We start from the raw sequence: 72,089 nt of genomic DNA, 5'->3' as shown, positions 1-72,089 counted from the left end.
CTTTTGCACTGCTTTTTGAAAATTGTTACTGTTTATTAGATATTTGTTGAGAAACAATCATGGTATGACAAGTGAGAAGTAATCGTGGTATAACAAGTATGCACTGCAAACTTATCATGAATAACTAATCATGTTCCAGTCAGATTTTATATACATTACATAGGAATTAATTTGTATGTATACAAGTATTATGATGATATATTGTTGCCCACAAATGTACATGTTTATACAGAGAAAATAATTCATTGAAAAATCAGAAAACTAAACAAAAAAATATTTATATTTTGTATTAATTAACCCCTTCCATGCGGCGCGAATTCCGCCGCGGTGCTGACCTTTTCTTGCGCGGGCGGGCTCATGACGGAACGGTTCCGTCATGAGCACAGCTCAACCGACGCTCATGACGGAACCGTTCCGTCATGAGCATGGAAGGGGTTAAAGAGAATTACTATAAACATATTAGTTTGTTTGTTTCACTATATGTAGACATATGTTGGTCAGGCATGCATGTTAATTGTTAGTCTAATTTGAGGTATTCTCATCAAACTGGGAGTCAATTTGCAACTATTGTGTTATCTACACCGTGCCCGGTGTTCGTTTTTTTCCATACTATTGGACAATCAGGCAATTCCTGATGGGCTAGTCAGACAGGTCAGTGTGTGGGCCAGTGGCGTAGCAAAGGGAGGCAGGGAGAGGCGGCTCGCCTCGGGCGACACTAGTTTTGGTGGCGGCGGCCTCCCCCCAGCTCTAACCTGCCGTCTCGGACGGCAATCGCCAGCAGCCCCCCCTCCCTGCTTTTCAGTGTGGCCGTCGCGGGGCAACAATCCGATAAATTGTCACCACCTGCTCTTCAATGCGGCAAATGAAGGGACCGCCCCGTGCGGTCTAAGGTCTAGCTATACCACTGGCCTCGGACTTTTTTGTTGTTGCCATTTTCGGAGGTTTTGTGGCCAGGTGGGCCAGTTTTCACTGTGGATTTCCCTGATATTACCACTTTTTTTTTGTTAACTATGTGCTTCGCTAATGTGGGCCACTTTTATTATAGTGTATAAAAAACAAGAACTAACGGCGGACTCCAAGTGCCGCACCTCTTTACTGTGTTCCCATAAGGTATAGTTAATATTGCAATTGTAGTTGATGTGCACAAACTGCTCCTGCATCCGCTGTTAAAGAATGCAAACTGCCAAGCAGATAAACAAAATTTGAGAATTGGAGCGGTGCACTACCAAGTTGTTCTATTAAGGTCACACCAAGTAATCCATTTTCTAAAAGCCCATAGCACCGTATGCCTAGAAGCAGACCCTGTTTGACTGTCTGCACAGGTACGTGCACACATCCACACCTACAGACTTTTGCATCCCTGTTGACATGCACACGTGCTTACCTGTACAGCGCTGGCTATGTGTTTGCAGGGGTTCGGACGGTGGAAGTTGCCACCAGCTTTGGATAGCGCGAGGGCACCTCGACCGCCGCAGAAGTCCAAGTGGAAGTGGAAGGAATGTGCACGGACGGTGGAATTGGAAGCAAGACTGGGAGGTGGAGAATCCGTGGCGAGCACGGATGATGCACCACGAAGACCCAACCCCGGGGTGTCAGCGCCCTTCAACTAGCGAATGCGGCCCCCGGGGGAAGGAAGGTCAGCAGACTAGTCTTCCCCCTGGTTGTTCACGCAAGGGAGGAACAGGACAGTGAGGGGTGGGATAAGGGGTGGGGTTTTAGGAAGGGATAAAGGGGGCTGGGGGAGGAAGTCCTCCCTCTTCCTTCTCCAGCGCCCCAGGGAAAAAGTTAGAGTTGTTTTTGGTGCGTTGAGGCGTTGGCAACGGGGGAGTGGTGGCCCAGTCTGTCGGCTGGGGCGGCCTAACGACGCGGAGGCGGTTGTAGGAGGCAGCGTCGTCAGAGCGGCCCAGGCTGCATATTTTGCGGGCGCGGAGGCGGTCTAGTGCTCACATGGAGGTAGGGACGGGGGCACGACCAGATGACGCTGCGGTGTGGGCAGCGCTGCAGCTCCTCGGCCGCGCGGGGAGATCGGATCTCCTGCGGCCGGGGGTGTTGGAGCAGGCGTGGGTCGGAATGACCCGGACGCCTCGCTCAGCGTCTGCGGGGGTGGCAGCGGCGGTGGCGGCTTGCATTGAAGAGCCGCCACCAAAACGACACGCAGTGCAATCGCGGGGGGGGCTAAGAGTGCAGGCGTGCGAGGGAAGCGCGGGGGACGGCGTCTGAGCCTCCCAGCACTGGGGGAAGAAGGCAACAGCGAGGTGGTGCGGGGGAGGGGCGGGGGGGTGCTTCAACAGGAACTGTGGCTGCGGGGGGCGCCCGGGGGCCTAGTGGAGGGGAATCACGGCTGGTCAAGGTGGGGGATGGGGCTCCGGGGTGGGGCGCAGGCCTGGTGGAATACAGTGAGGATAGTGATCAGGGTGGGGAGAGTGACGGGCAGGTGGGGGAGGATTTTACCCTTTACCGTTCGGGTAGTGATTCAGTGGAAGGGGGTGGGTGGGGGGATCAGCCCACGGATCGCCGGGTGGGTGCCAGGGGAAGGGTGGGGGGCGGAGGGGCAGAGGGGCAAGGGCAAAGGTCCGGCGAAGGCGGCGGGGGCGTCAGGGGAAGGGAGGGAGGCCCCGGGCCCCTCCGGGGGTGTGGGGCTCGGCCGCAGGGACGCTGAGGAAGGCAAGGGGGTAGACAAGTGGGAAGACAGGTGGGAGGGGATGTCCCTGGAGGAGCGCATTCGGGAGCAGCGGAGGCTGATTGAGGAGACAGAACGGAGGTGGCGGGAGATGTGTGCGGCCCGGGACAGACCGTCGGGGGGGTGGCACCTGCGGAATCGCGTCCGGGGGCCGGTGCGGCGGCGCGCGGGCGGAGCGGCGGACGGGTGGAGGGGCAGGGACGGTGGGTGTGGGTAGATGAGTCAGGGACTGACTTGACGTCTCAGAGACCTGGTGGTGCTGGGGCCCCCTCGGACTATACCGGTGCCCGGGGGGGGGGAGATCCACGCCAGTGGCAATTGCTGGTAGAGGCCAGGGTGGGCCGGCGGGGCGCAAGACGGCCTCCAGATGCCGGGGCGAAGCAGCAGGGGGGTCCACGGCGGCCTGCCCTCCATCGCGGGAGCGGGCATCGTCGGCGCCGGAGTATGAGTTTGTGCAGGGTGCGGAAGGCAAAGGTGTGAAACGAGTGGTGCGTGAGGTGCAGACGGTGCGGTGTGAGGATGAGTCTGAGGAGGAGCTGGATTTTGTGTCGGATATTGAGGAGTTGGAGGAAGGTGAACTGCAGGAAGTGCTTGAGGTGAAGGGGAAGGCTGCAACCAGAAAGTTTTGTATATTACAGGCGCCAAAGGCCGGCGGTAGCGGGGACACACGTGCAGAGGAAGAAGGCCCCCATGTCCGGAGGTCGGGTGCAGGAGGCGCCAGTCAACATTGCAGGTGACAGCGCTTGGTGGGGAGTGTGGGAGGGGGGGACAAGGTGGGGCGGAAGAAGGCGTGTAGGTCAGTGGGGGTAGGTGATGGATCAGTGCGGGAGGCGGGAGCGCCTACAAGGAAGGCGGACCTGGAGGGGGAGGTGAAGAGGCTTGTGGGGGCCGGAGTGCAGACGGACAAGGTGGGGGAGACTGAAGGGAAGGATGAAGGGGGTGAGAAGCACAAAAAGAAACTGCCTTACATGGGCCTGGCGATGCCTTTGGGGTCGCATTTATCCGAAAAAACGAGGGCGAGGATTTGGAAGCATGAATATGTCGATGTGTTCAAGTTGTTGCACAGGGAAATACAGACTAAGGAGGGTTCTAAGGAGGAGGAGTGGGAGTTGACGAGGCGGCCGCGGGTGCTAGTGAATATGGAAAATTGGACGTCGGCCTTTTTGATTTATGCGAGCATCTATTGCGAAAAGCACCAGGACAGGGCTATCGCGTTGTTTAAATACATGGATATTATCCGCAAAGCGCAGATGCACTTTGGTGGTTTCGCTTGGTTTAGCTATGACGAGGAGTTTAGGGCCCGGATCAGTGTTAATCCTGATAAGCCCTGGGGTGAGGTGGACCAAGAGTTGTGGGTGCAGTGGATGTCCTCGACGCAATCGTCCGCATCCACGCATATGGCCAGTGGGCTTCCGGGGACGTATCGGCCTTTTCAGTCACGTCCCGCCCAAACTGGGGCGGTGGGAGGACAAAGTGGCGTCGGGGGTGCAGGAGGACAGGCTTCCAGTGCAGGCGCAGCTGGACAGTCGTCCAAGAGCGGGGGAGCCACCACAGGGGCCTGTTGGTACTTTAACAAGGGCTTCTGCACCCGCCACCCGTGTAAGTTCAAACATGAGTGTTCTAAGTGTGGAGGGCGGCACCCGGTCACGCAATGTTTTACACTGGCCACTCCCTCAGAACAGTGGCGGATTACCAAAGGTAGGGGACAGGCTGGGCCAAAGGGCTCCTACGCCGGTTAAGGTGGAGACCATGGGTCCATGGCTCTCCCGTTATCCTGATAGGGAAGCGGCACTGAAGCTTTACTGGGGATTCACAGAAGGGTTTCGGGTGGGGTATCAGGGACCGCGGGAGCGCAGATGGGCAGAGAATTTGCGGTCAGCGAAGGATTTGCCGGGGTGGTGGAGGCCAAATTGCGGAAGGAAGTTCTGGAAGGGAGGATTGCCGGCCCGTTTGACATGTGGCCGATGCCCGAGCTCATCATATCCCCTTTGGGGGTGGTACCCAAAAAGGAGCAAGGGGAGTTTCGCCTGATCCACCACTTGTCGTGACCGGAGGGGTCGTCGGTGAATGATTTCATCGCAGAGGAGGATTCCAGGGTTCTGTATGCGTCGGTGGATGATGCGATTGAGCTGGTGAGGGTTTGTGGCAAGGGGGCGGAGTTGGCTAAGTGTGACATCAAGTCTGCGTTTCGCCTCCTGCCCATTCACCCGGCGGACTTTCCATTGCTGGGGATGCAGTTTGGGGGGGGCGATTTTTGTGGACAAGGTTTTGCCCATGGGGTGTGCGGTATCTTGTGCTTTGTTCGAGACTTTCAGTTCCTTCCTGCAGACAGATCGGGGCACCGGCTGGTGTCCCACTATTTGGATGACTTCTTGTTCGTTGGGCGCGGGCTGTCTGGCGAGTGTGGGGAAGCTTTGAGGCAATTTCAGCGACTGGCTGGTGATTTTGGGGTTCCCTTAGCGCCGGAAAAGACGGCTGGGCCTAGCTGTTGTCTGTCGTTTTTGGGAATTGAATTGGACTCTGTCGAGTGGGTGGCGCGCTTGCCCCAGCAGAAGGCGGAGGAAATGCAAGTATTTTTGCTGCAGGTGGTAGCACAGCGGAAGACTGACTTGAGATCCGTGCAACGGTTGTTGGGTTTGCTGAATTTCGCGTGTCGCGTGGTGCGGGCTGGCAGGACGTTTTGCAGACGGTTGGGACTGGCCATGTCGGGGGCGGTGCTTCCCCATCACAGGGTGCGGATTTCCATGGGCGTGCGGGCGGATCTGGCACGTGTTCCTGAGCGAATTCAACGGGGTATCATTGGATTTTGCGGATGACAACATGGTGTGGCTGGTGCAGATCTTTACGGATGCGGCTGGGGCACAAGGCTTTGGCATTTTCTGGGACGGGAGGTGGTGTGCGGAGCAGTGGCCGGCGCACTGGTTGACGCAGGGCAGGAGTATTGCGTTTTTGGAGTTCTTTCTGCTCGTGGTTGCACTGCAGGCGTGGGGACCGGAATTTCAGAATAGGTCAGTGTTGTTTCATGTGGACAACCGGACGGTGGTTGACCTGGTGAATAATCAGAGGGCGAGGCATCTGCGGGTGCTGCGCTTGCTGCGAAGCTTTATGCTGCTGTGTCTGCGTTTCAATGTGCTGTTTCGCGCGAAGCATGTGCCGGGCGCTAGCAATGACATTGCGGATGCATTGTCTCGTTCGCAGTGGCAGCGTTTCAGAAGGTTGGCGCCAGGAGCAGAGGTTTTCAAGACCAAGGTGCCGGAGGGTATCTGGAGCTGGGGGGAGTGAGAGTGGTGGAGCTGGTTGAGAAGTCTGTTGCGGATTCCACGAGGCGTGCGTATCGTTTGGCTTGGGCTGAGTTGGGTGCCTTTTTGGGATGGTCAAAGGGTGCTTGGCGTATGTCGCAGGAGGACTGTGAGGAGGGTGTGATGAGGTATGTGTTGAACTGTATGGACAGGGGTTTGTCACAAGTTACGATTGCAGGGAAGCTAGCGGGGATTTCCTTCTATGGCATGGTTTATTTGGGGTTTGATCCAGCACGGAGTGAGTTGCTGAGTAGGATGTTGAAGGGTTGGGGTAGGGTGCGTGGGGGCTTGGGGGGGCGGCTTTGCGTGAAGCTATTACGTTTGAATTGCTGTTGGATATATTGGTGGAATTGAGTTTCTGTTGTTATGTCGTGGTTGAGTTGGCCTTGTTTCGGTTGTGCATGACGTGGATGTTCTTTGGGGCATTCCGGGTTTCGGAGTTGTTGGGGGCTAGAGGTGCTCCGGGTAGGGGGTTTGAGGACGTTCAAGTGGATGGGGCGCGCCTGGGTATCTGGCTGGGACGGTCCAAAACAGACCAGGCTGGAAGAGGGAAATGGGTGTGGTTGTGCGAGTCGGGTGGGGCAGGAGCTTGTCCGGTGCAAGAATGGAGGAATTTTTGCGGGCAGGTGGGCAGGAGAGTTGGAGAGATCTTTTGTCATGCTTCAGGGAAGAGGGTCACGGCGTTTCAGCTGCTGGCAGTGTTGCGAATGGCAGTGAGGCGCCTAGGTAGGGACCCGGCGGGGTATGGCACGCACTCTTTCAGGATTGGCGCGGCGAAGGCGGCAGCTCGGCTGGGGTGGTCCTGGGACAAGATCAGACGGATTGGTAGGTGGAGGTCGCGCTGTTGCGAGCGGTACGTGAGGAAGTAGAGCGGCGAAGCGCGTAGGGGCGCGAAGGCTGCTGGAGCGGTTCTGTTCTGTTTCGTGTTCTAATTTCTTTTTTATCCGTAGGTTGCGTGTGGGGTTCGGGAGCCAAGACGGTTACCTGGATCGTTGGACATTCATTTGTGCATTGGGCCGCCAAGTATTCCGACAGGCAGGTGTACGGTCATAGCCTGGGCCTGCGAAGCAGTCATCATGAGGTACTTTGGTGGGGCAAAAGTGGAATGCGCTGGGGGGAGCTCCTGCCCTGGCTGACGTAGAAAGTTGCACAGAGGGGCTGTCCGGACTTGCTCGTCCTCCATCTGGGGGAGAATGATATGGTGAAACAATCTGGGGTGTCGTTGCTTCACTTGATGCAGAGGGACTTGGAGGCTATGAAACGCAATCTGGCTGGCGCCTGCATTGTATGGACTGAGTTCATTCCCCTTGAGTCTGGAGGGGGGCATTGAAGCCCGCAGCAGTGGAAAGAGCGAGGAGGAAGTTGAATAGGGCAATGCGGGTCTTTTGTGACAACACGGGATCAAAGTAATTGCGCACACTGGACTGTGGCTCGAGGAGCCCCTGCTTTTTCGGGATGACGGAGTGCACCTTTCGCACATGGGCAATGCTTACTACATGATGAAATTGAGGGATGTCATCAGCGGGTTATGGAACGAGTCGATTTGGTGTCGGAGAGAGTGAGGGCGAAAGGTGCACTGGAGTGGGGTGGGGCAGGTAACCGCCCTCCGGGGGTTCCCTGGTTGGCGGATTTGGGAGGGGGGGGTGTCCATGACGGGCATACTCACCCTTCCGGGGAGGGAGATACTGGTGAAAGGTGGGGGTGCGTCATACCAGATTACGATGGATGGAGATGAGGGACGAGGTTGGAAGAGAAGTGAGGAGGCGAATGGGATAAGTGAGGAGGCTGCTGTGTGAGGTGTGATGGAGTATTTGGAGTATGGGAGAGAATGGAAAGATGAGAGTGATGTCGTTGGGGATTGTTGGGGGGTTTGTTGATGTTTGATTATGGTTGTTCAACCCTGTCCTAATAAATTGCCTTTTACGCTAATAACTGGCGTGGAGTGGTTATTGCGCGATGCGGCCCTAGGGGGAAGGAAGGTCAGCAGACTAGTCTTCCCCCGGGGTGTTCACGCAAGGGAGGGACAGGACAGTGAGGGGTGGGATAAGGGGTGGGGTTTTAGGAAGGGATAAAGGGGGCTGGGGAGGAAGTCCTTCCTCTTCCTTCTCCAGCGCACCAGGGAAAAAGTTAGAGTTGTTTTTGGCCGCCCGCCCACCCTACAGTTCGGTGGGAGTAATCGGGTGGAATTCTATAAAGCGTGCCAGTTTAGGACGGGTTGTGAGTGAGCGTGGCGGATTTGGGAGGGGGGGAGTCCATGACGGGCATACTCACCCTTCTAGGGAGGGGGATACTGGTGAAAGGTGGGGGTGCGTCATACCAGATTACGATGGATGGAGATGAGGGACGTGGTTGGAAGAGAAGTGAGGAGGCGAATGGGATAAGTGAGGAGGTTGCTGTGTGAGGTGTGATGGAGTATTTGGAGTATGGGAGAGAATGGAAAGATGAGAGTGATGTTGTTGGGGATTGTTGGGGGGTTTGTTGATGTTTGATTATGGTTGTTCAACCCTGTCCTAATAAATGGCCTTTTACGCTAATAACTGGCGTGGAGTGGTTATTGCGCGATATCGCGGGCCTAGGATGTGGCTGTGAGTGTTCGAAGAACGGCCATTTTATCCTCCAGGCTGAAGGGCCGCAGGTGTGTTGAACACACACCTACAGACGTGGACAAGGCGAAGTGGCTGCCAAGGGCGAGAGGAGGGCAGCAGGGCCCCCTCTGTGCCACCGACGTCTCAGAAAGATTCCATTCTCAGAGACGACAGGACGGCCCCAGCAACACCGGGAGAGCTGAAAAATGCAAACGCTCACAGAGCAAAGGGTCAGCCGCCGGGACCTCTGACCCAGTCCCGCCCTCCCCCTGGTTGGAGAGCAGGGAAGGGGGATGCCCAGCCTGAGGAGACATCTACATGTGGTAGAGGGGCCGAGAAGCAGAGCGCAGAAGGATGGGAGAAATGTGTTAATAGGAGAAGCTGGATACCTTCGCGGAACGGAAAGACACTGGAAGTCACAGAGTCAGACAACGGACGGAGAACGGGAGCGGCAACAAAATATAACGTACAATAATCAACAGACGAGACTGTCCATGAAGAAAATATGAAACGGGAAGGTTTGTGGAGACGAAAGGAAATAGGAAAGGCCCTTTGCATTGGGAACTACGTGGAGGAAAAAAAACGGAAAGACGCATTTGCGTGAAGAACCGGAACCAGGCAAATCTACAATGTAACATACATACAGGTACATTCTAAAAGCCCATAGCACCGTATGCCTAGAAGCGGACCCTGTTCGGCTGTCTGCACAGGTACGTGCACACATCCGCACCCACAGACTGTTGCATCCCTGTTGACATGCACACGTGCTTATCTGTACAGCGCTGGCTATGTGTTCACAGGGGTTCGGACGGAGGAAGTTGCCACCAGCTTTGGATAGCGGGAGGGCACCTCCACCGCCGCCGAAGTGGAAGTGGATGGAATGCGCACGAACGGTAGATATATATATATATACCACAACCACATATACCAATAGATGCATTCAGAGTAAGTTACACTACATTTCCCCGTGTCTCTGTATCTTAATGTCTGTCGCTATGACAGTTCCTTTCTACATATGTTCCCTCGCTCTGTATTCCAGAGTCGGCCTTAGCTGTGCTTTCCCTCTCTTCCGTGGCTGCCTCACTCTTCCTCCTACCCCTGTGTGTGAGGATCTCTCATGTTACTCAGGCGGCAGTCTAGGTGCAGCACCAGCCTGGACCTAACTTTCAGGCACAGCTTGCTCTCGTTTCCCGCCTTCTTCGTCCTTGTAACGCTGCATCCTTGTGTAGGATGTAGCGGTCTAGTGTTCCGCTAGACCAGAACAGACCCCACACAATGTATCACTCTCTGGCCAGGCGTGGCCAGAGAGCATAAATAAAGGGGTAGGAGGTCGCACGAGGCGTCCTGCTCACACCAAGTAACACGATGTCCGGAGTGTGTCATTTATAGCCCTTGGGTCAGTACGTGTGTGGCGATTACCCCTTTAGATTTTAACACTGGCGACGAGAAGGGATCGTCAACGCAGGACCCACCTGCGGCGCTCACCACGCCCCCAATCGAGCATATAGCCGCTGCTCGCATCAAAATGCAAGGAGGCCGCCGCTGCTCGGGGAGAGCGCGCGTCGAGCGCTGAAACAAGAGCGAACATCGCCCTAGCTGCGAGGTGAGGTGTCAAGTGCAGATCGGTGCACGCGCGCTGCGCGAGTACTGAGGCTGGCCACAAACGAGGCCTCTAAGGTTCCCCAGTTGAGCTCGAAGGCGAGAAGAAAAGGGAGCGAAGCCCCGCCCCCTTGCACCACGATCCGGCGCGAAGCCCGGGAGACTGCTCTCACGCAGTGAATGGGGGAAAATAAAGGCACACCAGCGTGCCTGCATGCCAGTTTGACCCAAATCGAGGGTAGAGAGAGCAACCAAGGAAAGACACACAATTAGCAGACCTGCATGCCTGGTCTGCCCAGCAGAGCGGCCCAGTAGTTGCCCACCACAATCACCACGTGGCCCCAGGTTGCCAGATATCTTCACAAAAGGCAGCTAGCAGCACAGAGAGAGCAAACACTTAAGCGGCACTACACCCTGCCAGGATCATGTCTAACTCACCAGCAGCAGGACCACAGCAAGCAGCCCCGCAGGCAGTGGGCCCAGCAGTGCTGCCAACCCCTCAACACTCCCAGATAAGCGCACTACCTCCGTTCAGTGAGCTGGTTGACCCAGCCACCGCATCCCCCAGATGGAACGTATGGATCAGCAGGTTGGACAATTATTTTACCGCCACCAGGGAGACAGATGGGGCGGTTAAGCGCTCCCTGTTACTTCATTTTGCAGGGGAGGAGATATACAAACTGTTTGCACACCTCCCGAATACAGGGGCCCCAACGGACTATGACGCGGCAGTGAGGGCACTAAATGCTCACTTCGACCCCCAGCTAAACCCCGATTATGAACGTTTTAAACTCCGCCAAGCACGCCAAAGAGAAGGAGAGTCAATGGACGCGTTCCATGCACGGCTAAGGGAACTAGCCAGCACGTGCACCGAAGACGACCCGATCAAGGAGGTACGGTCACAAGTGATCCAGGGGTGCCGCAACAAAACCCTACGGACCCTCATACTCCGACAGCCCGCATCTCGTTGGAAGATATCCTGGTGCTAGCGTGATCGCATGAATTATCGGAAGTCAGAGCTACAGCCATGGATGCCGCCCTAATACAGCCCGGAGAATCTGCGGTAACGGTGAAGACGGAAAAGGTGGATGCAATACGCACTCAGCAGAAAGCAGCCCGAGGCAGGTGGCAACCCAGAAGTGCGCGAAAACAACAATGTGGGTATTGCGGTAGAGAAGAGCATCCGCCGGAAGAATGCCCCGCACAGGGAAAGGTTTGTTCGAAGTGCAACATTCCCAACCATTTCGCAAGTGTGTGTCGGGGAGGCATGAGGAATAGAGGAACCGCCAACCGCAAGCCGCTCTCCAGGACAGTCAAGCGGCTGACGTTGGACGAACCAGAAGGCGCGCAGAGAAGTAGGCCAGGAGGGCAACACTGACAATACCTTGAGGACTCGTCGACAGACGAAGAAGAAGAATGCCACATGATCTCATTCGCAAATGATCTCAAGCGGAGACGACGGCCTCAGCCAACTTGCACCATCGACATCGCGGGGTCTACCGTGACGGCACTCATCAACACAGGAGCGTCAGTAAATGTCATGGGATGCCAACAATACAAGCAGCTAAACCCAAGGCCGGCCCTTCTACCATCACGAGTGAAGATCTTCACGTATGGCAGCACAACGCCATTACCGTTGAAAGGCAAGATGACCGTTCAAGTGAAAGCCGAAGATCATGATGTGATCACAACGTTCCACGTGGTCAACCGAGAGGCGGACATATTGGTAGGGAGCCACACTGCAGAAGATTTAATCCTAGTAACGTTCGCCAACGCGGTGAGGTCATTACAAACAGAAGGGGTACTGGAGAGGTTCCCGCAGCTATTCAAAGGTCTCGGGGGTATAAGAAGACCACCCGTGAAGCTTCACATAGATAAAGCAGTAGCACCTGTAGGGCTGCGGCACAGACGAATACCGTTCCACCTCCGGCTGCTGGTTGAACAAGAATTGGAAGAGCTGGAACGGCAAGGAGTCATAGAAAAAGTAACAGGACCCACCCCGTGGGTGTCACCAATGGTGATAGCGGAGAAACCGAAGCAGCCAGGGAAGATCCGGCTGTGCATTGATATGCGCATGCCCAACCAAGCCATCAAAAGGGAAAGGCACATCACACCCACCGTGGATGATATCCTGGCAGATCTCAATGGGTCCCGGTGGTTCTCCAAGTTGGATCTTAACGCGGATACCACCAACTGAAGTTGGCCAAAGAAAGCCGGTACATCACAACTTTCTCGAACCACCTGGGCCTCCGGCGATACAAACGATTGAATTTTGGCATTTCATCGGCCGCAGAAATTTTCCAGAACACGATAAGAGAGATACTATCAGGACTGCACGGCATTTTGAATGTCAGTGATGACATCCTGATTCACTCAGCGACCAGTGAAGAACACCACTGCCGCCTGCGAGCGACCCTCCAGCGCCTGGCTGAATCTGGAGTGACTCTCCACAGGGACAAGTGTCAGTTCTTCAAGAAGTCCATTGGTTTCTTCGGGTACGTGTTCATACTGCGGGCGTTTCATTCCTGACCTGGCCACGATATCCGAGCCATTGCGGGCACTGACAAAGAAAGACGCAGTATGGGTGTGGGGCCAGAAAGAAGCTGAAGCGTTCCACAAAGTAAAAGCGGCGCTACAGGAAAGGACAACCATGGCATACTTCGACACCGCCAAAGCAACTGAGTTGATCGTCGACGCCAGCCCCGTCGGTCTAGGGGCGCTGTTGACCCAAGAAGCAGAGCCTGGGAGATGGGTCCCGTTAGCCTTCGCGAGCAAAGCACTTACGGCTACAGAAACCCGAAATTCACAAATCGAACGTGAAGCACTCGCTATCAAATGGGGGTGCAATCACTTCCACCTACACCTCAGCGGGCATCCCTTCCGGGTTGTGACGGACCACCAACCGCTGCTGGCAGTGTTCAAAGGCACCTCGCTGCATCCGCCGCCAAGGATTGAACGCTGGGCCATACAACTGCAGCACTACCAAATGGACTTGGTCTACCGACCAGGGGCTAAGAACCCAGCGGATTTCCTTTCGCGACACCCGTCAACCTCGGCTGACGGTAACTATCACCAGGAGCAGCAAACGGAAGATTACGTGAACATGATCTCACAGTGGGCATGTCCTAAAGCCATCACGATTGAAGAAATCAAGAGGCACACGGAGAGCGACGCAGTCCTCCAGAGAGTGGACACGGCCTTCAAGACTGGGTCGTGGGAACACTTCCTACGTAATGTCAGCGGGTGGACTGAAGCTGACCGAAGTCGGCTGGGAAAATTATGGAAGGCCCGAGATGAACTGAGCAGAACGAACAACGGTGTAATCCTGAGAGGCTCCAAGATTGTAGTACCAGTAGACCTGCAAGAGCAGATCACCTTACTAGCGCATGAAGGCCATCAAGGTGTAAACCGGATGAAGTCTAAGATGCGAGAGAAGACGTGGTTCCCGGGGGTAGATGAGGCAGTCGAGAAGGTCGTCAGGGATTGCCGAGCCTGTCAGCTCACCAGCAGCCAGGAGTCTCCGGCACCCATCATTACAGAGGAGCCAGCCCCGTCCCCATGGTCCTGGGTGAGCCTCGATTTTGGAAGCTTCCCGGACGGGAGGGTCACAGCCGTCATCATAGACAGCTACACCAAATACCCTGTCGTGGAGATACTCCCATCCACAGCCTTCCATCACTTGAAGCCAGTACTGCAAAGAACATTCGCACTGTTCGGACTACCACAAATTGTTAAAACGGACAACGGGCCCCCGTTCCAAGGGGGAGAGTTTCAAGAGTTCCTGGTGCAGCTCGGGATCAAGCACCGCCGCATAACCCCACAGTGGCCTCAAGCAAATGGGGAAGTGGAGCGTTTCATGCGAACGATAAATAAGGTATTTTGCATCGCCCTAGTAGATCAAACAGACCTGGAGGTGGCTCTCCAGACGTTCTTGCGAGAATACAGGAGCACCCGGCATTGCACCACCCAGAGAGCGCCATGGTCACTGATGCTAGCCGGACCTCGGAGAGACCTTTTACCCATGGCAGACAACTGGGCGCCACCGCCATACGACCCAGCGCACACGCAAGATCGCAGGTCGGCAACCAAGGAAAAAGCCAGCAAGAGGAGAAGAGCTCAATCTCGAGCCATCATGCAAGGCCATACCATGCTCGTGAGAAATCGACGAGGTAGGGGCAAATTCCGCACTGTCTACGAGCCAGGTCTATGGACAATGGTGAACGTCAGAGGCACGGCAATCACGGCAGAGAAGGTTGGAGAGACCATAACTCGCAATGTGTCGTGGTTCAAAAAAGTCCAAGCCCCAGAACCAGGTGAGCTGGCTGGCCGCTATCAACTCAGAGAGAGCGAATACCAGGACGAATCAGAACATCGCCGGGCGGAAGGAGTAGAGAGAGATGCGGCGCCAGAGAGTCGGGAGGCTGAAGAAGAACCAACAACCAGCTCCAGAAGCCCTTAGGTAGGCAGCCAGACTGACAGCCAGCGCCTGCGATCACAGAGGTATCAGCTCCGGCCAAACCCCAAGCCGAGCCAGAAGCTTGCGGACTTTGTATGTTAAATTATGTTAAGGACTTGGGAAAAATCCAATTTGGGAAGGGATGTAGCGGTCTAGTGTTCCGCTAGACCAGAACAGACGCCACATAATGTATCACTCTCTGGCCAGGCGTGGCCAGAGAGCATAAATAAAGGGGTAGGAGGTTGCACGAGGCGTCCTGCTCACACCAAGTAACACGATGTCCGGAGTGTGTCATTTATAGGCCTTGGGTCAGTACGTGTGTGGCGATTACCCCTTTAGAACTTAACATAGAGTAAACCTACATTTTATACTAGAAGCACTCTGCCGCACTACTGTGTCAGACACAGGCCGATGCCACCTTCCCACTGCCCTACATCATATAAACTGGGTTTGGAATTCGCAAGGTGTGACTGGCATGGATCCAGTTCTTTACTCCTGCACACTTCACAGCTGTGGTCGTAGTTAGGATCACTTGTCGTGGTTTTCCCCAACGTGGGACCAAACAGTTCCTTCGTCTGTGCTCTTTAATTCTTACCCAGTCACTTGGGCTTAGATCATGAGCTGGCTTCTTTTCAAGGGTGGTGGCATCCGATCCAACCTGATGAAACACAGAATGTACGGTGTCAGCTAGCCCCTTACAGTAATCCAACACCAAGTCATCTCTTTTGCCCTGTTCACCGAATTCTGGTTTCTCGCACCATATCGAGCCATATCGTTTGCATACCTGTTCCCTACTGCTGCATAATCTCCGGTCTTGGAGTGTGCAGCACACTTCACAACAGCCAATTGCTTAGGCAGCTGTATCGCCTCAAGCAATTTCCCAACCACTTCAGCATTCTTTATAGGGCTTCCACTTGAAGTCAAAAATCCTCTCTGTGACCAAATTTGGCCAAAGTCATGCACGACACCAAAGCCATACTGACTATCAGTTATCACAGTCACTCTCACATTCTTTCCCAATTTACATGCTCTGGTCAATGCGAAGAGCTCAGCTACCTGGGCTGATTTTACTCCTTTTAGATAAGATGCTTCCATTACTGCTGCAACTGTGCATACTGCATATGCTGCACTCAGATTTCCTTCGTCTGTTCTCAAGCATGACCCGTCCACAAACATCACGTAGTCACTTTCTGACAAAGGTTCATCTTTTATATCAGGACGTGGTTTGGTGCAGAAATCAAGTACATCCAAACAGTCATGATCCACATCGTCTCGGACTTCCACATTCTCAGCATCTGGCAACAACGTTGAAGGATTCACATTCAGACATCTCACAAGGCTCACATTTGTTGCACCTAATATGACTTTCTCATATTTAGTCAGCCGACTATGCGTCATGAACTGAGTGCGGCTCCTTGTTAAAAGGATTGCCACATCATGAGGTACAAACACTCGCACAGGATATCCCATCACAATTCCTTCACTCTGTTCCAGACTCTTACAAGTAGCAGCTACCGCTTTCAAACAACCTGGCAATGCTACAGCTACAGGGTCGAGTATAGCTGAAAAATATGCAATTGGTCTTCTCAGTTTTCCATGTTTCTGTATTAATACAGATAGTGCACATCCATTCCTTTCACTGCAGTATAGCTCGAACTCTTTTTCATAATCAGGCATACCAAGTGCTGGTGCTTCGCACAAACTGTCTCTCAATTGTTTAAAGGCTGTTAGTTCTTCCCTATTTAATTCAATGGGGTCCTTTACATCACTTCGTGTCAGGCGTACCAAAGGTTTTGCAATCAGGGAAAAGTTACTTATCCACTGACGACAATATCCAACCATTCCAAGAAACATTCTTACTTCTCTTAGTGTCATTGGGGCTCTCATTCCTTTTATTATCTTGATTCTCTGCTGTTATTTTCCTCAGTCCTTTTTCAATTTTGTGGCCTAAATATTGTACTTCCTTTTGACAAAATTGCAATTTCGATGGGGATACTTTAAGTCCTCCATCTGCTAGATGATTTAGCAATGCTATGGTATCCACTACTTCTCGTGTTTTTGACGCCACAAATAGGTCGTCAATGTGTTGGACTAGTACTGAGCTCTCGGATATCTCTAGATCTTCTAAGGACTTTTTCAATATCTGGTTAAATATTGAGGGGCTCTCTGTATACCCCTGTGGGATTCGGCACCATGCCAAAATAGGTTTGCCAAAATGGAACGCAAAAAACTGCTGACTGTCATGATGCAATGGGATGGAAAAGAAAGCATGACACAGATCAATCACTGTGTACCATTCTGCATCATGTGGAATCTGATACAAAATCACAGATGGATTTGGTACAATAGGACAACATGACACAACAATCTTGTTTATTTTTCTCAAATCTTGCGCTATTCTAAATGTTCCATTAGGCTTTTTCAGTCCCATAATTGGTAAATTACATGGACTACTCATTATTTCTCTCAAAATACCTTGTTTGATCATTTTCTCTATTATAGGAGAAACTCCTTCAATTATTTTGGGTGTCAATTTGTACTGAGGAATATTTGGGTAACTTATTCCTTCTTTTACTGTCACTTTTACAGGATCTACATTTTACATTAATCCCACATCTTCTCCTGTGAAATCCCAAACTTCTGCTTTTACTGTCTTTTTCATTTCTTTTGGTAGTTCTTCAGGGTTAAATACAGCAAATGCTTCAGTAATTTCGGTCTCCATATTGGCCATAGTCATTTTATACAGTACATCTTCATCAGGGGTCTCAAAAGCTATACCATCGGGCGTGCAAAATATGGTGCAATTCATTTTCCACTATAGATCTCTTCCTAACAAATTTACAGGGCTTGAATCACACACGACAAAGCGGGGCATTTCAGAAAATGTCCCTATGTTAACCTTTACTGGTTCAGTGAGATACGTTTTAATCTGTCTTTTGGATACTCCAACTACTTGGATTGTTTCATTCCAAAGAGAGGAAGGTTTTTAACATCAGCTGACCTGACTGTGGAACGAGTAGCACCAGTATCTACTAGGAAAGTAATATTTTCATCATTTACCTTTCCATCCACAAAAGGACCTGTCTGGTCTACTTCTAGAGTTGCGCCAAGTACGCACTCTTCTTCCTCCCCTCGGCACCGTCAATAACTTTCTTCTGACTCACTCTCATCGCGTTGTAGCCAATACTGCAAAACAGCACTATCGCGCGGCAGTTTAGTTACCTGTTCTTCGTTGTAGAATCCTGTCTCATTACTGTATTTCTGAGCATTTACGCTCTGTGGAAAAGGCGGTTTTGGCGCCTGATTCTGTTGGGCAACAACCTGCTGCTGTCGCTGTGGTGAACAACTCACCTCTTTCTGCACCTGCGAATTCAATGATGCATTATCACCATTAGTACTCAGGGGAAATTTACACTCGGATTTCCAGTGCCCTATTCTTCCGCAATTATGACATGGCCACTTCTTTTTGGCTTCTTCTATATTGAATTGTCCCTTTCCTTTTCCATTATTAAATTTTGGTTTCATACCTGCACTATTTGCCTGTTCAATCAATTGAGCTTCCTGTCTGTCTGCCACCTTGACCTGTGCCCACATAGCCTTTTCTTTTAATTTACGCTGTTTAGCTTCAATTTCATCACTGAAATATTTTGCATGTCTCAGTACTTCATCTTTTTTCTTATTTTGCCAGTCCACTGTATGCCATTTAATCATTCCACTTATCTCTGGACGCAGCCCATATACAAATCGGTATACAAAATGACTTAAATCTTTTTCACTCAAGTTTTCATCACCACTAAACTGCTTAAAGGCGAGGATTAACCTCTCATAATAAGCATGTACCGACTTCTTAGCTTCCCGATGAGTCCTGTCAATTTTTACCCAATCAGTCTCTTTGGGAGGTACTTTGTTTTTCAGGAAGGCAATTACCTGTTCATATTTTTTCATTACTTCGGGGTCAGGGGCTCCCGTTTTTGGGTCTCTAGGGTATTCTTGTGTAGGCCAGCTAATCATAATTTTACACTCTGTCCATAAATCTGCTGGTACTATTATGTCAAAAAGACTATTTAAATCAATCCATAAAACTTTTTATAATTTTACGAATCTATCCACTTGCCTATACCACTCGACTGGCTTTTCGCGTAGTTGAGGGAAATCATTGGCAAATGACAAAATATCTTGTCTAGTCCAAGGGACATGTACATATCCTCCTCCTAGAATTTCTCTCATGGGACATTCTGTTACTACCTTTTCCTTTTCTCTTACGGGGAAAGCTGCAAAGGTTTTGTCTGAAACATCTTCTCGTTACCGGAACCACCTGCTTTTCCATTTATCCACATCTCCCCACTCCCTTAACAAAATGATTATATCTTTAATCTGAGTTGTTCTTCCTGCGGTGTTTAAATTTTCAATGTCCTTTTCAGAAAAATCTACTCTGTAGGGTTTTTGTAAAGCTTTTACTCTTTCAATGTCTATGTCCATTTCATTTGCTACTTCTTCTAGTCTTTCATGTAGGTTCCTTGATCTCCAGGTTATACTTTTACATAAAAATAGTAATTCTTCGTCCTGATAGGCTTTTAACCTAACGTCAAGAACATCATCCTCCGATTCATGCACACCATACCCTTTTGACTCGATTATTTATTTTTTCCATACTTTTTCCATTGCTAATTTCTTCAGCATTTCTCACGGAAAACAAACCCTCAGTCATATTTGTGCTTCGCCATCTCCTCATTCTATCATCATGATTCTCCTGTCCATGTGATCTACCAAATATATACTTGTACCTTCCGCCACTCCTCTGCCGTTCCCTGTCATGCATCTCATCTTCCCATTCTGTCAATGCTTCAAACTGTGTTGGTCTAGGTCTCGTTTCTAAATTCATCATTTTCTCTCTCAGATTTCTCAAAACCGCTAAATTAAATGAACCATGTTCCGGAAATGCTAACACTCCATCATCTTTTGTATACTTTGCCCAATTGTCCAACCAAATACATGTATGATATCCATATTTCGCAACCATGAAGGATGCGGGCGATTTTGGTGGGGGAAGCAACTGTCCCTCTCTAGTCACAATCGGTTTGTCCTTTTTAAATAGACCTTTGATTTTTCCAAACCAAGACTTTTTCTCTTTTTCTGGTGGTTCGTAATACATCATTTTGTCTTCCGTGTTATCACTAAATTTTCTTACGACTATTCGGTTGTTTTAACCAATCGTAGCGCGAATCACACTAACGCACCAATCCGGAGCGTCTAATTCACTTCTGTAATTCTCCAATCCCAGCGCGACATACACTAATGCACCAATCAGGAGCTTCTATGTCACTCTGTAATTCTCCACTCCTAGCGCGGCATACACTAACGCACCAATCAGGAGTGTCTTCGTTTTTTACTAACTAGCCAATCCCAGCGCGGTCTTTCTGACGTCAGCTTTTCTCGCTACTCCTGCTTCTGCTGACCCCTCCTTTACAAAATTTATCGGCAAACTTTCTTACGTTCTTCTGACTCACAAATCTGTTAGTAACGACATAAAAACGCCACCATTATCTGTTTTGCTAACAAAAGAATAGTTAATGACCTTTCTTACAAGAATTCCGTCATTCCCGAGAGCAGCGCTTACCTCTGCCCTACTACGGAATCGTTACTTCCGTTGATAAAGTAGCACATCCCTCTACCTTACCCTTCTAACAAGCATCAGCTAACCGTTTCTCAGGAATTAAGACACCTAGTTGGAGACGCTCTGCTCCTGAGAAATAAAACCAGAGTTTCACTATTAACCTGAATGCTATTTCATTCACGCACTTCCATACGAAAAATGTAGTTAATTCACACAGAATTCTCTCTTTCCCGAGAACAGCGAACAGTCTGCCCTACTACAGAATTATAACATTTGTTAATAAAGTAGCACTTCCCTTTACTTTATACTTCTAGCAAGCTTAGGGAACACCTATCACCTTTCCAGTGATAAGCGCAATCAGAGTTCCTTTTGGACTCCTGGTACCTAAGACCAAAATTTCACAGGTGACCTTGGCTACCATACATTTCTCTCATACAGAAAATGTCTCTAATGGCAACACACGACGATGTTACCGAATCGAACCCAGACAATGCGTCATGCATCTCCAATCGTCACACGTTTTCCCCGTGTACCTACAGGGCAACAACAATTCCGTCTTTCCCGAGAGCAGCGCTTACCTCTGCTCTACTACGGAACCGCTACAAACTTCCGACTTCCTACATCTCAGAAGCCGTCAAACAACATAGAACTCGACGCGACTCAACATAGAGTGTTAATACATAAACCAATTCCACAATCAATAAGCAATTTACAAACAATAATCACCAAATCAAAACAATAAAAACCATAACTTTACTACCAGAAAAACTGATCCAGCGCAAGACCGGGAAGAATGAGGAATAACATTTACCGATACCCTCCCTGCGTCGCAGACCCGACATCACACTAGCTCATTCACACACGCAGTCATTGGTGGGGCCCATAACACCAACACTCACACGTCTCTTTCAACAAGTCTGCACACACAGGAGGGATGAGTAATTCAAGCGCTGGACATGTAGGGGGAATACCTTATAACCTATAGGGAGAGAAAAGTTATCTTACAAAATTATACATTAACATCCTTCGCCTATAGATTCTTAATCCTAAACATCAAGGCACTCCACCCACTTGGTCAATGGACCATTTTAGTTGGATTGGTTAATGGTGATTTAGAACCAGCTAAAACACATTTTAAGACCCAGGATCCTTATCTCTCTTAATAAACCACAAACTCGTATTTCTTGTTAATTAATATTTGTTTATCTAAATTTTCATAATGACTTATTATTTGCATTTATTTCGTCAAAGTTTAGAATTTCTAGATTAATTCAAGTAAACGCGGAACATCATATTTACCTAATCTGGCTATCTCTGCATAACCGAATTTTGTCGTAAATTGTCCGAATAAGCAGGCCAAGATTCAGAGTCCAAAGTTCTCTGCTCAGCACGCTACAGTCCCAGATTTCAAAGGACCAGAAGTCGTGCAAGCATCTATCATAGCCCGTAGATTTGGAAAGAGTTCGCAGTCATCAAACGATCGGGCAGCATCTGGACCATTAAGGAAAGAGTCACGACCCACACCTCTCCTTCGGACTTTCGTAGCTTCCGTACCTCCACACACCGAGAGACACCGAGCACCACATCTAACCCACTCCTCATTTTTATAATAAAAAGCAGGTTAAGATGATACAAAATTTAGGCAAAGAACGGTGGTGATTGGCTGGTGGGGATCGTCCGATCACTATTCCTAGATTTTCAGTACAGTTCGAGGGGTGATGTCACTGGTTTGCCCAAGTGTCGGATTGTTCCGGTTTACTGTAAGGTTGATTGTTCCCTTTTCTGGGCGAAAGTCCAATTTTCCATCCTTGACCAGGGACACACTGTGTAAAGGTCGCCAAGAGGTCCAGGATACATGTTGGCGCATGCGCAATTGATTTCGCGCCTCACAAGACAGTGGCCACTTCTGCATGCGGTGACAGCAGCCATCTTGGATTAGGCCACGATGTTAACTTAAGCAAAACAAACACAAAATAATAATTAATACATGGAAATATTGAATCTAATGTTAACCCCTTACTAATCCCTCTATGTGCTTGTATTTATCTAGCATATAGCAACATTTAAAGACATTATATTCACCTTTTTGATCCAATCAGGAACGCAAACATCACAAAAGCAACATATATCATGCAGTATTCTATTACCACATATACTATTGTTAATATGCGTACAGATATTATTTATAAAAGTTATTTAGCCATGCAATAGCAAACCCCATGTATCGTTTTTATTAATAATGTTGATTTAGTATACATGCAATACTCGTTTAATAATATTATAATTAATAGATTAATTAATTAGTATTTTCATGCAGGAATAGAGGAGGTATACAAAATGTTGCACTACCTGCTCCATCAGTTGCACCAAGGATATTGTGCTGCATAACTAAATACTTATAAAGTCCCAAAAGCGAGACCTATTGGCTATGCAAATGTTTGTTTGGCATAGCTGCACAATAGAAACCTGTAAATAAATAAATAAATAAATAAATGTGTTTTTCAATTCTCAGAGACAAAAATAAGTCTGGGTGGTGAACTCCTCTCCACTTGCGGAGTCTGCGGAGTTTTCCACACTCCGCGTTACGCGGAACTCGTGGAGTTCAGAAAAACTCTGCTTCGCATTGCAGAGTGGAGTTTTTTTGTTGCTCGCGTTCGTCAATGTCAAGTTGGTGAGTGCGAGCGAGGAAAATCCACCTCCCAGCGATATTTTTCCTTGTTCGCGAACATCAACATCAAGTTGGCGAGCGCAATCGTGGAAAATCAACTTCCTAGCGAGCAGTCAGATTCCTCATTGCGAGTGGTCGCGTATGCTTCCGACCGCTCGCTTTGAGAAATCGCCCACTCGCGCTGAGAAAGCTGCCGCTCGAGTAAACATCTACTCGAGCGGCAGAAAAGAAGCAGCGCCCACTTGTACTGTGCATGATGCCGTTCGCGATGATTGTACAGTGCGGACAAGCACCTGGCACTGACAATCACCGCAAACTGCATTTATCTAAAGAAACTCTGCCGCTCGTGGAGCTCCGCATAGTGTGGTGGAGTTTTTTTTGCACTTTGTGGAGCTCTGTGTAGCAGAACTCCTCAACTTCTGCCCAAGGTTAGACAAAAAACCTGGTCTGTAAAACAATATATGGCGATTTCCTTCCTTTTTCACTTCACCCTAGTTGACGGCTGCGGACGTCAATTGCGTGGTAAAGGCATGCGTGGTAAAGGAATGCGTTGTTTAGATGCAGTCGTTGTTAGGGCCGCGTAGTAGAGGCACTTGTGGTTTAACCATGGTTGCCTCGGTCATAAAACCACTGGAGCCACTTCCATGGAAGTTCTTAGTTTATGGGAATTCATTGCAAGTGGTGCAGCCCTGGAGAGAGTCTAGTATATTTTACTCCAGAAGTGCAACATGAGGGCATCACATAGTTCTTAAGGGTGGGTCGCCTTACATGAGGCTGATGGAATGGCTGTATATTTCTGTATATTTTGAAACGTTTTGTGGCTGAGTTGTCAACTTTGGACATGTAAATTTGGATAGTCCTCTCTTTGTTTGAGGAAGAGCGCGTTTGTATGCCTGGTAGGTTGCGAGTCATGCTGAATGACCGTATTTCATAACATTTCAGGTGTTAAAGTTCTCCTGTTTTTCAATTGATTTGCAGATTCGACATAGAATAATATGAAATATTAACTTAAGTACATGCAATCTGTGCTCTTCTATAATAGGGGTCTGCAGATTGCAAAGATACACGATTCACAAATTTGCAAATAGGTTTTTTGTCTGGTGTTAGCAAAGATCTTTTTGATCTTAGTAAAAGTAGACATTTACTTACGTATAAGCCCTTTCAGGCATCTTCATCCATTGATCCATTTTTGTGTCATTCACCTTTTTTTCAGGCTCCTGAAGCACAGACTGTAGGACAGTGGGTCAGCCCACTTCAACCATTGGCTACCTTCATTGTGAATTATGGCATTCTGCTGTTTAATAAGGAGCGCATCTGCACAAAAAGTAGTCCCCTTAAGTGACAGGGACTTCTATGACAATGTGTGCTTTTTGAGTGACTGGCTGCTCCGACAATAATAATGTTTTACAAAAATCATCAGAAACCATTGAGAAAGCCAAGAGGCTGTCAGCCTGCACTGGCTCTGTTGGCATTGTCAATGTTTGAAAGATAAAATAAAAAGATTTGTGAGCAACAAAAAAGGAAGGGGCAGCTTGAGTGGCTCTTCAGGATGTATGACGATTCAACGCTAACAAACACAACGCACACCACTACATCGCATTCATTACATCGCACACACCGTTACATAGCATGCATTCACCACGCAAACCACAACATCGCACAATGCCTTCACACGCATGCAAAAGACATTTACAACGCACACCAAGACCGCGCATTCCAGCACTCCGCCCGACACTCACGGCAAAGCAGTACCGTACACTAACATAAACCCTAAGCCCTAACCCTAAAGCCTAAAACACGTACATACACGCCCCCTAACCCTAAGCCCTAACCCAAAAGCCTAAAACACTAGCCTATACGCCCCCTAACCCTAAGCCCTAACCCTAAAGCCTAAAACAGTAGCATACACGCCTCCTAACCCTAAGCCCTAACCCTAAAGCCTAAAACACTCCCATATACAACAATTAACCCTAAGCCCTAAAACCTAAACCCCCCCCTCCACTGCACTACCCATAAACTACCCTAAACCCTAAAACAGCGTCGACCTTACCTGGTTCCAACGTTGTCTCCCCTGCCGCCCGTGTACCAGCGCCTGCGTTCTAACAGCGCCCGCGATGCAATGGCACCCGCGATGGAACGTCGTGCGTAGTGAACACACGCGGCGTAACGTCGCGTGCGTTGTGATGGCATGCGATGTAAGCGCATGCGATGCGACGCATGCGTTGCGATGGGTGTTCCCCGGCTCTTCAGAGCAGTGGGAAACATTTCTGTTTTGCAAGGGGCTGCTCTGGGCAAAGGGTGGACTCTCCGCTGCAATACTTCCTGGCCCACCTGTCCAATGGCCCCTCCCAGAGGTACACCCCCCCCCCCCTATCCTCGTCGCCAGATCACCACAGCCACCACCCCCTCCTGTGCAGACCTCCTTTGCAATTTTGTAGTGGATAGGATACAAATTCAACAAAAACAGTATGCTGGTATCAAAAATGAAATCATGGTGATTTCATGCCCAACAAGCTCTGCGGTTAAGAAAAACTGCAAAGGAGACTGCAAACACGGAAACACAAGAGGAGAGGGCTAGCCTCCTCATGTACAGATAATCCTTTGATCACTGCAAAAATATTTGAAATTCAGTTGCTCTTTACAGATGCAAGACTTTCGGTTTCTCATTGACGAGACTTACTGTACGCGGACGGCTGAAAATAAGAGAAAAATGCTAATACAAGTTCATTTATTCCACCTGTCCATGTTTGTGGAAGTCTGTACTTCACTTAAACTCCTTCGAGCATGAGGACCTAGTCCTGAACAGTCTAAAAGATCAAAGTAATTATCAATATTATATTGACTGGCAGTGCTTTAAATGGGCAAAAATAAGTGCAGGTACTCATTAAAATGAGTTAGAGGTATAGTGAGGGGGCGGGGCTAGGGGCGGGGCTAAGGCCAAGTCATGATGATACTCAACAACTTCTATATTAGTTGCAGCATATACCAAAACACATGAGAAATGTGATTATATAAACAAAGCAGGTCAACTCATTACACAAAATGAAAGAGAAATGCAATAATATGTTAACATTGCCTTTTTTGCAATAGTTGCACCTTCTTAATGTCATACTGTTAATTGATGTTTGGCACAATACTATATATTTTTGAGCACGCGAGTAGGAAGAAACTGAAAATATCCCTACGTCGCACCAAAGCTCTTATGGCACCAAGCAAATGAAGCAACTCATCATGACCCTCCCCAGAAGATATCTCTTGTCTCTTCCATCAATCTATCCATTCATCCTACCATTTACCTGCTTATGTCCACCATTTAACCTTTACATTCTATCGTCTATTCAGTCTTTCATCAATCATTCAGTTTTTCACCATTCCGTCTATCCAACGTTCATATCCAAACCTATCAATCCATCCATCCATCTCCAAACCTAACCATTCATCCTTTCGCTCATCCATCTCTTTATCCACCCTTTCCCTCATCCATCAATTCTTTCGCTCATCCATCCATTAACCCTTTCACTCCTTTATTCCATCCACCCTTTCACTCAATCCCTCCTTTCTCTCATCCATCAGCCACCCTTTCATCCATCCTCCCTACCTTTCATTCATCCATCCAATCTTTCACTTATCCACCCACCATCCGCCCTTTATCCAATCATCCACCTTCTTTCACCCATGCAAGCTTTCAATCATCCATCCATCCATCTATACATCCACCCTTGCTCACTCATCCATCCACTCACTCATTCACTCAACCAACCACCAACCCTCCCTTTTATGTTATTTATGAATCTTTGTCGCAGAGCAGACATGTACAAAGTGCCACACATTTTCTTTAAAATACCTCCTGAGAGTGTCTTGATTCTCTCCCTTTCTTTTACTTTTTCGTACAAAAACAGGCATACACACAAACTTAGGTGACACTCAAAAGACTCAGGTAGATGAAAGCCATCTTTTCTCGTCATCTACCATGGCATTTTTAAATGCTACTAGGACTGGACTGGCCTTAGCCTGGTTGCCACTGCCCGGGGACTGCCATGATTCCTGTGCTTGCACGACCGCACATGACAGTGAGAATGTGATTGACAGTACGGGACCTAAAGGGGGCCTGCTTTGTCAAGCACAGCGTGATGGCCAGCACCCGGACATTGTTCAAATGAGCCCTGCTGAATAGCTCAGCTGGGGCTCAGATCGGTGCTGCAGAAACGGCGCTTGGCTGCCAGAGACACGTTCCACTCCTGCTCATCAGCACAGCCAATGAGTCTACTTTTTCATGAGTACCGGTACTCTCCTCTGAAGTAGAGAAGTGCCGGTACTCCGAGGGAAACATCTAAGAAGTGCCGGTACTCAGTACCGGTGAGTACCGGCCCATTTAAAGCACTGTTGACTGGTGATACTTGTATTCTAAGTAGAGCGTCAGAGGAGTGGAATTTCAAAATGGCTTCTGCAACATGAGTGGAAGAGCCCAGTTTCAAAATGGCTTCTGCCACATGAGTGGAAGGGTCCAATTTCAAAATGGCTTCTGCCACATGAGTGGAAGAGTTCAATTTCAAAATGGCTTCTGCCACATTAGTGGAAGAGTCCCTTTCCGCAGAACGTTGAATGGCGTCCCAGTGGTTCTACCGGTGACCAACTCTGTTACTGTGGTAACCTGGTCTTATTGTGGCTGCTTCTCGTCCTGTCTCTGCCAGCACTGTGAGGGCAGTGGAGTGCCCAACGTACTTTACTGTCCTTTAAATATCTAGGCTCTCTGCACTGTGATGCCAAGGGCATCAAATACATTCCCTTTTCCAGTAGTTTAATCCAAAATTATGGGGCCCCCTGCAGAGTGTGATAAAGGGTCCCTGAGTCTTCTGTGTCTCACAGATATTCATTGGCCTTGGGTCGAATGTGTGCCCGGGATGAAGGTACAGCAAAAGAAGAAAAGCAGAACAGAGCGGAAGAGCAGATGGGGGTGTCGCAAAGTCAACATGGAGGACCAACACAGTTGTAGCCAAATCAAGAGACGAGGCCACATTGGCGTCTTTCTGGGAGTGCGCAGTGGGTTTGCAGGACCTTGGTTAGTCAAGGTGAGTGATGTTTTCTTCTACTCTGCATGGTATCCCCTTGGACCAAGGCCAGATTTTCATTTTTCGACTCATCATGGCTTGGTGTGGACCTGGCTTGGGGTGGAGAAGCAAGGATTGGGCCAGCAGGGAGAATGTTATGGGCAGTTCCGAACCCACAACTTGTCATGCATCTCTGGTAGGGCTCCTGAAACAGATGTACTGGCCTTTGACAGGCTACTGACCGCCAGCGAGATTACGGGTTGTGAGGAATGATTGAGACAACAGTTGTGTTTTCCAGTTCACAAACTGTTGGGTTGAGGATAGAATGGGTCTCAAGTTCCCTAAGCCAAAAATGTATATGTGTCTTGTAGTCTTATAAAACGGACATCAGGACCAAGCCTCAAGTAATCTAATACAAATGTTATCAACACAAATATCAGTCCTGAGTATTCAAACAACGTGGGACAGATTAGCATTACTAGGAACAGAACACACTTCGATTCTTCCAAGCCTTGAGAAAGGCCATTGTATAATCTGCCGGGGGACGAAACACACAACAGTCAAGTCCTTCTGAATAGTAATATGCTTTATTATTTAGAACCAACTTTTGATATCTAATAAACCAACACCTTTCAAATAAAAATAATTTGTAAAGTATTATAAACAATGGATTTTTTAACTTTTAGGATCGATGCTACAAGAGGAAGTCAATCCATAAACGATGATGGTGACTCCGGCTTAATGTCTAAAAAGCCAACACCAGTTTGGTGTCATGTTAGGTAGGATTAGTAAAGTTGCAAATCTTTCTGCCTTGCAAACTTCATGTAGTTCTCGCGAATGCTACGATGAACACAGGTAGTTTGGGATTTTTTTCTATATGCTCTTTCACATTGAAATATGGACATTACTATCTCTTCCGAACTGTCAACATAAATCCAGTTTCATAGTCTAACGAAAACCATATTAGAACACTGGAATGTTGGGGCTCCATTGAAGACAATCAAGTTGTTTAGGGCAATAATGGCTGTTATCAGCCTTCTGCTCCATCATTACAATGTTTGTCTTTTTGTATTTCCCTTTTTAATTTAGAACATTCTACCCTCAGTTGGTGGAATGCTCTAATAGCCTTATAGGCCATCTGCCTCAGGCTATTCCAGTTGTTAAAGGCCTTCTCTCTTATTAGCGGCTCTGGACTATAACTTGGGGTCAGGGCCTTGTGGCTCGGTCCTATAAGCGGCTGGGTCAATAACTCAGGTTCAAGGCCTTTTACAGCTGGTATAGCTATCAGGCTATTTTCAAGTTACCTATTCCCAAAACGGCACATCCATTTTCAGCATCAACTACCATGTGTGTTGGAGATGTATGTGAGTGTTAGCCAAATTCGAAAACGCTGCAGCTATAGGATTCCCAGCAATCGGAATCTCTGCAAGACTGCTCCTCTGTAATAAAAATAGATCGACAAAGGACTGATGGGGCGAAAGGGTTGCGTGCATGGCGTGCATGTCTCAAAGCATATACATCAACCGTACAGGAATATAGTAACTTACTATAGCCACTAAAACGCTTACTGACTCATGAGGGCGCACACAACATGCGCTCGCCATTGCCTTGTCCTTCCCGTGACCCTGTGCGCCTCTGAGCTCCGTGCCTGCTTCACAGTTGTGTGAAGACTTTTCTTATCTGCTTGTTAAATAAACAAACAGATAAGAAAAGTCTTCACGACAGCCGTGAATCAGGCGAGCCAGTCCGGCAAAAAGCCAAAGGGAGGCAACGAAAAACCCTCCTTTCCAATGGGAAGCCAGCGTTTACCATAAACGCTGACGCTACCCAATGGAAATGAGGGGCGGGGCTCGAGTCCCCGTCTAGAAAAAAGCTTGTTTACTATAGCTCTTGCAGGCGAGGAGCGCATGCTCGCTCCAACGCCAGGAGAGACCTAAAAAGGGTCGGAGAATGTATGATGCTAAAATTATACCCCCTCTGAAAACATTTTGCGGACGCCCATGGTGAATGTTTTGAATTTGCACCAGCCTTCCTCTAGGTGCTCGGGTGGGAACAAAGATTTCAACTCTTATCCTGAGTTCATTGTGTGCACAAAAGTAAAGATAGCTGCTGTGTGCATAACCCAGGAGTAGCCACTCCGCTCATTTGGTTATTTAGGTTTCATTTCCTTGTTTGTCTGTGTTTTCCATCGAGATGTTTGCACAGTAAAGTCGAGAAATTAAATCTTATTTATTTTCAATCAGTTTTCTTTCTCTGCTTCTAGGCCTACTATTTTTGGAGTTTTTATTGGCATCTCTATAGCAGTTTATTGTGTTTTTCAGGCAGAAAAGAGGTGTTTTCAACATATATTTTACATACCTTCAATGTTCTCACTTATAATTTCATTTTAACTTTTCGTGCCTGTGCCGATCTCCCCCTTTGGCCCAGAGACCCGGCCCAAGTCTGCTTGCCTGTAATTAAACAATAATTCAGTTTGTTAGGTGTGGCCTAGGGACAGGTTTATTTGTCTTGCGTACCTTATATTTACCATAATAATAATAATAATGTAACATATGTCTTCATATACAGCCAGGTTCTTCGGTTGGCTTTATTTATCCACTGATCTCTTCAAGTGTCATTCATACTTTGCTCTGCCCACCAAAGCGAGAGTCATCGAGCAATAGGTCAGGTCCGCCCCTTCAGCAGTTGTCTGCCTTGCACTCTGAATGACGCGATTTTTCCTGATTGCACGTGCACAACTACTTGAAAAAGTGTGCACCCCCGTGCCAGGGCTGGTGTGCACGTGCAGCTGAGCTCTTCCATTATTATTATTTTTTTCCTCCATTTTTTAATACCTCAAATGTTAGCAAATACAAATGCACACTTGCCCAGGCCAGACCCATTCGCCTTGCCAATGCTTGTTTTGATATGTGGCCTGCGTACAGTTAAAATATTAGTTGATTATCTTTCAGTTTCCATTACTAATATCTTAATAAATGTTGTACATGAAGTCAAATATCTTGTTGATGTGCGCCGTGTGGTCCACCTTAGAATGTCTTTGTCAGTCAAATGACTCCATATCACCACATCACTGTGCTTCTATGCCTGGCCTTCCTTGTGCAAAACACTAGACTGTGCCCTTTCCTCCAAATGGGACAATTAAAGTGAACAAAGTCTACAACTCTAAAAATACATTTGTTTGTTAAATAAAAGATTATGCTGTAAAATTGATGGCCCAAGGACATGGAGTTGATTGCTCTGGGTGGCACCTGTTGGAAGAGACAGACGCCCTTCCTGCCCCCGATGCTTCAAGAAGGACAACAAGCATTGACAAAGTCAACAGGTCACGCCTTTTGGCTTTCCCAATGTTATTGGCAGGTGCATCTCAGGAAGGGCCAAACCACAAAGCTTCCTCCTTGTAAAGTGTGACTTACTCATGGAGAAAATCGGAAATGCAAAACCGAAGGTAAATCACTAAGGCGGTGTGGATGTGGCACGCGATGGATACATGCGGACGTCCTCCATACCGGAAGTTTTTCCACAGTCGTGTCACCCCGAAGATTGGTTCACTGAGGTCTTCCAGACCATGTAATGCACATGTGGTGAACTCTCTCAAAGTATGACTTTTGTGACTTTTCACCAAACATTGAAAACTTCCAAACTTACCTCTACATGGGTAATGTGTAGCTTACCACCTTTCCCAGAGACCATTCCCAGCTATTTGTTTATGTTTTATGCTTCTGCAAAGGCCCAGGCCTTCCAGACTTGATACTTAAACCAAACTTTAAATAAAAGCGCCTATTTTCATTTTAACATGGCCTTTTTCTGACTTTGATTACTTTAATTATCTGCCAGGCCTCGTTAATGCAGCTCCAGAGCACGTCAAAAAAAGTGCTTTCTTCTTAGAATTGCTGTTGTAAGTATGCAAAGATAGGGGGAAAACTTACCAGCTTTAGGTGATTTTCCAAATTTGTGTAGTATCCAAGACATTAACATACTGTCACGCTGATAGAAACACCTGCCAGGTGCAACCCTAGGTATGAGGAGTGCAAGTGTGAGTAAATACATCAAGTACATCAGTACTCTGCAGGGTTTGGGGAAGGAAACACCGCATAAAGAATCATGTTCCAGGAAAAGGAAAAAAGGATTATTGAAACAACTCTAATTTTTAACCTACCCTCCACATTGCATGTGCTCATTGTTTGGAGGGGAGGGAAAGTCAAGTGCTCCCCAGAAAGAAACGTCAAAAATCTACTTTTCTCCAGGGTGGAAGTGACTCTCGCAGGGCTCGTTACACCTATGCCTGGGCGTCCTGTGAAACAGACACACTGTTGTAAATCTCTGCAGTGAGCATCTGAACATCTATGCGGCTGGAAACGTATGACCAGGGCCACTGGGATTATGTGATTGGTCGGCTGCGGCGTTTTTTTGCATAACAATGGATTTTCTGCATTTGCCACATACTCCATCATCTGTTGCGTAATCTGCATATTTTACCCCAGAAAATTTTTTCTAGAGCAAACGGTTCAAAGGTTACTTAAAACGCAGTGACATGTGTTGCCGTTCAGAGGGAGGATCTTTGCAAAGGTTGACTGGTCACTTTTCTGTTGCCTATTTCTATATTTATGTTTCAACCTGGTACCAATGAGGTGCAACCTATACCCGCACAGTGGTAACAAGTGTAAAAATGACAAATACTACTACCACAAAACGTGACGCATCAAGCCACATAATTTGCCTTTTCTTGCCGCATAATTTAGTCAACCCTGCCACAAAATGTGGCCCTCCCCTGATGCATAATTCCAGTGGCTGCTTCTGATTTACACCTAGTGGTGCCTCGGTCCGTGCTATCTCGTTTGTACCATTGTCCACCAGAGAGGTTTGAGCTGTACAAATACCAATATATCTAGACACTTACAATGCTGTTAACTCCACATTAAACACTTTTATCTTAGTTTTAAAAAAAACACAATTATATTGAATCCTTCAGAAAACATTTGCTGCACACTGCAGCTGTACAAGTGCTGACAATGAGTTGCACGGTCCAGTGCTACAATCACGAACTCCTGTCGGTAATTCCTACACTTCTGATTACAACTTCACGTTCCAGTGATGTGGAATAATCATGTGCTCCCATGATTATCACATCCTTTTCCACTTAGTTATCATGGGCCGAATTCACAGAACTAACTTGAGACAAAATCCTAAACTTACTACTTTTGGTATTCACAGAATGCACTTACTACTTTTGGTATTCACAGAATGGATTTACGACTACTAACTTTACGTCCACACTCGGGCCGGAGCTTCCGGCCCGGAGGCGGAGCTTCCGGCCTGGAGGTGGAGATTTTGGCCATGGCTAAATCTCTGCCACCGGCTGGAATCCCCACCTCTGGGCCAGAAGCTCCTCCTCCGGGCCGGAAACTCCGCCTCCGGGCCGGAAGCTCCGGTCCGAGTGCGGACGTAAAGTTAGTAGTCGTAAATCCATTCTGTGAATACCAAAAGTGGTAAGTGCATTCTGTGAATACCAAAAGTAGTAAGTGCATGCTGTGAATACCAAAAGTAGTAAGTTTAGGATTTTGTCTTAAGTTAATTCTGTGAATCGGGCCCCATGATTCCAGGATTCGATTTACCAGCTCCCGAGCAGGTGCTAAGTCATAGTGAGCGCGAGGGGGGGGGAGAGGGGAGGGGCGCAGCGAGGGGGTGCTGCGAGGGTAGGGGGCTCAAAGGGTAGGACAGGCTCCAGTGCTGCTGGAAGGCGGGCTGAAATAGCCTTTGATTCTTTTGGGCATTTCCCCAGTGGGCGGAGTAATTGATTGCAGACTCTGGGCGTGGCTGTTGCCTCATGTCACTTTTGCTCGCTGGGATTGCCTGCAGCAGGCACAGGGGCTTCAGAGAAAGAGAGGGAGGCAGGGAGGGACAGAGAATGTATTCAGAGAAGTGGAGAAAGGAGAAGGGAGAGAGGAAATATATATAGAGAGAAAGGAAGAAATGCAAGGAGAGGAAGGGAGCGGGGTTGAGCATTTTGGATCTGGCGGCTTTTGGTTCCCCGCTGAGGCCATGAGAGCAGCAGTCCATGCCCCTCTCCACCTATGGTGAAGGAAGGTGTTAGGTGGAGGGCAGTGGTGCAGCCCCAGAGTCTAATGTGGTTTTACCAATGGTCTGTTTTGCTTCAATAATATCAGGCTGGGCATTCCCCACACCCTGCATTCTCCGCTGCAGGGTGACTGGGCCACATAGAATCAGCCGCAGCATTGTCTTTAGTTTATTGACCTTCCAGCCTCCACAGAAAGCCTTCAATTCAGAAATAGCTGTGATCACTCGCAGTATAGCACAGTGAGTTAAACACTACTGATGTTTAATTAATGCGATCACTTGCAGTGTATCAGTGACTTAAACACTACTGACATTTAATAGCTGTGATCACTCGCAGTATAGCACAGTGACTTAAACACTACTGACATTTAATAGCTGTGATCACTCGCAGTATAGCACAGTGACTTAAATACTACTGACGTTTAATAGTTGTAACCACTCACAGTATAGCACAGTGAGTTAACCACTACTGACTACTAATAGCTACTCGCAGTGTAGCACAGTGACTGAAACACTATTGACGTTTAATAGCTGTGATCACTCGCAGTATAGCACAGTGACTTAAACACTACTGACGTTTAATAGCTGTAATCACTCACAGTATAGCATAGTGAGTTAACCACTACTGACTACTTATAGCTGTAATCACTCGCAGTATAGCAGAGTGAGTTAAACACTACTGATGTCTAATGGCTGTGATCACTCGCAGTGTAGCACAGTAACTTAAACACTACTGACGTTTAATAGCTGTGATCACTCGCAGTATAGCACAGTGACTTAAACACTACTGACGTTTAATAGCTGTAATCACTCGGTGTAACACAGTGACTTAAACACTACTGATGTTTAATAGCTGTGATCACTCGCAGTGTAGCACAGTGACTTTAACACTACTGACGTTTAATAGCTGTGATCACTCGCAGTATAGCACAGTGACTTAAACACTACTGACGTTTAATAGCTGTGATCACTCGCAGTGTAGCACAGTGACTTAAACACTACTGACGTTTAATAGCTGTGATCACTCGCAGTGTAGCACAGTGACTTAAACACTACTGACGTTTAATAGCTGTGATCACTCGCAGTATAGCACAGTGACTTAATCACTACTGACGTTTAATAGCTGTAATCACTCACAGTATAGCACAGTGAGTTAACCACTACTGACTACTTATAGCTGTAATCACTCGCAGTATAGCAGAGTGAGTTAAACACTACTGATGTCTCATGGCTGTGATCACTCGCAGTGTAGCACAGTGACTTAAACACTACTGACGTTTAATAGCTGTGATCACTCGCAGTGTAGCACAGTGACTTAAACACTACTGACGTTTAATAGCTGTGATCATTCGCAGTGTAGCACAGTGACTTAAACACTACTGACGTTTAATAGCTGTAATCACTCGCAGTGTAGCACAGTGACGTAAACACTACTGACGTTTAATAGCTTTGATCCCTCGCAGTGTCGCACAGTGACTTAAACACTACTGACGTTTAATAGCTGTGATCACTCGCAGTGTAGCACAGTGAGTTAAACACTACTGACGTTTAATAGCTGTAATCACTCGCAGTGTGGCACAGTGACGTAAACACTAATGACGTTTAATAGCTTTGATCCCTCGCAGTGTCGCACAGTGACTTAAACACTACTGACGTTTAATAGCTGTGATCACTCGCAGTGTAGCACAGTGAGTTAAACTCTACTGATGTTTAATAGTTGTAATCACTCGTAGTATAGCACAGTGAGTTAAACACTACTGACGTTTAATAGTTGTATTCACTCGCAGTATAGCACAGTGAGTTAACCACTACTGACTTCAAATAGCTGTAATCACACACAGTATAGCACAGTGAGTTAAACACTAATGACGTCTAATAGCTGTAATCACTCGCAGTATAGCACAGTGAGTTAAACACTACTGACGTCTAATAGTCGTAACCACTCGCAATACAGCACAGTGAGTTAAACACTACTGGCGTTGTTAATTGTAATCACTTCACTCGCAGTATAGCACAGTGAGTTAAACAGACCTGTTATGTTTGGTTGAAAAAGTGTGTTGTAGTGGTAGGACCTGTGTCGGATGAAGTGCCTGAGGTGCAGACACATGCTCTTGTCGTACTGATGTTGCACATATCTGTTAGTTTCTTCTATAGCGCTTATGTGCTTTTTAATGGCGGTGCGCTATAATACACTTTTACATAAATAAATGAGCGAATCTCTGTGGGACTGAATATTCGAAGGAAGGAATTGTTTTATAAAAATTAGCAACTGCGTGTAGATGAGGTGATGGCATAGGTTCGGTTCGAAGGTGTGTAGCTCTAAATATATACCAAAAATATTACTAGCACATAAGCGTTTAGTTTAGCAATCAGTTCTGATAACTGTACCCACAAGTGCGTTCAGTGGATTTTAAACACATTTTTGCTTTGCAGCACATTGCATGCTCCTCACCATTTTGCCACAAATTATTTTCCAGAGAACATGGTCGAAACAAATGCATCCTCACAAAAAACATGAATCGTTTTTTTAACCACATTTTATTGATTGTTAATAAAAAAAATAGCACCATGCACAGTGCAATAACAATATAGATGCTCTTCTAATAGACACACATCATGGTTGAATGGCTCCATCGTAATAGTCCTACCATTTCCCCCATACTTTACGGTGTTTATGGGAACAACCGCTTACATGTAAATAGTCTCTTGGAGAGAGGTTGTGACCTTAACAAGCTACAGCTGCTGACGATCGAAGTGGGATCAAAAATCGGCCTGGGCAGATTTGTTCTCACAGCTGAGCCATACATAAATGCAAGTGAGACCACTTCTACTCAGATTTTATTTCATTTAGGCTAGCAGCATATCATTTATTAAAAATCCACTGCGTGGTGGCTGCACGGCGCCATGCGCGTCTTAGTCTCCGCCCTCGCGTCTACGCCTGCGCGTCATTCACCTTTAGGGCGGGGGGTCTGGAGTCAGTGGGCCTGGTGGTGATCTTGCGCAAGCGCATTGGGGGTCGCGCAATAAAAAGTGCGCGTGAGTGAGAGGCAAAGGAGGCCAGAGACTAGAGAGTGAGACCACGAGAGGCTGGAGCGGAGCCTGGAGGCCCTGACCCCATAATTAATTATCTGTAGCCTACTCTGGGCTGTGTCTGCCGGCTGCCGTCCGACGCCCACAGGTGAGTGCTCATCGTTTCCATTGCATGCAAATGCAATCCTTACCCCACCCTGAACAATTAATTAATGGCCAGGCGCCGTCTCAGGGGCGTCGCGACTGGCCGGAATTCCAAGCAAAAGCCAGTTTACTCCCCGGCCCGGTTCCGGCACTGCAGCGCAGTGGTTCTATTCAGCGTGACATTAACCGTTACAGGACGTTTCCCTCTGTTACTCAAACATCGGGTGAATGCGCCAAGGTCTGCCGAATCCCACCCTCTTCCTCCCCGGGGCTTTAGACCCCCTGACAGAGCTTGCCTTCGAACAGTGTGAAATCCCCCCCCCCCCGTACTTCTACAACAACTCGTGAATTATCCACCAGCCAGCACCTGAACAGGGAGTGTGATCTGGGTCAGATGAGGGCACTTTCCGCGCCATTATTCCATTTTAATTTCAGCACCAGTATGTTATCTTAATTTTAGTGCAAGTATGCCACTTTAATTTCAGTATTACGTAAGTAGTAGAGTGCATTCCTGCGTTTTGTTACACAATTTTGTACTAATATTGGCGTGCACTACCGTGGTGCGTTTCATCCAGACACACTTTAAAAGCTTCAGAAAAACGGGAACCTCGTCAGGTTCCACCACGGGGTGCACTGCAGACAAACCAGCTCCTTATTGTTTATCATGAGTACCCGGTGCTCTTGTAAAGAATGGGGGTGGTAAAATAGCTGTGTGGACCGAACTTCGGTAGTTTTTATGGGTTTAATTTGGGTTCTGGCACTGTGCAAGCTGATGGCGTGTTGTCATCTGTGGAGGGGGGGGGGAGTTAAGGGGGTTGGGGATAGTACGATCTGTTAAAGCAATAAGAAACTAGCTGGTTTGCTTCATGATATTTATTCATGAACTATAGAGGACAATATTGGTAACGCGCACGGTTTGTTTCCTACAGTTATCCCTGACAAATGGCAGAGACTGCCCGAAATGCATGGTGTGTTTTAATTAACTTATTGTCACGCCATGCGGTGGGGGTGACCCCCATGTGCTGTTCAGAAAGGCCTGGATGGGCATTCGTTGAATATGAAATACATTGGTGAAACGCCACGTGAAAAATCATGGTGTGATTCTTTACAATAGTACCGGGTTAAGGATGTTAAACAATAAGGAGTTTATTTTAATTTCAGTGCCTTTATGACAATTTTGCATATGTCCTTCCTGCGTATCAGCGAGACATTACAGCGGTATGCAAGTCCTGTGCTACTTTACCATATTGTACGAAAATGCCAACATGCGAGTACCGTAACAAAGCCAGCCAACTTTCTTCTCTTCTGATTAAGATGATCTGCATAAATTATGCAGATGTCATGACAGGCCATGCCTCTAAGAATAGCAGTCAGACCTCTTAAGCAGCCCTTATCAGAAGCCTTCATGGGCCCCGGCTCAAAAACGCTATACGGGTCCACAAGCTGTCTTTTTTTTTTTTTTGTTTAAGGAGCACCTCCTTTCTGAGAAGCAAAAATGTTTAAACTTACCACGCCGGACTCTGCTCCAGGATTTGTCACCCCCTATTGGTGCGGCACCACCCCAGTGTTGCCTGATCTGAAACGAAAAGGCCAGGCCTGCGCTTAACTCACTGAGCCTCAAAGAAGGACCCGATTTTAATGTAAGGGATTTAATCAAAACCAGCAGAAGAGACCATTTGAAAGGGGAATAAAGTCTGCAGGTTGGGCGATCAATATGAAATCCGAGGCGAACCTCTGCCATAGTGTCAGGTTGAAGTTTTCCAAGGTCAGCTCTCAAGCTGAGGGAAGAGATACTAATGTCGCTCTGTTGCAAATTGCATCTGCTCATTAATGCCATTCAAACATGAATTTTGCAGGCACCAAAGACAAAGAGGTGTTCTTAGGGGTCAATGTCAAGAGATATGTGTTCCAGTGAATGGAGTTGGTGATGTGACTGTAGAGCAGGCAGCATGAGTCTGCTATTATAGCTGCATGGTATGGACAGCAAAAGAGCCAAAGTCTGCTCAGGGTCAGCAGTGTGCTAAAATACCCTGATACACAATCATAGCAGGGTGCTTAATTTATACAGGTGCTTTCCGGTGCGCTGCACTGGTGCTAAATTGCCAACACCGGCACTTATGGTAGTCTGCCAATGCTCACAAATCCACTGTGCTGCAGAACCGGGCTGGGGCCTACCAGGCATAGGGTGGAGCGAGGTAGTGGGTGGTGGCTGGCCTTTGCATTTTCCACTATAAGGCTGACACGCATTGCCTCCTGCCGGCTTGAAAAAAGGGGGAATAGGATCCCTTTGCTGTCGCAGCACAGTGGGTTGAGTGCCTGTTCTGGAAAAAGAGATACTTGCTGCTGGAATGCACCGGGTTGAAAGCGTTGGGGACTGAAACGGCTTGTATAACCTGTAGGTTACACGCCTGTTTCATGGATATGCCGAAACTGCTTTTTATTTACAACCCATTTGATTATTTGCTCGGTGAGAATACCATGGTCTAGGTCTCCCCTGAACCCCCCCCCCCTCCTCTTCCTCACACACACTTTCGGGAGCATATTGTTCATACTCACTGCTGAGACATGGTTAGATAAGTCCTTGTCGGCCTCAGATTCCTCTAAATTAAATTCATAATTGATCTGGTTTATTACATCAAAAAAGGCAATTTTTGTTGGCTCTCCGGGCTCAGTGCACTTTACCAACGCTAACCAGTGCTAAAGTGCTTGCGCTCTTTCCTTTAAACATGTTAAAATTGGCGCGCACACACCCCTGGCTGTCCGACGTCGCTGTGTGTGTGTGCACGGAGGATGGCCGAGGGCTGTCCAAACCCCGCCCACTCAATAAAACGGCCGCACATTGTTAAAATGTGCGCAGCGCGCAAGCAGTTAAGCATGTGTCAAGGCCAGGGCCTGTCATTGCAGTCTGCCTGTGCGCTTATAAAACTGCCATTTTGACCTGGCAAAAGGAACCTTTTTTCCAGGCGTAAAAATATTCCCTTTAACTACATATGTCACCACTAGCGCAAGCCCTTTCCATAAGGCAGAGTGCAGTGTATTTAAATGGTTTGGCATATACTTTTAAGTTTTATATGTCCGGAATAGGCAAGGCTGAGTTGATACCCTTGTTCTTTGTGATTCTTGAATTTTTCACAATCCCATGACGTGAGTGTACAGGCAACATTGATGTTTGCACCCACACTCTGAAAAGTGTTCCAGTGCCACTGGCCTAGGTGCCTTTGTGTGAATTTGTCAAGCTTTCTGGCTAGGGTGTCATGTGACACTTCCATGCCTTCTGGCAGCCTGAGTCCTTATGTGTGATGTTTTCATGCTTTCTGGCCTGGGTGCTTATGTGTGGTATTTCCATGCTTTCTGGCCTGGGTGCTTATGTGCTATTTTCCATAGTTTCTGGCCTCACTGACCTGGAGGCTCACGTGTCACATTTCCATTCTTACTGGCCTGGATGCTTTTGTGTGACATTTCTGTGCTTTCTGGTCTGGTGTGACCAGGCCTGGGTCGGTGCTTATGTGACATTTCCACGGTTTCTGGCCTCACTGTTTACAATGTCAAAATGCCACAATCATAATGTTGTGCGCTGTTGCACTTTACAAAGATGCTTTATTTTAGCACTGCTTACAAAACTAAGGATCTAAAAATCATTTAATGTTGGCACATTGTCTTGTACATTTTTTACTCCGAACCTTTGCACAATTGTTTGACGTTGAGTGCGTTTTTATGGTACAAATTAATTTTATTAAGTGCGTTTTTAAATGTCTTTATGCTATTTTATATGAAGAATAAATTGGTTATATTTAAATTCATGTTTCATGCTTGACATTTCATTTTCAGGTCTCGCCTAACCCAGCGCATGCGCTGGTCTGGCGAGACTTTTAGTACCGGCTTCAAAAAATGCTACCATGGCCGGCCTACAGCTTGCATGCATGTGAGCGGGTGCGCGCTTACGAGCAGAGGCGCCATATGGCTTTCCTCGTCATGCTCATTAATTGCATCGCTCGCTGTGCTTGATCGCGATCACTTTCGCGGCCGTTCATTAGGGGGTTTGGCAAATACGGCGCGTGATTATTTTGGCATTTCACTTTACAATAGCTGCTGCCCCATCCCGCAAGTGTTGTGAGGTGGAAGCTATTGTAAAGTGAAAGCGCGATGCAAATCTTAAGCGGCTGCCTTTGCACAATGCCGACAGCTTGTTAATGCGTGCATCTCGTCTTGCAAACGTACGCCTTGTTGTGAGCCATTGACATCGCTGTTGCCATGCGACGCTTTATTCCCATAAAAACCAACACCCAAAAATGAGCGCTGGCTGTAAAGTGTTCCCGTTCAGAGCAGCACCGTGAGGATCCGAGCTGCGTTATTCTAGTAAGGCGTGTCTTCCCAACACTACGTCCTGTGTAATTTCTATCCTTGTGTTGTCAGCAGCAAATGGTTTTGGACATCTACTTTCTTCACGCTCCCTCTCGGAGCTTAGTGAGCTTGTTCTGCAAGTTTCAAGTGCAGCTCTGTGGTTACGTTTCGTTAGAATCCACGAACAGCATGTTAAGAACTGTGAGCCCCATCTTTTTGATTTAAAAGAACTGCGTTACAAACAAAGTTACACAATTTGTTTATCTTTCCCAGTGGTATCGGGCTGCATGCTTAGAGGCACACCAGCCTTTAAGGGTTTATATATTGCTAACACATTGCTTTAGGATTTCCGTGACCTTTACCTAGCGAGGCGCGACTTTTTTCATGTCAGGTAAGAAATGCATCGATAAAACAATTTTTCTGTTCAATATATCCTACAATGAAAATCTTGTTTCTTTTCCGAATTATGAGGATTTACATTTCATAAATTTAGCAGAAGTCTTGGCACACCTAGCTAGAGGATAGATTTTCTTGATAAAGACCACATGTTCAATCCCGCAGTGCTCTATACCTTTTGACATGTATGATTTTGTCCTTTTCAGTACTAGTTATTTTGACTATTTATTAGCTAGGATGCCTGGTTATTTTTTCAGCAGTATTTAGGCTCTTTTGTTGTGTTTAGCAACAAATCCTTCCATTTTGTAGAAAGCAAATTGGAAGTGAGTATCGGAGTGGAATATTCAATCCGGTTCTGGCTTTCCATGTAACTCTGGCACAGCGATTTATGTTCTGGTGTAATTAATTACAATCTTGATTAAAGGGAGACCGGCAATGTGCAGCGTTAATATTTCACATTAACAGACAATGCTACAAGTTTATGAACAGGAGGTAAGATAGCAGACGGGCACTCTTGTTTGGTTTTATAAAGACCGTTGCACACTTTAGCTGAAGATGTTTTCTCGATTGTTTTTGTTTTCTCGTTTCTTATTGTTTTTAGTTTTCTCATAACCAGCCTTACACATGTTACAGAGGGACAACATACTGTTTCTCTTTTAATAGACACAACGTACACTAGCTACTCGGGTGCGCATATTTGTAGTATTTTGACGAGGTTATGCTATTTACCGAACTTGCTCCCCCAAAGATATCTGCCTCCAGTCCATATCTAATGCGCCTTCTCAGTGTAGTCCCTTTGTGCATCTCTAAGGACGCAGCATAGTATTGCCTTTTCAGCTCCAGTCCTGAGGTGTAACATGACCTGCACGTGTAGTTTCAACAAATTTTATCGTGGGATTTGTAGCTTAAAAATGGCTCCTTTCACCAGCTTCCTCGCATGTCGTTGCTTCTTAAGAATTACGCTGCATTCTTAGGCACTGGGACGCACATGCTTTAACCTACACACAATGGGCTCCTTGGTTCTCTGTGCACATTAGAGATAAACGCCCCTTGACATGGTTTTGTGCATAACTATACATTTTGATGTTTTTCACTACAGAACACTGGTGCACAAAAGGACCAATCCAAGTGTATAACATTTCAGGCAATGGCGTAAACTCTATTTGCACAAGTGCAGGACATCTGCACATTCGCAAGTGGGCAGTGCACTGAGCTGTGCAGTTTTTCCGTTTTAAGGCACAATGCAGCTGCTTTCTCTGAGGGAGGCAGATGTTAATTTCTTGGCTGTACGTGATTCACCTGCGCACATCCTGAATAAAGGGCCTTTGTGTAGTATGTGAATGTTGGGAACAGTGCTTTAGGACACTGTCCATTTCACGTCCTGTATATGTTATATCGTTTACTGTGAAACGTACTGACGTGCAGTTTTATGTTTTTAGTCTATGGAGAAAGAGTTGCGTCACTCATAGTAATAATGCATGTATGAGGATGCTATCTGTGCGTGTGAGTTTACATCTATGCATGCGCGTATGTGTAGACACAATTTCCACACTTGTGACACTCATACTGGGTGTGTGCTCAGTGGTATTTTGATTGAACACTAGGTAAAATGCTGCTAAAACATTTCTGGTATTAACAATATTGTTAAGGACAACCATGCGCCTTATTTACTAATTCTTTTCGAACTGTTTTGCTAATCAATACACATCTAACCTGAATCTCTACATTCTGTCAGTCAAGGGATATCCGGGATATATTTTGGGAAAGCCAGGCAAGTGGTCCATTCCCCTGTTCTACCCTTGTCAAAACAGCCCTGCCCCTTAGGAACGCTTCAGTAGTAGGGTCTTTTTCTACCAAATCTACGGAAAACCTCTGACGCTTGTAGGATCCAATGTAGACGGAGCCCAGTAAGCTGATTTTAAATCAGAAGCCGCTTTCTGGTCCAACAGGAACGTGATGCCTGCGCTGACCAGCCAGTGAACTCCACGCTGGACCCACCATCACACTGACAGCGGACCAGAGACAGAGAAACAGACTGGTCAGTGCTGATCCAGTGTGCCTACTGGCGCATGTACAGACCCTTGCGTGCACTGCGGCCAACACCTACGAGGTTGGGTGCAAAAAAGAACCTGCCGCAGGCTCTACTTTCCTATTTAGATGCCTGCGACTTTACAGCTCGAAAGAAGGCAAACACAAATGCAGATAACTGCAGGGCTGTTTAGAAGTTACCAATAACAGAATCGTGTTCCTGCGCTAGTATGATTAGAAAGGCACACTCATTCTAGACATGTCTCTGTATTGATTAAAAATCAATTGAGAGCTTGCTTTCGCTTGGGAGAGGTAAAGTAAACCAGCATTGGCATAGCCAATAGGGCTCGCCTTTGGGACCTTCTAAGTATTTAGTTCTGCAGCACAATAGCCTTACTGCAACAACATTAACTGTTGCATGGCTAAACACTTATAAGGTCCCAAAGGCGAGACCTATTGGCTATGCCACTGCTTGTTTTAGTGTTCTCTTTAGGAATGTCTGAGATTCATGACTGGGTATCCTGGTGCTCCGTAAGGTAATCATTTACTTTGCTTTAAAAGTTAATACAATCTAATATGTAATGTAAAATGTTGCCAAAAAAATGCTTTGTTTTGGCCTTTCTGTCTCCAAAATTTTCTCAGGGGGGGGACAACCTCCCCTACTCCCCCCCCCCCCCCCCCCCCCCCCTTACGCTTGCTCGCTACACACCATGTTGGGGCTAGTCTCACTTTTACTTTGTTCTCTGATTCACTACTTGTGTCTATTTTTGGTGCTCTCTGAAGGAATGTCTATGGGTACATATGACTGGGTGGGTAACCTGGTGCTCTTTAACCCCTTCGGCGCTCATGACGGAACAGTTCCGTCATGAGCGTCGGTTGGGCTGCGCTCATGACGGAACCGTTCCGTCATGAGCCCGCCCGCGCAACGAACCTTCAGCGCGGCGCGGATTCCCGCGCCACGCTGAAGGGGTTAAGGTCATCATCTACTATTTACTGTCTTGAAAGTTGATACAATTGTGTATGTAATGAAAAACGTGCTGTAAAAGTCACCATTTTGGTCTGTCTTTTTCCAAAATGTTTCCCCTAGTAGTAGTCGCTCGCTACACGCTGGACGGGGACTGGTCTGGCTAAATTTGCCAGGACTGCTTTCAGTAGGGCCTACAGCATCCAGGAAGGAGCCAGTGTGAAGAAAAGAAACCAGCGGGGAAAGACACAGACCTTATCTGGATGCCGCTCCCCCCTCCCCTCGCCTCTTCATAAGGAGGCCGGGTGAGAGCTTGGAGGCAGACACTGCTAGGAAGGGCTGAAGCAGAGCACAAGGACAGCTCCCCGAAGAGTACAGCATGAGTCAAGGCAGCACCCAGCGGTACCCCTTGGAGGCGAAGGGTGTGGGTGTAGTGCAGCATCACAGGAAGAAGGTAGGTGCCTACGGGTCACTCACTCTTCTCCAGTGCATCTCACAATCTAGGGAAGGGGTTTATTTGATCTGTTTGGTGTATTACAGCATTCATGTATCACTAACCATATGATGGGTGCTGAAGCGCTTGCCTACATGGGTAGCATGCAGCACCGTGTTGGGTGTGTCTTTGTTTTTGATCCTATGTGGGCGTTTGCATGTGATGTGTGAGGATCAACTACATGTGGTTATCGTGTTCTAGGCAGAGCCACAGGAAATATGCGGCAGGAGAAGGCCAAATTATGTGGCCAGTAACTGCAAATTTTGTGGTAGAACGTGGCACATTTTCTACTAGTAATTGCATGCATAAAGAATACCTTGCTTTGATACTACTGATGTCGACTTTCATTATTTCAGAGTCTTAAAACATTTGATCTCGATTCAATCTCTTACTAAGACTTACTGAGAACATTATCCTAAACGTGTGCACAGGACCTCAGTTACATTTTCTACTAGTATTACTTCTTATTTCATCATTTTAAACTTGGTAACACTCTGGGCAGTGGGTGCACCTCATTAGTACCACTTTAACATCCAAATATAGCAACGCGCAACATAAAGGTTTACAGTCCAGCTTTGCAAAAGGCCTCCACTGAGCTGCAACAAAAGTTATCACATGTTGTGCAACTTTTTAACCGTTTGCTCTAGAAACCATTTTATTTTTGTTAAATTAATAGATTATGCGACAGATGTTGGATTACATGGCAAATGCGCCAAATGTATAATTATGCAAAAATTGTGGCCACACAAGCGCATAATTCCAGTGGCCCTGGTTATAGGACACCATGCTCACCAATGTGATGGATGAAGAAGTGTGAGGCAATCGCGCAGTTAATGGCTTCTGTGAGCTACTGGCCCCGCAGGCCCCTTTATGGTATTTCTTGTGCTGAAAGTCCACTTCGCCGGTTACCACACTGGGTTGTCCATTCTGAGATATTTTGTTTACGTTTGTGGTCCTGAGAAGTTGTAGGCTAAAGGGAGTAGTAGTGCAGAGATCTGCTGGGGTGGACTTTGTTAATATCACCCCAAATCTTATTGTCATTGTGAAATGCCACTACATGGACGTAGTATGTTGCTGGTCGGTACCTGTCGTTTTGGACTATTTGAGAGTCCTCCAAGGGCCAGTACATGGCAGGTCTCTTTAGTTATTCCACGCCTGTTCAGTTGGTGGTGGGTGGTTTATTGCTGTTGAATAGTACACAACTTTGTTATGGACATGGCACGTAGCAGTTCTGCTAACCATAAGAACTGTGACTACTAAGTGTGGGTTATGTAGTTTGTTATTGCATTATATAGTACTTACTACCCTCTGATGAAGCGCTGTTGTTTCTACGCTGGGAAGCACGCTGCTCCAGGTCCCCATGTTTGTGGGGTGTTTTTTCGACTTTTGGTAGTTATTGTTGGCTTTTCGGATTAGCCATGTGCTCTACAGAACCCATTACACGCCTTTACTCCTGCTTCTATGTGGTAGATTACATTAGTAGGAATCTGGTGCGATCTTTAGAGGGAGGGGTTAGCAGTCTTCATAGACGAGCAACCTGGGATTGGGTTCTGTTAGGGGGCAGGGTGGAAGTTTTTAAAGTTAATACGAACGAGGCGTTTGGAGGCACAGAGCGCCTCATATTAATACAATGTATAATACTATGTACACATGAGATGCACGCAATCACCGATTCACTTAGAATTAATATGTTGGGTGCAGAATGAGCGTTCAGCGTTTTTGTATCACAAATTCAAAGACTGTATCAAGAACAACCGAAGGGGAGCAAATGCTGCAACGGAGTTTGCATCGTTTTAAAAAGCCTTTCCTTGTGTTAGAGATGGGGATTCCTGGGTTTAGAGATGGGGGATGTCAAAGCGCTTCTCGGGTAGTAGAGGTTTCAAGGAGCGCTTAAGTTAAGTACTGCATTCTAAGGGGCTTTGGCGAGAAGATCTATCTTCGCTGTGTGCCTTGAGTGGCTAGGGGCCATATTTTCTTGAATCGCTTGCTCTGAGAGCTAGGTTATTTTTTTTCTCCTATTTAGTTGTAACCCCCTGTATGTTAAGAAGGCACTTTGATACACATCTTTCCTCAATTGGGAGCCATTTCAATGAGGAGAGGACCGGCGGGATGAGGTCCTATTTGATAAACGTCTGACTTGCAGCATACAGTGTGGGCTTAAAGAAGGAAATGTCCAAAGGAGATGTGGTTGAGGGTGGGGATGTGCGGTAGTGATGTGGTCTAGTGGTTGGGATATGGCCTAGTGGAGTAGATGTGGCGTAGTATAGGAGATGGGTCCAGTTGAAGAAATACGGTAGTTCTGGTTATGAGAGGGATTGAAACCCTCAAGTTATAGTTGGTGCCACAATCCGTGATTCACACAACCTCAAACCAAACCGTCACTTGCACACCAGGTTCCATTGTTTGTGACATCACCAGCAAAGTGACAGATGCAATTACTAAAGAGAAACAACGCTGCGGGTCAGATCACGTTAGCGTTAAGACTTCCAGTGAGGCAACAATGAATACAGTGCCATTTAATGTTTAACTTTTAATGTGTATCGATTTTTGCGCTCAGTGGACTGTACGTAAGTGCTGTGCACCCACCTGGTCCGTTGCCAAATGCACGCTGATGGCACCCAAATCCTCATGAGGAGGAGGAATGGCCCATGGAGGAAACCAAATATCACTACTTCGAACACATAGACCCATGGATGAAAGAAAACACCCCCTGTGTGGATCGAACCAACAATGAAATCCGATCCATGGGGGTGGCAGCTCCCAGCTCCTGCCCTTGAAGGACCTACAGGTCTTGCAGAACTTCCTGCAGCCTCCCTGGAGTATAAAAAAACTAAACTTTGGGGTATTCTTTAAAGCCGATCTCTTTTGTTCCCCAGTAGATGTAGCAGTCAAAGGCATCCACTTCAGGCCAACATCCTCCCTCTTTCAAACCTACGAACAGGAGAGCATGTGAAGCAAGCACTTAACCCCCCCCCCCCAATCCCCCCCCCCCCCCCCAAATAGTCTTAGTCTCGGCAAGAATGAAATCCGAAGGTGTCAATTATTCACAAGACCTGCGACGCATAGAGCAAGGGTAGTTTAAAAAAATGTCCCTCACTATAGCCCAGCGAAAAATAATTTATTTGCCTCCCCAGCCTGATTGACCGTTTTGGTATTTACTAATTCCCGTTTGCAGTACCCTGAAGTGACCATAAGGGGGTGCTGCAGCCCCTTAGAAAGCTCTGTGAATAAACAGGATATTGTGGAATAGGTTTGGCCGTGGGTGGAGTTAGTCGCATGTTGGACTAACTCATGAAAGAAAGGATGGTTGGGCTGCTGTGGTGTCAGTGACGTGTCAAAATGGCACTAAAAGGTCGATAGGTTAGGGGTAAACCATTCACGCAAGGTTAGTGACTCTGGAAGGTAGATAGAGCTGGGAAGGAGTCAGGCACTCGCCAGACCGGTAGAACTGGGACAGTCACTTACCGATCACACTGGAGCTCCAAGCTTCACAGGCTCATCCTGTGAATCACTGGTCATGGGTGAACTGTTCAGATCATGGGGTCAGTGGGGCCCAGTAGTAGCCAGGGACTTGTGGGAGATGAGTGGGTGCAGGAATGATGGAGCAATGTTCCCATCGAGGTCAGGTGGTGTGAAGGTCCAGCTTGGGGACACCCCAAAGTGGCTGATGGTGGTACTCATGTGTGCTCTTAGGGGACCAGACACACCAAGGGGAAGGGCGCTGAGAGTAGGAATCTACCGGTGCATGGATCCTGGAACCAAATGACAACCTCTGTGGTGGGTGTGTAGGCAGAATCCTTGAGCCCAGGATGCATTAAAGAGTGGTGATGTGAGTGAGAGATGTGCATATTTGAACTTGCTTGAATGATAACTAAATATTTATGCTAAAAGTAAACCATATCGTATATCCGTGTATTTGATCATTAGAATGAGAAACTTGATCCACATAGTCACTAACTTGGAATATTCTCTTTTTTCAGTTTGTCATATCTTTATTTCGGGCAAAATAACACGAGGCATTTTGCTCAGTACCTCAATGAGCGAGGGCCAATCGGTGGCGGGTGTCCTGTCCTCTGTATTTAGAGCGCTATCAAAGCACTGTTAACACAGCAGGTGGGGCATTCGATGGGGGCCCCACACCTGCCCAACTTTAAATGAGGCCCTTGGTCTTCAAACCCACGTGTCCTGTGCCCCCTAATAGTTCTTTCCTTTCTTCCTCTGCAGACCTACATGTTCCTGGTGCGCTGGTCTGATCGCAACAACATCCTCATCTACCGGACCTATGAGGAGTTCAAGAAACTCCAAGTGAGTACACAAACGCCAACCCGGAAGTAGCGCTTTGTTTTTGGCGGGAATAACAGGAAAGGGACCCGCGTACTCAGACATGCTCTTTTATGTTCCAGGTGAGTCTGAAGAAGAAGTTTCCCATTGAAGCCGGACATATGAGGAAGTCTGAGCGCAGCATTCCTAAGCTAAAAGGTAACACGAATACATGTGCGCGACCCAAGTTTAAATGCCGATCAGTGGAGCACCTCATGTGAGGTCTAGTGCAGTGATTAATTTGAGCCGGTGGTTTCCGGTGCTCAGCACCAGCACTTAATCAACACCGGTGCTTAATCATGAACACCGGCGCTTGAGCACCAGTTAAGGACACATCCATTTTTGGGAGGCACAGGGAGATTAAGTGATTTGCCCAGAATCACAGGATGTTGAGTCCATGCCGGTTCTCAACCCTGGTTTGCCAGCTCTGGCGTCGGCAGCTCTAGCCATCACGCCACATCCTCTCCCTACTTGTAGGGTTTCATTGCTAGTAGTTGATTCTGTTTTAGGCAGCGCTAACAGGCGAAATGGACAGGTCAAGCTGCATCCTGATGAAAGCACCAGCACTTATTTTTTTTTTTACAAATTAACCACTGGCAAGTGATCTTTTTTTGGACAGGGTAGATCTCATTCCCTGGCAAAGTCTGGTCCAGCTTGCCAGCCTTTTCAAGGAAAACTTCTATAGATTGTTTGCCATTAATGCTGCTGCACGCATCTTACAGCAAACCTAAAACACACAAACAGTACGAACTCCTTAAACAGCTGGGGTGCACTTTCAATTTAAGTCGTCACTGACCTTTTGTATATTTCCCCATTCACCTCTCAGATGCTCCTGCCTTCACATTCAGGAAGGAGTCCAGAAGGTTCTTGGCGCGCCTCAAGCTGCTGGAGAGTTACGCCCAGGAGCTGCTGGAAACTGACGCCAAGATCTCGCAGGGCGAGGATGTCACTGCTTTCTTCACACCGCAGACCAGGGATTTTGATCCTGCCTTCACCGAAAGCAGGTCTGGTGCCACAATTACTTTATCAGTCGTACTGTGCACGTTTATTGTGTGCTAAATGTATTAGTAGCAAATCAATACCCAGCCTTGCATGCACGACTGGCGCCTACCCTTGAGCAAGGAACTGGAGCAACTTCCTGCATGCGAGACTGGGGGTAACAGAACAATAAAGCATCTTCCACAAGCCGAGCTGGGAGGATGCATTAGACCCAGCCAAATGCAAATCCGTCTTGACCCAGCTCCAATAGGAACAGTCCAGCCCGAACTACCCAGCCAGGTTCTCTCTGAACTGCTAAACAAGCAACCATCGACCGGTTCCCCCCCCCTTGATTGGGGCTCTTCAGTCAGGTGTATCTTGGTTCCAGTGAGCTTGAAACTCATGTCTGGGCATACCATTGGCCGTTTTCACTCTGAGGGAAGAGTGGAAAATTGAGGAATAATGTGTGCTAGAGCCACATCCTTCAGCAGGTGGACTATCCTCGTAGACGCAGGCTTAGAGGCACAACCTGCCCCACGGTTGAAAACCATGACTTCCCTCCTTGAGCTGGGGCAGGGGATTTAGGAAGCCTTTGGACTGGGAGGTATAGCGTAGAGGACCCCATGAGGACCCCACGAGCAGTGAACCAAAACACATGACAACATCTGTAGGAGTGTCGGGAAGTCATGCCTCTGTGTAGGTGACCCTAAATAGTCCAGCCTCATGAGAAACCTATATCAACTCCTTTCCTTTAGATGTACTTTTGAGTTGGATAACACTTTTGTTAATGGTATCGTGTAGTTTTCTTTTTAGGTTTTGGTACCATACAGAAGTCTTTGGGATTTTGTGATCTCGTATGGATTGGAAAAGGAAGAGTTAGGGTAACGTAGACAGGTGTCAGAGATGCGGCAAATCTAGCTTCCTGGATGAGGTTGCTTTTGCTGCTGTTCACTGTCTTTCTGTATTCTGTGTCTCAATGCGGAGCTCGCTCCTGTACCATATTTCAGTAATTAATATTTTTGGAGCCAAGAAACCCAGGTGTAGTAAGAAACGGAGAGCATTGGAGGCCACTGCAGGGGAAACACATTTGTGATATTTAAAAGATCCACCAACATCCTAGTATGTCCAAGAACCTGGGCAGTGTTGGGGTCCAGAGGAGAGTCTGATCCTTAGATCACTGCTGCGTGGTGCCACTTCACAAGCCAACATTGGGGCGTCACCCAGACTAGTGTCCAAATCTGGAAGCCTTGTTTGTACACAAGGGGACAATGGAGCAAAGAGGAGGGGGCAGATATTTAAATCTGTCCAGTAGGGAGGACGGCAAGGACACGGCAATACTCCCAGAAGTATGGATGTAACGGAGAATGCGAGCTAATGCCAACCACAGTGTAGAACAAGTGTTCATGAACCAAGGCCATGTGGGGGCTATCACTCAGCTATGATTCAGGAATCACTCGGGGAAGTAAATCTTGGTCGGAGTGGTATGGACCCTGCCGTCAGCGGGCAGTCCGGCACAGCTCGTAACAGAGAATAGGAAAAGTCCTGGACAGATGGTGCTTTAGATACTGCTTTGGTTAAACCTGGTGATGTTGCAGAGTGGACAGGCTAGATCAGCAGGTCCAGCCTTGAGTCATCCTGCAGGATCTATCTAGCTTTGGACGAGCTTAAAGTGTGAGACCTAAGATCAGGCACCAGGGTGATACTTTACCCTGTCACTTACTGTGAATTTGTCCCAATCCTTCGGTTTGATTTCTGTGGTATCTCACATCTGAGTTTGCTTTGAAAAGGTGTTGGCAGTTGTTTTCTTCTCTGCTTTGGTCTGTTTGGGTGCATCAAAGTTGGTGGTCTTGTGAATATAAATCCATAAATTTGATTTCAGGATCATGTTTTTTGTTAGTTACCGTGCCAGTCAATCACTACATTGACAAGAGACCTTCCCTCCTTTACTTACCGCAGATGGTCCGACTGCCAAGCCCTCGTCTCCTAACACAACAGCACACTGAACATTCCACTCACCACCTCCCACCAGACACTAAGCTTAGGACACCAAAATCCTGCTGTGGCTTTATGCTTTGTACTAAATGGTGTTCATGTCTATTCTCTAGCATAGTCATCATGCCCCCAGAAGTACGAGATGGGAGCAGGGAGATGTCAAAGCAACAGGCCAGTGACGCAGTCATTCAACCAATAAGAGCTGAGCAGTACTGTTGCTTGGAGGCGTACGAGGCCACAGATACTAAGAAACGCCCCTTCAAGGTCCGTCGTGGAGAGCTCGTGGACGTGTTACTGAAAGACACCACAGGTACTCCCCTTCTCACAAATGTATTCCCTTACTAGCAAGTACCGTAGAAGAAACATGTTACATTGGAGTGTACCCATAATGGGTATTTGCATGCTTTAGAAAACTGAAACCAAATCCATCATACATGTGTTAATGTCCCACATACACCCATAGAAGTACCCAAACACCCATTCATGTCACATGCACACATGTTACCCTAGAGGAACCCAAACATCCATTAATCGCCCATATACACACCGGTACCCATAGAGGTACACAAACACTTATTAATATCGGATGTATTCACACTGTTGTACCAAGGCTCCCATTGGGTGGGTACCCAGACAACTGTTAATGTTGTGTGTACTTGTACGCAAGTTAATATCCTAAATACAACAGACACCCATAGAGGTGCCCAGAAAACCTATTAATGTTTGGTGTTGTCAAACTGATAATGTCTGACACTTCCAGCCATCGACAAAGGTACATCAAGATGTACCTCTGTGGGTATCTGAGACCTCTGTTCTCCTCGCACCAGTACCCCCACAGTCCAACAATCAGGGCTAGTATTATGATACAGGAATTCCAGACACTCAGCTAGGGCATCAGCAATAGGATGGCACCATACCGCTTCTAGAAGCACCAAGTGGAGCCCCCTTGAGAGTGCAGGGGCTATCTCTAAAATGTTGCTCTGCCTAGGGTGGTAAAACTCTTGTGCTGGCCCTGCTCTCGGTGGTTGTAGAGCGGATTCATCGGGTAAACGATCGTCCGCTCTCCCGATTCCTTCTGCAGACATTGTGGCACACTTCAGTTAAACCCTTCCACTATGCCCCCTTCAGCTGTTTTAGCTTGTGAATCCCATCACTGGCCATGTCCGCCCCTTTACATTCAATGCCATGCCGTTTGCCCAACTGCACATCACAGAGGAGCTCACTGGATAGCATTTTGAGGCTGCCTACATGTTAATGTTACCGGATTTCTAGAGCGCATGGCTGCCCGTGAGCGTCCCCGCGCTAAACAAGTACAGATGGAATCAGAAGGGAAGCTTACGGGAACAGCCAGGTCTTCAGAGATTGACGAAATGTCAGAAGGTTGGGTTGTGCGCGGAGGTCAAAGGGAAGGGAGTTCCATAATTTGGATACATTATATGAAAAACGTCGACCTCCTGAGCGTGTTCTCTTGATTTTAGACGGCAGAATAAGGTGGGCATTGGAGGATCGGAGAGGTCTGGACGTGGAGTAGGGAGTAACAAGGTCTTTCAGGATGGGGGGGGTTCTTTTCCATTAAGAATTTTGTGCGATATACAGAGTGCTTTAAACTGTACTCTTTCCACGACGGGCAGCCAGTGTAGAGCTCTAATGGCAGGTTTGGCCGAAGAGCGACTCTTAGTGTTGGTAAGAATCCGGGCTGCCGCATTCTGCACTACCTGCAGCTTAGTTGTGACTTTCTGCGGTGCACCCAGGTACAATGCGTTTCCATAGTCCAACCTTGACAGGATGAGGCCCTGGATCAGAAGTTTCCTTGATTGGAAAGGGAGTAGTGGTGGGATTTTCCGGATGGAGCGCATGAGGCCAAAACAGACTCCAGCCGTTTTCCTAGCTTGAGTATGCATGGTAAGATTTTGATCTAGCCATAAACCGAGACTTTTAATCTCGGTTTTGGGGGTAGGAGGCTTACCCATGCATGGGGGCCAGAGAGAGACAGGACGAAAGTGGGCCTGATTCCCCATCACCATAATCTCTGTCTTGTCGCTGTTAAGCTTCAAGTGAGATCTGTCCATCCAGCTGACTATGTCTCTCAGGCAGGAGTAGAGGTCGATGGTGGGATTTTCCTGCTGAGTAAGAGACAACCAGCTGCGTGTCATCTGCATACGTCAGGAGTTTGATCCCGTATGGGGTGACTATCTTTTCCAGGGGGGACATGTATACGTTGAAGATCGTGGGGCTCAAAGAAGAGCCCTGTGGCACTCCGCAACGTATAGGGGTCTCTTTAGATGTATAATTACCCTCTATCACCAGGAATGAACGGTCCTGAAGAAACGCTTTCAGCCAAGATGGGGCAATACCTGAGATTCCAAGATCTTTCAATCGCTGGGTCAGGATCTGGTGATTGACCGTGTCGAAGGCCGCACTCAGGTCCAGGAGGATCACTGCCACTGATCCTCCTGTATCCATGATCTTCCTAGCCTCCTCAACCACTGTAACCAGTTGCAGTTCCCTGGCCCGGGCGAAAACCTGTCTGTGAAGATTTGAGTAGTTCGTTAGTTTCAAGGTAGTTAGATAATTGGGAATTTATGAATTTTTCTGTTATCTTGCTGATACACGGGAGAAGAGAGATCGGCCTGAAGTTGGATAGGTTAAGGGGATCTAGATTAGGTTTTTTTAAGTAAGGCTCTGACCTTCGCCTTTTTCAAGCTGAGGGGTACCAGTCCGTTAGAGAGGCATTGATCACATTTACCATTGGTAAAAGGATGGTAGGTGCTACCTGTCTTAGAATTTTTACTGGGGCGGGGTCCGCTGGTGAGCCACTTTTGAGTGAAAGGAGAATGGAGGACAGAATGTCCGGACTGATGGGGACGAATGTATCAAATCCCATATTAAGGATGTTGAGCTGTATTGCAGACTGCGATGAAGGGTCCATCGGGGAGAGAGGCGGAAGTTGCTGCAGGATATTTTGTATCTTTTGGTCGAACGTGGCCAACTTATCACAGTAGTTGTCAGAAGGATTGATCGAACCTATGGGTTCTGGTGATTTTAAAAGTTGTCTTACGATTTGAAAAGTCTCTCTAGATAAGCATGATGCCGCACTGATTTTCTCTTGGAAGAAAGTGGTTTGAGCAGTTTTAAGGGCTTTTTTATAATTAAGGATGGACAGTCTATAGTCCCTCTTTCTATTAGGGTCGAAATCCTTCCGCCACACTCTTTCGGCTCTTTTACAGAGCTTCTTCAGATGGCGAGTTTCCTGGGTGAACCATGGGGAGGAGGGTTTTTTTACGGGAGGTCGAATTAGTTTTTTTGGGGAGGATCGAGTTACGGAGATTTCATCATGGATTTAAAACTCTCTTATCAGCTATAGCAGGGTCTATTTCATGGTTTGGTTTAAGGAGTTCCAGAGCCTGCTTCCATTTGTCAATGTCCAGTTTGGCCCTGGGGCGTGTCGGTTTACCAGGGGGATTGTAGGGAGGAGAGATGTTGGAGATCTCCCACCTGAAGAGGATGAGCAGGTGATCCGACCATGGCAGGGGGATTGGGGCATTAGTTTTGAGATCATCAATATTGCAGATAATGGGGTCAAGTAGATGTCCCAACAGGTGTGTAGGTTGGTCGCTCTGAAGATGGAGATGAAGAGCAGCCAGATCTGTAAGTAATTCTAATGCAGTTTTGTCGTCGTTGTCAAAATGGATATTAAGATCCCCTAAAATTATCACGTTGGATAGAGTGCTAGACATGGCCGTAGAGAATTCCAGGAGAGAGCTGCAAAATTGGCCCAGAGGCCCTGGTGGGCGATAGATGAGGACTCCAGAGAGGGAATTGCATGAGGAAAGTTGAATGCTAAAATGTACATTTTCACAATCCGATAAGGGATTATCGTGAAATCTACATTATAATTGTTCCTTAGTAGATAATAGCAATCCCTCCTCCTTTTCCCTTCTCACGGTCCACGTGTTGTAGGAGGTAGCCCAGTGGTAGAGACTGTATGATGTCGTAGTCTTGAGTCTGGGGTGAGCCATGTTTCATTGAGAAACAGAATCTCAAATTGCTCCTCCGGGAGCAGCTTTATCTGTTCAAGCAGTTATTCATGCAAGGCAGCAGGCTTTGAAGCTGCTTCTGAGCAGCAGATGTTCCTATTCACCCGACCATCCCCTTGCACCCTCCTGGATACACCTTCCTTTGCAAGTTTTAAGGTGCCTGCTGCATCCCATTGGAAATGATGAGACCCTTTTGAATTATTTGGGTTGAAGGGTTCACCTGATCTCTGAAGATGGCGCTTGCCCATATGCTGCATCTGTCAGCAGCTGGCTCTGCTGTCCCCATAATGTGCTTGTTCCTGTCCACCCTGTGGAGGTGACTTGTATTGATGCTGCTCATGATGTGTGTGCTCGTGACCCATGACGTAGCTGTTCTGTGTTTAAGGGTCCCTCACAAATATGTGCTCAGTCCCTGTGAGAAAGGACTTCCTGTGCTTCACGTCGTCTTGCTTTCCTTGCATGACATATAAGCCAGATATGGCTTCTATATGATGGTACCAGACCGCACCTCATAGTTGGGTGGGGGGGGGGGGGGGTCTTTCTCTCTGTCGCTCATGGCGGGCCTTCTGTGCTCTTTCCTGCAGGCTGGTGGTTGGTGGAGAACGAGGAGAAGCACCTGGCCTGGTTTCCTGCTCCCTATCTGTCCAGACTTTCAACCTGCAAAAAAGCTTCTCCAAGATGCCCGTCTACAGACACTGGTAAGGCTGAGTTCTTTTTCCAAACTTGTGTAATCACCAACTTTCGCACCGACCAATCATATGGCCCTCTCTCTTGCGTTAATGTACACAGTCCTGACTCTGAACTGTGTACTCCTGGGCATCCTCAGACACCAGAGAAGAACATTCAATGCATGCAACTGACTTTATGACTCCAACACAACAACATGGTCTACTGGGTGTTGTTGGGGCCATCTGTTCATGCTTCCTATTTTTAACCATGTTTTGATAGTAGTCTTACATAGCAAGGTGTTTTAGGGGGATCTTTTTGATCAACAGAATCGGGGGAGGCCATCTTGACATTCAGAACTCCTATGGGCGTCTAACTGATGGCATGGGCCACACCAGAGATGCCCTTCTTTAAATTTAATTCCAAGCAATCTAATTTGCATGAGTGTATAATCCAAATGAGGGTGGTCCTGCTTTCAGGGGTCTTCTTGAGCCAGCTTATGGCCTGTCTGTATTGGAGTTGGCACTCACTGCCTGCCGGAAGTCCCTTACTTTATTGGACTAACGGATATGACCATAGGTCAGTGTTTTGTTTTTAAAGCTATCCTTTGCAACTGTGTTTAAAAATGGCTGAGCCAGTTACCCAAGAACGGGTGGAGTTGCGTTCTGAAATGTTTTTCTCATCCTGTTTAGGAGAGCTTTACTTCGCAATAAAATCTTACGAGGCCAAGGACTCAGACCAATTGTCCATTAACATTGGTGTAGTGGTTGAAGTTCTTGAAAAATCTGACAATGGCTGGTGGCAGGTGTGGTGAGTTTATTTTGTGTTTGGCTTTACATGTTGGTGTCCCCTTCACTTTCCTTATTGTACACGGGCTTAGGGTTACCAGATGTCTCCATCTCATGAGATGCCATTGTTTGTAGTCCAGGAATTTCCCTTTATAAATCACTGTTTTCAGGTGTGCCAGATTGTATGGATCCAGTCAAGTGAAAGACTACAATTCCCAGAAGGCACTAATTTGGTAAATGAAAGTCTGTTTCGATGCCAGATATCTCAGTGACATCTTGTGGATGGTTACTGTTTGGTTTCTAACACTTTGCTTTCATTGCTGTTATCAGTGTCCAATGTGTGGACACAGCAGGACCTGTAAAGAACTCTAAAGTAGCCCTTTTAAAATGGGGAGATTTCAAGCCATGAATAGTTTTCAGGCAGCCATTGCAATGAATTGCAAACCATGAAGTCTTTTTGGTGTGATGCACCTCCTGGCTTGTAAATACCTTACCCGACAACTTGAAGCTGTGGAACCAGGTCTAGACTAGAGCCTTATTCTGGGCACTGAGTGACTTGGACTAATGTAGTTTGATTGAATGCTCTGAGATGTCAGCCGGGATGTCTTACATGTCACGAAGCAAATTGTGGTTGGAGATATTAATTTGAGTTTAGGTTGTGTTATCTCCATAGTTTCCACTTTTCATTTTCTTATTTTTTTTGTATAGCTGAAACAATTCCCTTTAAAAACAAATCCATTACAGCTACTACCTATTTGTGGCATTTACCTACAAGTGCATACTTTATAAATTGAGTAAGATTTAGCTTAGTTGGGCCATCCTTAACCAGACCCTGCATCTACAATACCAATGCATCAGTGTCTGATTTCTTTAGATGGATTGTTTGCAATGATGCTCTACCTCTCTTTCTAGGTACAATGAACAGGTTGGGTACGTCCCATCAATGTTCCTGCAGCCATACAGAAATCCGCATCAGAAGTTCCAGGCTATTACAAAGAGTGCTTTGTATTCATCCACGCCAGACATTCGACAAGCTGCCTGCCCAACTCCGCCTAGTCGGGCATCCCTTGGGGAGGTGCCGTCACAGCGCAACAGCTTCAAAGATGGGACTGGTAAAACAGGGAGATCTCTGCAGAAACAGAAATCTATATCGCTCAGCAGCCTTACCACCACTTCTTCGGAGAAGGTCCTGTCCCCAGTAACTCTAGAGCTGGATGTCTTTCCAGAGCAGGCATCAAGTGGCGTGAAGTGGAAGCCCACCTCATCAAGGGACGTCCACTTTTCACCAGCAAACACGGAGCTTCTCTACATGAACAGCGTTGCGGTAGAGGGCCATCGACAAGGGATCAGCAAACCAATGGCAAGAAGTCATCTTAGCAGGGATGCTGGGTTTGGGGAGAGCTCCTCGACAAGTGGTTCAACCGAATCTCTGTCTTCTTCTAGCTCAGACTCCAGATCTAAAGTTCCTAAGATCCCACAGAAGCCAGGAGCTCATGAGATCATGCAGAGGTGCACCACCTTCACCAAGAAAGCCTTACAGAGGTCAGCAGCCACCCATGACTCTACGACAATATCAGGGACACCTGAGAGCGTCTGAAGCAAGCATTTTCAGGAAGGTAGAATAATTGCAGGAATATGGCTACTGAAATAAGAAGTTACAGCGTGACACCTAACTTATCTCAGCGGTCTAATGTCCTCTCTTGCTTTTATGGCGAAAGTAGCATCTCACAGCGGTCACGTGTTATGCAGATGCATCTCAAGAACAAGCATGTGTTACGTATAGCGACACCGAGCGATGCAAGAGTTAAGGATGCTTTAATGAAAATAACCTGCCACTAGGCTAAACTGTAGTAGAATTTTTTCTTATTGATATGTTTGAATGCAGCAGACAGTGAATTGACTTGTGTTTAGGTGTTCAAAGCAAGGACACCATTGGCTATAACAATGGTCATGAATTTATATTTCATGTTTGGAAAGTCAAGTTCATAACTATAGGCAAGACGTTTTTTGATCGCTTTACAGTGTAAGTGGTCTTTGTCATTTCTCATGTTGGCAGTACCGAACCAGTCTGTGGCCACAAACTGAACATACGCAGAGCTGTGATGCAGACTAGGGACAACAGGAGATTTATTTTGAGACAATCCATGCAATAGTTGTCCAAATGAATGATGTAATTTACTGGGATTACAGTTCCGGATCTCTGCATTCAATAGTACGTCACGTGAACTGGCTTGAGGTACTTTGTTACTGTGGTCAGCTGACGGTATCTGAGATTGAAGTGCAAAGTGGCGGGAACACCCGCAGAATTTTGCTGCATTTCCTGCCCTTGCCTGGGATTCATCTCACCCGTAAAGGATTCAGAGCAATGAGGGTTGTGTTGGATGCAGAGATCCCTAGGTGCAAATACCTCCCGCGGTCCGTGTAGGTAACAGCGGTGGGGCAGTGGCATAGCAAAAGTTCAGGGAGCCCTCCTGCAAGGTACATGGAGTGGCAATCGCTCCGGATTTAATCCGGAGCTCTCTGGCCTGAGTACTGTGCTGAGGGAGCCCCTGCAGCTTGGGGTGCCTGTTACACCCCTGTGGTGGGGCCATTTTGAGGGACGATGCAGAGTGAATTAAATTAACAATTTTCCCTTGGCATTGTCCCCCAAAATCCCCCATTAACTGGGCCCAACGCCCCACTGCTGTTACCTGCAGGGACCATGGGGGCTGGCGAAAAACTCAAAGGCTTGGTGGTCGATTGTCTTGACTACTGCAGAGGAGTCCAGTAAAGCAGGTGCAGAATAATGGTTCTTGACTGCGAAATCCAGCATTTGATAGTTACTTGCTCCTAACATCAAATGCCAATTGGGTTGACTCTGGTTCCTGGTCCGTCAGTTAAAACTCCAGATAGTTGCAAGTACTCCATATGATGCAGCTACCGGCTTACAACTCTGGCATTAGCAGCATTAAAAGACTGCTTCACAGAATGCAGCCCCTCCAGTTCTTTGGGTGTAGTAAGACATTCTGTGTGGCTGAGAGCGACCATAGAGCGCATCGCTTCACCCTTAAGTTTCCAGCTGTATTTATGTTGGGCTGATAAGGCAGAATCAGGAAAGCTTCCTGTAAAACTGTAGACTTCCTATTACTTCAGTCTTGCCTGGATTTGTAGAAGTGATTGCTCTTTGTAGAAATAGCAAATCAAGGCCTGGTGGCAAACACCGCAAGAGCATCCCATCCTGTACGAAAAGACCACAAGAGCATCCCATCCTGTACGAAAAGACCACATGCTGGAAGGTGCTAACTTTGCATCCTAAAGATCCTGGACTGGTTGCAAGCTGGGTCCCTGAGAGGTTCTTGATTGTTGGACCCTCAGCCAGTCTCACCCAAACTTGTGTTGTGAAGGTGCAGTGAAATTAACTGTTTTTAGGGCTAAAGCACCCACATGAATGTTGCTGCGTCTCTTCCACAATGCGCTTTCAGTTATTACATTTCATCTCCTCTTCCTTGTGTTAGAGCCTTGTGATGTTTCAATAGCAAATGTCCAAAAATACATCCTTTTTGGAACAATGTGTACTGCTTAATGTCATGTATTTATGCACTTTAAATAACGTATATGATACATGTAACCTGTAATTGGTAGGTATTTATGTACCTGTGTTTTATTGTTCACTTTTTACTTTAAATAAAACCTTTCCTGATTGAAGTGGCATTTTACTGCTAATTTGCATTCCATAATAAAGATGAATAACCTGAAGCTACAACTTTGAAGCATCAGATATCTTTTTAATGTAATCTCTATGTATTTGTGTGTGTGCGCTTATATCCATCAAACAAGGTTGCCCTGATGCAAGAACTCTCCAACAGCAGTATGGTTTAACACCATATATTTATTAAAACCACAATTCCTCAGTCCATAGTACATGTCTATTTCCTTGCGCGTTTCAAAGCCTCACGGCCTCTTCATCAGAGGAAAGTCACGGTTAACAGATTTAATTGTTTCAGGTACTTATAACGCATGCTACATACACAGGTGTGCTTCTTCCAAGGCATGCTGGTACCTGTAGTTTTGATAAGCCCGTTATTGCCCAAGTGGGTACCTTTAATTTGTGACCAATGCATATTCATTAACAAGCATTTGCAATAGGTCTCGCATTTACGCAGGCTTAAGCTATTGGCATTGTAAATTACACTGCCTTTTATTTTATGTTTTTAGAACGAAAACGAAAATAAAAGCCGTTATTTGCAATGTCATTAGCTCAAACTTGTGTAAATACGAGACCTATTGCAAATGCTTGTTCTCTTCCAGGGGATCCTCATCAATAGTCATAAGCATTAGAATATTCCCGCTCGTGCGCGGGACCCCGTTAACACTATTAAATATGCCCTATGTATATATCCAGCCACAGTGCCCCACGACACAAGCCTGAACCTTAGAGGGCGGCCAGTGCATTCCAGCGCGGGGCTTTACATTTTAAAAGGTGAAACAGCGCTGTCTTTTCTTTGCAGATGATTTAAAGACTTTCCCTGTGCGTGCTCTTAGTGAAAATACGGCCTGTGTAAATTAGATAAAAGTGAAAACCACGTGGGTCGTTTTGAAAAAGAGACTGCCTCCCGTGATCAAGGCTCGATTAGAGCAGAAACGTTGGGATTGACTGCTGCTTACCTTCGTGCTGTCTCGCCATTAAATGAATTTGAAGCGCAACTCTGCCAAGTGTCGGTGCACTTCTTTGAAGGTTGAAGGAGGTATTGTTGGGATATTTCAACAGAAGCCCCGTGCTGGAATGCACTGGCCGCCCTCTAAGGTTCAGGCTTGTGTCGTGGGGCACTGTGGCTGGATTTTTTTGTTTGAGGCCTGACCTGCTTGCCCCCTGTGAATGCGATCTGAAAGACACGATAGTTAGATTCCTCACCTTAGAATATCCCCAGGCGTCAGACTGGATCCGGAAGACTTTTCGTCAGCAATACCCCTTGCGCGTCGCTAGGCGTCGTCTGCGGCTCCGCGTCCATCGTCGGCGTCGTGCGCCGGAATGACGTCGTCGGAGTACTTAGACGCCGCCCTCGCGCGCTGATGTCAGTTCTTCTTTTTTCCACGCCAGTAAGCGCAGATCCGGGAGAGCTACCCCTTTAGTCAATTTTTGACTAACTTTTTTGATCCTTTTTGATCGTGTCTCGACACCGGTGCCGGTAGGATGCCTGGGTTTAAAGCCTGTACGGACTGTAACCGATTGATGTCGGTTACGGACCATCACCGCCAGTGTCTTTACTGCTTGGGCCTCGATCACAACACGGAGTCGTGTTCGGACTGCAAGGCCCTGACCTCGAAGGCTAGACGGGAGCGGTCCCGTAAGCTTCTCGAGATTCGCCACACTGCTCCGCGCGCCTCTCGATCCCGGTCCAGGAGGAGGTCCAAGGATCGGTCGCGGAGCCGCAGCCGACGTCACCATCGGTCGTCGGGATCCAAGTCTTCGGGTAAGTCTAAGCATTCCAAGAGGCGACACCGCTCTTCAGACTCACCTTGCCGGTCGCGCGACTCTGCCGAGGGTCAGGATGGTTCCACCCCCGCGCCTCCGGCGGAGCCGCAGGCGCCGCGCACGTCCCCATACCCTCCGGTCCCTGGGACTGACGCGACGCCGGCGGAAGTCAGTGCCTTCCTCTCGGCCATGAGGAACCTGGCTCCGCCGTCGGCGCCCGCTGGTGCGCCTTCGGGCCCCGTGGACCCGACTGGGCTGCCTTGCCTGCCGGTGGCTCCGGCCTCAACACCGCAAGCGCCCAAGGGACCCGTTCTCTAGTCCCCGCCGACGCCGGTCGACCTCGTCACGCCTCCTCCGCCGGCGTCGACTCCGGTACCACCGCCGACGTCGACTCCGCTCGACGTCGTGCCCCAGTTCAGTCCCACTCCGGGCCCGGCGCCGGTACGGCGTTGATGGACGCAGAGATCGGCGCCGCTAGAGACACATTATGTCTACCGCCCGGCTCCGTTACTTTCTCCTCTATACCAGGAGTCGGATGATGGGGACAACTGGGAGGGATCCGAGGATCCTATGGCCGTTCAGGCTCAACTGTCCCAGGACTGGGCAGATGAACTGGGGGAGGCCAGTGGCCTGGATACGTTTCCAGACACTGGATTTGTCTCTCCTCCGACTGTGGCTTCGGAGGAGGGCGCTGCTTTCTCTGTGGTGCTGCCAAGGCGGCCGCAGCCCTTGGGCTCGAGCTGCCTGCCGTGGCTGTGAGGACTAACGTCTTTACTGAGGTGCTTCAGTCTGCAGCAAGCTCCACTGAGCCTCTGCTGCAATTCAATGAGGCCCTCTGACGTTCTGCAGGGCACCTGGTCCAAGCCCTCCACAGTTCCTCCTGTGGACAGGAACGTCGCCAGGCGCCACCGCCCTGCTCCGGGCGACCCCAGTTTTCTGTCCCAACACCCTACCCCTGAGAGCCTGGTTATCCAGGCCTCCACCTCTCATCCTCTTTCCCGACCGCCCCGCCTGACCGGGATTCCAAGAGACTAACAGTTTGGCAAGAAGCTGTTCTCCTCCCTTAGTTTGGGCCTGCGGTCTTTGAACACCGCTTGTCTCTTGGACCGTTATTCCCACTCTCTGTGGGATGCGGTGGACGCGCTGCCCCTGTGTCCGGAGGAGGTCCGGACATGACTTAGCCAGGCTCTGGCCGATGGGAGGGATGCCGCGCGACATGCTATACGATGTGGGCTTGACACCACGGACTCGCTGGGTAGGACCATTTCTACCTCAGTGGCGCTTAGACGTCACGCCTGGCTGCGGTCCACGTCATTTTCGGGCGATGTCCAGAGCACTCTCGTGGACATGCCGTTTGATGGCACTCGCCTGTTTGGCGAGAAAGCGGACAGTGCGCTGAATCGCTTTAAGGACTCCCGGGCTACGGCCAAGTCCTTGGGCCTCTCGGCCCCGCGGTCGCAATCTTCCGTCCTTCGTGGACAAGGAAGGGGTGCCTCCTCACGTGTGCCTAGCCACCAGCCGCAGAACCAACCTGCGCGCGGTCGCGGACGTGGTTTCCGCCGAGGCGGTTCTGGAGGACGACGAGGTCAGCCCACATCCACCCCGGCAGCATCCGCCTCAAAGCCTTCCTAGTCCGAGCTTTCAGGCCCATTCCACGCCAGTGGGCGGCAGGGTTCGCCATCACCTGCTCCACTGGCGGTCCATCACATTGGACAGGTGGGTGCTGCAAATCGTCCGAAGGGGCTACTCCCTCCCCTTCGAGACGACCCCTCCAGCCATGCCACCGCAGCACCACCGTATCTCGGGGGGATCATTTGAATCTTCTCCACGAGGAAGTTTCGGCCCTCTTGGCCAAGGGGGCCGTCGAGCGCGTTCCGAGTCCAGAAGTAGGTCGTGGTTGTTATTCCCACTACTTTCTGGTTCCCAAGAAGGGCAAAGGGGGCCTACGCCCTATCTTGGACCTCCGGAACGTCAATGCCTTCCTCCGGAAGGAAAGGTTCAAGATGCTGACTTTGGCTCAGGTTCTAGCTGCCCTAGACCCCGGAGACTGGATGGTAGTGTTGGACTTGCAGGACGCATATTGCTACATCCCCGTCCTGCCGGCCCACCGGCGTTACCTGCGGTTCACGGTGGGCCAAGAGCACTTTCAGTTTACCGTGCTCCCCTTCGGCCTCACCAGTGCCCCTCGGGTGTTCACGAAAGTGATGGCGGTGGTCGCAGCTCATCTGCGCAGATCAGGGGTTCCAGGGTTCCAGTCTTCCCCTATCTCGACGACTGGTTGTTGAAGGCGGGCTCGCCCCAGGCAGTCGTCTCCCACCTCCAGACTATGGCGGATCTCCTGCATTTGCTGGGGGTTTTCCATCAACGTGCCGAAGTCACACCTGAGTCCCTCTCAGAAGCTCCTCTTCATCGGAGCGGTTCTCGATTCGGCGCAGTTCCGGGTCTATCCACCGCAACAGCGGGTCCGGGATATTCAGGCCCTGATTCCCATCTTTCGGCCTCTATCCTGGGTTTCGGTCAGGCTAGTGTTGCGGCTTCTGGGGCTGATGGCCTCCTGCATCCTACTAGTGCATCACGCCAGGCGGCGCATGCGGGCTCTGCAGTGGGACCTGAAGTTTCAGTGGGCCCAGCATCACGGCAACCTGTCCGACCATGTCTTGATCTCGGAGGGCACTGCACAGCAGTTGCAGTGGTGGCTCACGGACCGCGATTGGGTCATGGGCAGAAGCCTCTCCCTTCCCCAACCGGAGCATGTCGTAGTGACGGATGCGTCCCTCCTGGGATGGGGTGGCCATATGGGAGAGGCGGAGATCAGAGGCCTCTGGTCTCCGGCGGAGTCTCGTCTCCACATCAACCTGTTGGAGTTGAGAGCGATCCGACTTGCACTGAAAGCCTTCCTTCCCTCTGTCAGGGGAAGTGTCGTGCAGGTGTTCACGGACAACACCACCGCCATGTGGTATTGCAACAAACAGGGCAGGGTGGGGTCGTGGACCCTTTGTCAGGAGGCTCTGCGCCTCTGGACATGGCTGGAATACCAGGGCGTCAACCCTAGTGGTTCAACATCTGGCGGGCTCTCTGAATGCCAGGGCAGACGAACTCAGCTGCCGGTGCATGATGGATCACGAATGGCGTCTGAACTCCGAAGTGGCGCAAGGTCTCTTTCAGCAGTGGGGAGAGCCTTGGTTAGATCTATTCGCCACCGAAGAGAACACGCAATGTCAGCAGCTCTGCGTGTTGGAATTTCCAAGGCGGCACTCGCTCGGCGACGCTTTTCGTCACGAGTGGAGTTGCGGTCTGTTGTACGCCTTTCCGCCTATACCACTTCTGCCCAGAGTGCTGAAGAAGATCAGGCACGACCGGGCCCAAGTCATCTTGGTGGCTCCGGATTGGGCACGAAGGTACTGGTATCCCGAGCTACTCAGTATGTTGACCGATCCTCCGATACGTCTGCCCCTTCGGGAGGATCTTCTGTCGCAGCAGCAGGGGACGGTCCTCCACCGGAACCTGTCCAGCCTCCACCTCCATGCGTGGAGATTGAGCGGCGGCAGTTGATGCCATTTGACTTGCCTCCTGAAGTCTGTGATATTCTGGCAGCCAGGCGTCCCTCCACAAAGACGGTATACGCCTGCCGGTGGAACAAATTTGTGGCATGGTGCACAGCAAAGGCTGTGGATCCCCTTTCCGCCCCTCTTTCTGAGGTTCTCCTCTTTCTTCTTTCTTTGGCCCGGCAGGGCTCTGCCCTGGCCACCCTGAAAGGTTATCTTGCTGCCATCTCTGCCTTCTTGCGACTTCCTGATCAGCCTTCTCTTTTCAAGTTCCCTGTGGTTACACGCTTTCTAAAAGGCATTACTCACACGTTCCCTCGTGTCCCTTTTGTAATGCCTCAGTGGGACTTTAATCTTGTTCTCACATTTCTAATGTGCGCTCCCTTTGAGCCTCTTCATAATTGTCCTCTTCGTCTTCTAACTCTTAAGACTGCTTTTCTGGTAGCCATCACCTTGGCTAGACGGGTGAGTGAGCTCCAGGCTTTATCTTCAAAGCCTCCTTTTCTCTCTGTTCATCCGGACAAGGTTGTCCTTCGGCCTCGTCCCTCCTTTCTTCCGAAAGTGGTGACTCCATTTCATCTTGGGCAGTCTGTCACCTTGCCCACCTTCTTTCCGCCTTCGCATCCTTCCAAAGCGGAAGAGAGGCTCCACTGTCTGGACCCAAAACGTGTGCTCTCGTGCGCTCTCCTTTTATTTGGACTGCACAAAGCAGTTCCGGGTGGACGACCAACTTTTCGTTGGATACGTGGGTGCTAAGAAGGGGAAAGCTGTGCACAAACGGACCATCTCTCGGTGGGTCGTTTTGTGCATCAAAATTTGTTACTCCTTGGCAAAAAAGGACCCTCCTGTTGGGCTGCGCGCCCATTCTACTCGGGCCACAGCTGCTACTACTGCTTTGGGACGGGGTGTCCCTTTGCAGGACATCTGTCAGGCGGCAACGTGGGCTTCGCTACACACGTTTGCCAGGCATTGCTTTGACAGCCAAGTCCGGAGGTATGGCTTCTTTGGCCGTTCTGTCCTCCAGGACTTTCTGGTGTGATCTTGGTTCGCAGACCCACCAACGGGGATGGTATTGCTTGGGTATCTATTCTAAGGTGAGGAATCTAACGTGTTTCTTTCAGATGAACAAGTTACTTACCTTCGGTAACGATGTATCTGTAAGAAACGTTAGTTAGTTAGATTCCTCACCGACCCACCCATCCTCCCCGTTCTGCAAACTGACATCTAGGGTTAAGGTTATCCTTTTCAGGCCCCTAGATTTTATTTTTGGCACCAGTGTCGGTCTTTGCATGGCTCTGCGTTCCTGGCGCGGAAGGCTGTGTACAAGAACTAACGTCAGCGCGCGAGGGCGGCGTGTAAGTACTCCGACGTCATTCCGGCGCACGACGCCGACGACTGACTAATGTTTCTTACCGAAGGTAAGTAACTTGTTCTTCGCTGCGTGTGGCAAGTTGGGAGCAGAGGAAATCTTTCCGGTACTGCTGGCTGGAGGAGCGTTTCAGTACAGTGAGTGAGAATGAAATTACCAACTGTGTGAGCTGGCGGACTTGGCTTACAGCGCTATGGGAAATTATATAATGAAGTGTTTGCGCATTTTTGTCATCTGCAAAGAAGAAAAGACAGCGCTGTTTCACCTTTTAAAATTTAAAGACTTTCCCTGTGTGTGCTCTTAGTGAAAATACGGCCCGTGTAAATTAGATAAAAGTGAAAACCACGTGGATCGTTTTGAAAAAGAGACTGCCTCCCATGAGCAAGGCTCGATTAGAGCAGAAACGTTGGGATTGACTGCTGCTTACCTTTGTGCTGTCTCACCATTAAATGAATTTGAAGCGCAACTCTGCCAAGTGTCGGTGCACTTCTTTGAAGGAGGTATTGTTGAGAGAGAGATATATACACACAAGCAATTGCAGCCTACTAAACCCAGAGCTGAATTATGCCATAAGGAGTTTCTACCATACATGAATACATGAAAAACATGCATTAGAAAACAGGAGAAAACAATAGCAAAATTTGTTTAGAAACTACTTTAATGCTCAGCACACAGTAGAAATCCTCAAATCACAAAGCATAGGAAGCTCCCAGGCTGCATTGCAAACACCCAGTCTAAAAAGACTGAAAAGCTAACTTGTAGCTGCATAGCAATAAACTGACACCGTGCCTTTAAGGCACACCTGACCCCCCCCAACTTCCCATCATGCCTCAGGGGTGACAGTTAGGTCAGTTGTTCTTTCCGGCTCCTTCAGGAAGGATCCTGGCAACACAGCTCCACTCTTTTCTGATTTTTGTCACTTTTCTTTACTTCGTCTTTCATCAGTTAAAGTAAGAAGCTGTCTTTTTTGACAGGTTTGGGCATTTTTTAATATCTGAAAATGCCATCTTTTTGACCCTTGCCCTTGTGGCAAAAAGGCCAAGACTGATTCTCATAGGGTCTGTATCCTTTGTCTACTGGAGGACCATGATCCTACGACCTGCCAGAACCTGTCCAGAAGAACTTTGAAGGACAGGGAAAGAATTCACTTGTATGGCCTGGCAGGAAAACCATGTAGAGGAAGATCTCCGGTAAGGAAGGGCTCCAAGAGGTCTAGAACGTCTTCTAGAAGCAAGTCCTCGCGTTCTTCTGCTCCAGCGTCGGGTTCGGCGCTGAAAAAAGATCTTCAGGTGGGTCATATTTCCAAGAAAAGACCTTCGACAGCGGGCTCGCTGTCGAGAAAAGGTACGTCAGACTCGTCTACCGTCGTCAACCCGGCGACGATCGGCGTCGAGAGACGAGACCCCCTTTGGCGTCGAGAGACGAGACCCCCTTTGGCGTCGAGAGACGAGACCCCCTTTGGCGTCGAGAGACGAGACCCCCTTTGGCGTCGAGAGACGAGACCCCCTTTGGCGTCGAGAGACGAGACCCCCTTTGGCGTCGAGAGACGAGACCCCTCTGCCGGCGACTATCGGCGTCGAGGAGCAAAGACCCTCTGCCGTTGTCGACTCTGCGTCAAGGAGTGTCACCCCTCCGTCGTCTAGGGCAGGCTCACTTCCGTCGTCGCAGTTCCACCAGCGATCGACGTCGAGCGAAGACTCCTCTGCCGTCGTCGACCAGGCGACGATCGACGTCTAGGTCTCCGTCGTCGTCTCGACGGCGTTCGGCTTCGAGGGCGAGAAATACCCCTCAGTCGTCGTCGCGCAGACCGTTGACGTCGAGATTGGACGCAGCTCCGCCGTCGTCTAGGCGACGTTCGGCGTCAAGTCCCTCCGTCGTCTGCTTCACCTCGCCGTTTGACGTCGAGGCAACATTCTTCGCCTGCTCATCGGCACAGGTCGCCGTCGACACGGCGTTCGACGTCGAGTAGACGAGAGGCCCGACAAGCAGGAAGGCAGGAGCCCAGATCGACGTCGAGACAGGCTCTACGTCGAGACAGGCCTCGGTGAGGTCTGAGGATGGATCGGTGGTCCTAGTGAAGGAGTCTGCTTCGTGCCATTCGCCCTCACACTCATCCAAGGGGGCTTCTCCAAGGTCAGCTACTCCGCAAGGTCCCTCACGGAGAGAAGTTGCTAGCCATGTCCGCAGGTCTCCTTCAAGACAACGCGAGACTACTTCTGCGGTTCCACTGTCGCCCAGATGGCTGCTGCCCGTACGTCACTGGCAGGACTCGGGGGCAACAAGGAGGATGCAAGAGTATGCCAGTGAGGGGCATAGATCTCCGCTTCAAAGATTGGTGGACGAAGTAGACAGTGAGTCCTCCCAGGCAAGCACGCGAGAAGTCACCTGAGACAGCGTCCTAGGTCGAGCTCCCCCAGGCGAAGATCATGCAGTCAGATCACGGGCCTGTGATCATCAACGAGGTAGAAGAACACCATCTACTTCCTCGACTTCCTCCACCCGGTCCTCAAAGAGGGATTACTCCCCCCCCCCCCCCCCCCCCATATGCTATCGGACAGCCCAGTGTCCAGGGTCTCGCCCATAGACTAGATCAACACATACCATGAGGTTCTGCAGAGGGGTGCTCAAACTCAACATTAAGATGTCCGTCCCGCAAGTCAGGACAACGGTGATTTTCGAGACTGCATCAGAAGACCGCATCTCGACCGCTGCTTCCATTGGTTCCTGGAACCTGTCATGGACACCTTCTTAACCTCCAGCAACCATCAAGGCGGTGACGGCTCGCATCCTTAAATATAAGCCGGCTACCTCTGATCCGGTCTTTAAGATGGACCCTCCTGCAGACTCGGTAATAGTAGCGGCGGCTAGGAAGACTCACGCAGTATCTTCTGTCCCACTAGATAAAGAGAGCAGAGCTCAGGACTCGTGGGGTCGCAAAGCCTGCACGTCATCGGCTACATCGCTTAAGGTCTCCAGCGCGGCTGCGCTGCTCGGCCGTTATGACAGAGCTCTCTGGGACTCTTTGGAGCGGTTCAAATCCAAGCTCCCAAAGGAGGACCAAAAGGATTTTGAGGATATAGTCACTGAGAGATCCTTGGTGGCTAATCAGACGATTAGCACGGCGGCGGATGGAGCGGTACTATCAGCGCATTCTTACGCGCATGGAGTATGCGCCAGGAGATCGTCCTGGTTGAAACTAACAGGGCTGAAACTGGATGCGCAGCAGAGAATCTTGAACCTTCCATTCTCTGGCTCTTCTCTCTTCGGCACACATGCGGACGAAGAGATGGGTCGCATGAAGACAGAGTTGGACACCCTCAAAGGGGGTTGGGTTGGAGAAAAATAAGGAGTTCAGACGCCGCTACAGACCCAACCAGCGCAAGGGGCCTCAACCGAGGGTTCAAACCCCTCCGTGGTCCCAGAATAAGGCCCAGGGAAAGTCACAGTATCGGGGAGGAAAGTCCAACCGAGGTAGAGGGGGCCACCAACAGCAGTCCTCTACCACGGCGAGAGCAGGAGGGA

General features: G+C 48.3%; 1 protein-coding gene across 1 annotated transcript; it reads left to right on the top strand.

Annotated features, from left to right (window-relative positions):
• Positions 1 to 37,062: 37,062 nt before the first annotated feature.
• On the top strand, positions 37,063 to 61,885 carry LOC146796699 (NADPH oxidase organizer 1-like). Its single transcript, XM_085629380.1, has 9 exons — positions 37,063 to 37,202; positions 45,054 to 45,381; positions 49,645 to 49,725; positions 49,824 to 49,899; positions 50,567 to 50,744; positions 52,824 to 53,020; positions 57,332 to 57,445; positions 58,106 to 58,223; positions 59,114 to 61,885. Exons 2-9 carry the CDS (start codon positions 45,307 to 45,309, stop codon positions 59,796 to 59,798), a joined length of 1,524 nt encoding a protein of 507 aa, XP_085485506.1. The 5' UTR covers positions 37,063 to 37,202; positions 45,054 to 45,306; the 3' UTR covers positions 59,799 to 61,885.
• Positions 61,886 to 72,089: the final 10,204 nt, after the last annotated feature.

This window comes from Triturus cristatus, chromosome 10 (assembly GCF_964204655.1).
Source record: "Triturus cristatus chromosome 10, aTriCri1.1, whole genome shotgun sequence".
NCBI classification, from domain to species: domain Eukaryota; kingdom Metazoa; phylum Chordata; class Amphibia; order Caudata; family Salamandridae; genus Triturus; species Triturus cristatus.
This window is presented reverse-complemented; position numbering and strand designations above follow the sequence as displayed.

What these genes read in the sequence shown, in the direction of transcription:
- LOC146796699 (XM_085629380.1), top strand. Translation starts at nt 45,307, where the DNA reads ATGAGTCAAGGCAGCACCCAGCGGTACCCCTTGGAGGCGAAGGGTGTG. An exon ending in CAGCATTCCTAAGCTAAAAG is followed by an intron (nt 49,900 to 50,566) that starts GTAACACGAATA and finishes TTCACCTCTCAG; the next exon opens with ATGCTCCTGCCTTCACATTC. An exon ending in AATGGCTGGTGGCAGGTGTG is followed by an intron (nt 58,224 to 59,113) that starts GTGAGTTTATTT and finishes CTCTCTTTCTAG; the next exon opens with GTACAATGAACAGGTTGGGT.